The sequence below is a fragment of the Hevea brasiliensis genome, chromosome 2, assembly GCF_030052815.1.
Source record: "Hevea brasiliensis isolate MT/VB/25A 57/8 chromosome 2, ASM3005281v1, whole genome shotgun sequence".
NCBI lineage: Eukaryota > Viridiplantae > Streptophyta > Magnoliopsida > Malpighiales > Euphorbiaceae > Hevea > Hevea brasiliensis.
In genome coordinates this window covers 116453403-116514350 of record NC_079494.1, presented here as the reverse complement: position 1 = coordinate 116514350, position 60948 = coordinate 116453403, and the positions used below count along the sequence as shown (strand labels likewise).

The 60948-nt window shown below is 35.4% G+C and overlaps 6 protein-coding genes and 1 pseudogene across 6 annotated transcripts in view; 2 read left to right on the top strand and 5 right to left on the bottom strand.

Annotated features, from left to right (window-relative positions):
• The first annotated feature begins 13779 nt into the window (after positions 1 to 13779).
• LOC131177989 (uncharacterized) lies at positions 13780 to 14586 on the top strand. Its single transcript, XM_058143181.1, has 2 exons — positions 13780 to 14103; positions 14176 to 14586. The coding sequence occupies exons 1-2, from the start codon at positions 13780 to 13782 to the stop codon at positions 14584 to 14586; spliced, it is 735 nt and encodes a 244-aa protein (XP_057999164.1).
• Positions 14587 to 18480: 3894 nt separating this feature from the next.
• Positions 18481 to 28184, bottom strand: LOC110664948 (protein transport protein SEC13 homolog B). Its single transcript, XM_021824864.2, has 3 exons — positions 27960 to 28184; positions 20838 to 22257; positions 18481 to 19508 (listed from the first exon to the last, which is right to left on the bottom strand). The coding sequence occupies exon 2, from the start codon at positions 22194 to 22196 to the stop codon at positions 21291 to 21293; it is 906 nt and encodes a 301-aa protein (XP_021680556.2). The 5' UTR covers positions 22197 to 22257; positions 27960 to 28184; the 3' UTR covers positions 18481 to 19508; positions 20838 to 21290.
• LOC110664968 (uncharacterized) lies at positions 18606 to 19139 on the bottom strand. The gene has a single exon (XM_021824884.2). It carries the CDS (start codon positions 19137 to 19139, stop codon positions 18606 to 18608), a length of 534 nt encoding a protein of 177 aa, XP_021680576.2.
• An 11207-nt stretch (positions 28185 to 39391) lies between the features above and the next one.
• Positions 39392 to 42099, top strand: LOC110664947 (uncharacterized). The gene is made up of 3 exons (XM_021824862.2): positions 39392 to 39659; positions 39771 to 41746; positions 41862 to 42099. Exon 2 carries the CDS (start codon positions 40038 to 40040, stop codon positions 40683 to 40685), a length of 648 nt encoding a protein of 215 aa, XP_021680554.2. The 5' UTR covers positions 39392 to 39659; positions 39771 to 40037; the 3' UTR covers positions 40686 to 41746; positions 41862 to 42099.
• Positions 42100 to 45506: 3407 nt separating this feature from the next.
• Positions 45507 to 47854, bottom strand: LOC110664946 (FCS-Like Zinc finger 8-like; annotated as a pseudogene).
• A 6004-nt stretch (positions 47855 to 53858) lies between these two features.
• LOC110664943 (uncharacterized) lies at positions 53859 to 58150 on the bottom strand. The gene is made up of 10 exons (XM_021824860.2): positions 57649 to 58150; positions 57363 to 57527; positions 56852 to 57032; positions 56682 to 56738; positions 56527 to 56597; positions 56189 to 56267; positions 56025 to 56084; positions 55459 to 55559; positions 55298 to 55358; positions 53859 to 54470 (listed from the first exon to the last, which is right to left on the bottom strand). Exons 1-10 carry the CDS (start codon positions 57780 to 57782, stop codon positions 54081 to 54083), a joined length of 1299 nt encoding a protein of 432 aa, XP_021680552.2. The 5' UTR covers positions 57783 to 58150; the 3' UTR covers positions 53859 to 54080.
• A 120-nt stretch (positions 58151 to 58270) lies between these two features.
• The window catches only part of LOC110664945 (F-box/kelch-repeat protein SKIP30), a 5011-nt gene continuing 2333 nt past the window's right edge, over positions 58271 to 60948 (bottom strand). The window contains exon 2 of the mRNA XM_021824861.2: positions 58271 to 59658. Coding sequence (XP_021680553.2) covers positions 58537 to 59574 — 1038 coding nt within the window. The 5' untranslated portion in view covers positions 59575 to 59658 and the 3' untranslated portion in view covers positions 58271 to 58536. The remainder of the gene's footprint in view (positions 59659 to 60948) is intronic.

The window sequence follows — 60948 nt, the reverse complement described above, 5'->3', positions numbered from 1 at the left end:
ATCTCTGAACAGCTGTGGGTGTTGTCTTCTCATGTCCTCCTCTCATTCCCAAGTAGCCTCCTGGCCCGAATGATGGTTCCACAGCACTTTTACCAATGGTATCTGCTTGTTCCGTAGCTGCTTCACCTCATAAGCTAGAATCTCTATGGGTTCTTTTTCATATGTGAGGTCTGGATTCACTTCAATTTCTTCTACTGATAGTACATGAGATGGGTCTGATCGATACCTCCTCAATATAGACACATGGAAAACATTATGTATCTTCTCCAACTCTAGAGATAGTGCCAACCAATATGCCAAAGGACCCACTCTTTCTAGAACCTCATATGGCCCAATGAAACGAGGACTTAGTTTCCCCTTTTTGTCGAATCTCATAATTCTCTTCCAAGGAGAAACTTTGAGGAAAACTTTCTCACCCACTGCATACTCAATATCTCTTCTTTTCAAATCAATGTAGGACTTTTGATGGTCTGATACAGTCTTCAGTCGATCTCTGATTACTCTGATCTTCTCTTCAGTTTGCTGAACAATTTCGGGTCCAATCATCTTTCTTTCACCCACGTCATCCCAACACAATGGGGTTCTACATTTTCTGCCATACAAAGCTTCATATGGAGGCATCCCAATGCTTGATTGGTAGCTGTTGTTATAAGCAAACTCAATCAAAGGCAAATGTATGTCCCAACTACCCTCAAACTCAATCACACAAGCGCATAGTATGTCCTCCAAGATCTGAATTACCCTCTCAGACTGGCCATCTGTCTGTGGGTGGAATGCAGTACTGAAGTTCAATCTAGTTCCTAGGGCTCTCTGAAGACTACCCCAGAATCTAGAAGTGAACCTAGGATCTCTGTCTGATACAATGGATACTGGCACTCCATGAAGTCTCACAATCTCATCGATGTACAACTTGGCCAATCTATCTAAACTGTAGTCTATTCGGACTGGCAGAAAATGAGCAGACTTGGTTAGTCTGTCAACAATGACCCATACTGCATCATGACTCTTCCGTGTCCTTGGAAGTCCCATCACAAAATCCATAGTTATTCTCTCCCATTTCCATTCTGGCACTAGTAGTGGATGTAACAACCCAGTGGGTACTTGATGCTCTGCCTTTACTTGCTGACAAGTTAGGCATTTAGAAACAAACTCTGCCACATCTCTTTTCATACCCATCCACCAGTAATGCTCCTTTAGTCCTCTATACATTTTTGTACCACCAGGGTACATGGCAAAAGGAGACTCATGTGCTTCTTTCAAAATGATCTGCCTCAAATCAACATTATTAGAAACACACATTCTGCCCTGGTGTAGCAATAGACCATCATCTCTCATTAAGAATTCTGGTTTCTTGCCCTGCCGGACTTCTTCCAACAGCTTCTGATATTTCTGATCATTCTGAGCAGCCATTCTAATCTGATTAATCAACACTGGCTGTACATGCCATGCAACTATTGTCTGTCCATCGTCATTAATCTCTAAGATGGCATGCAATAATCTTAACTCATGCATCAAAGACAAAGGAGTAATCCGTAAACTTACCATAGTCTTGCGACTTAAGGCGTCAGCCACAACATTCGCTTTTCCTGGCTGATAGTCTATCAGACAATCATAGTCTTTTATCAACTCTAACCATCTCCTCTGTCTCAAATTCAACTCTTTCTGGGTGCCCAAATACTTCAAACTCTTATGATCTGTGTAGATATAACATTTCTCCCCATACAAATAATGTCTCCAGATCTTAAGAGCAAACATAATAGCTGCAAGCTCCAAGTCATGTGTCGGATAATTCCTCTCATGCGGTTTTAGCTAGCGTGATGCATAGGCAATGACATTCCGATCTTGCATTAACACACAACCTAACCCATTGTGAGAAGCATCGCTGTAAACTGTATATTCTTTACCCCGTGTAGGTAAAGTCAGGACTTGAGCCTCCGTCAAACATCTCTTCAATTCATCAAAACTCTACTGGCATTTATCCGTCCACTGAAATTTCACATCTTTTCTAAGCAGCTTGGTCAATGGAGATGCCAACATGGAGAATCCCTTCACAAACCTACGGTAGTATCCAGCTAAACCCAGAAAACTGTGAATCTCTTTGATATTTCTGGGTGGCTTCCAATTAAGGACAGCTTCTATCTTGCTAGGATCTACCTTAATACCCTCTGCTGATACTATGTGCCTCAAAAAGGATATCTCCTTCAGCCAAAATTCACATTTCGATAATTTAGCGTATAGCTGTTTCTCCCTCAAAGTCTGCAGTACAATCCGCAGAAATCTATCATGCTCTTCTGCATTCCTCGAATAGACCAATATATCATCAATAAATATCACAACAAACTGGTCGAGGTATGGTCTGAAGATAGTGTTCATCAGATCCATAAAAGCAGTCAGAGCATTAGTTAACCCGAATGGCATAACCAAGAACTCATAATGGCCATAGCGGGTTCTAAAGGCAGTTTTAGAAATACTCTGCTCTTGTACTTTCAGCTGATAATAACCTGATCTCAGGTCAATTTTGGAGAACACAGCTGCACCCTTCAACTGATCAAACAAGTCATCAATGTGGGGCAAGGGGTATCTGTTCTTTATTGTCACCTTATTCAACTGCCGATAGTCAATGCATAACCGAAGAGTGCCATCCTTCTTCTTTACAAACAACACTGGCGCTCCCCAAGGTGATACACTAGGGTGGATAAAGCCCTTATCAAGCAGCTCTTGCAATTGCACTTTCAATTCTTTTAGTTCTACTGGTGCCATTCTGTATGGCGTTATGGAGATTGGGTCCACACTAGGCATAACATCAATCTCAAACTGTACCTCTCTTTCTGGAGGTAATCCTGGTAATTCATTAGGAAACACATCCGAAAAGTCACATACCATAAGGATGTCCCTCAATGCTGGACTATCCACTTGGGTGTCTATCACATGTGCCAAGTACGCCTCACACCCTTTCCTAATCATTTTTCTGGCCAGTGCAGCTGAAATGATGTTTGAAGGCAATAACTGCCTCTCCCCATGTATTACTACATCACCATACCGAGGAAGACCAAAAGTGACTATCTTCAGTCTACAGTCAATCATGGCATAATGCATGGCTAACAAATCTATGCCCAAGATAATGTCATAATCTCTGAAGGGCATTTTAATCAAATCAGACAGAAAAGTGTGTCTTTGGATCACCAAAGGACAGTCCCTATATAGTCTATTTACCCTGACCTTCTGGCCTAATGGACTAGTTACTAGCACATCATAATCCATTGGTACACACTGAATAGCAGTAGAACACATCACACTAGCACTAACATACGAATGTGTGGAGCCAGGATCAAATAACGCATGTACATCTTGGTCAAGGATGGAGAAAATACCAGCTACTACGTCTAATGTTTCAGCTTCCTCCCTCTGATGCATGGTATACACTCTGATCGTGCGCCACCGATCTTTGGCTAGTTAACGATTTTGACTCCCAGGAGTGTTACCAGGACCCCTACCTCTGCCTCTACCTCTGCCAGCTGGCTGTGATCCTCTAGATGCAGAGACTTGGGCTAATCCCTTAGATGTAGCAGAAGGTCCAGATCGGCGCGGACTAGTACAATCCTTAGCGAAATGTCCGCTCCCTCCATAGTTAAAACATGCACCGGTAGCCTTGAAACAAACCCCACCATGAGTTCTACCACAAGTTTCACACTACCGCACTGATAGAGCTCCTCGGGGTGCTTGCTGGGTCTGCTGACCAGACCGAGGTGGTCTTTGGCCAGAGAATCTGCCTCTGCCAGATCTACAGGAGCTGGATCCCCCAAACTGTTTCCTCTTTCCAGAACCACTTTCAGATGCTTGTCTCGTAGTCTTTTCAGTCTTCTCTTTCTCTTGTGTACCCTTATTCACAGCCTCTTCTGATTCTATCCTTTCTAGTTCCAGGGCCTGTGAGATCAACTCAGTGAAATTCTGATGTCGGTAACCCACAACTTGCATTCTCAGATTCGGCCTTAACCCAGACTCAAACCTCTTACATCTATCTCTGGGGGTGGAGACTAAACTTCCAGCATAGTGGTTCAGTTGAGAGAAGTCTCTCTCATATTCTGCTATAGTTCTGTCCCCTTGTTTCAAACTCAAGAATTCTTGTAACTTCATATCCACATATGCATCGAGGACCCACTTCTGTCGAAACTCCCTCAAAAAGTTTGACCAGGTTAACCCAGGTGGCTCAACCAGGCTGTTGGGGATGGTCTTCCACCATTATATGCATCCCCTTGGAGAAGAGATACTAAATATTCAAATTTTAATTCTTCAGTACACTGCAGCTTCCTGAAAACCCGTTCCATTCTTTCCAACCACTGTTCTGCCTCCAGCGGATCCACAGTGCCTTTAAACTCGGTGGCCCCAAATTTCATCAATTTTTCATATTGTCGAGCTGAAGGCTGTGATTGTGCTATAGGTGCTTGCATCTGAGCTTGGGGTGGCACATTTCCCACCATTTGCTGGAAAAACGCAGCCATCTGCTGTGCAAACTGAGCAGAGAACTGCGGTGCTGGAGTAGGAGCTGGAGTAGCTGACCCACTCATGTTCTGGAGTGCTGGGGCTTCCACTTGAACCTCAGCCTCAACAGATTGTTCCACAGAATGATCTCCTTCTTCCATTCTATTTTCCCAAATTTTCTACTTCCTGAGATCAAACACAAGAAGGTTGACCTCCGTTGGTGGATATTCATGATGTAAATATGTCATATGTATCAATTAAAGACACTTGAGCAGTTGTACTTATCAAAGAAATGTTCACATAAATAGTCAAAATTCATTGCAAAACCATGCTCTGATACCACTAAAACATGTCACACCTTACCCCTCTGTAAGGCATAACATGATCCCGTAGAATACCTAATGAACTACCGAACTTCGCCTACCGATAATTTATTAAGTACACTACAAGGGATTTTAAAACTATTTTCTTGCATTTTGGAAGTGGTGAGCATTTTGTTAGAAATTAAAATTATTTATTCAAAGCTTATAAACTAGTAAGAATTTTTGTCCATTTTAATTTTACCGTAAATTTTATAAAAATTTTGACAGAATTCTGTCTGTATTTTGAGAAAACAGTTCTTCAAATACCTGTGAAAACACTTCCAATAATTTTACACAACTCCCAACCACCAAATAATTTCAATTCAACTCAATTCAATCCACTTTAAAAGTAATTCCACAATCCAATCAAAGTTTATCATCTCAAATATTTAATAACTTCATTCACAGTGCATAAAATATGAAATTCACAAACTACAAATCTTCATTTACAAAAGAAGTTCCAAAAATAATATTATTACAATTTATTATACAACTGCTCACTTTACATTTATACTTATGACATTACAGTATCTACATCAAAATAATTACAAGGGTATAAAACAATACCCGTACAAAAGTGATCAAGAGTTCTTGTCAATCCCGCAGCCCACTCTGCTGCTTTCTCTTTGCTCTTATCTGCGACAGCAAAATAAGCTATCGCTGAGTATAAAAATACTCAGTGGTGCACAATAAAAATTTAAAATATAATACATAAATCATTCATTGCCAAAACACAGTTTAAATATTTCTCAATCACATTTCACAAATTATCAAAGCTCATAATAACACAATTTAGTCAAATAATTTAAGAAACACAGTGTTGCCAATTCATACACAACTTAAGCCATGACACAAAATTTTCGATCAATGCTGCGTTGTGCACCACGACAAAGCAATCTACAACCTCACTAATCGAAATCAATGACGGAGGTGGCTAGCTAGCTAGCTAATGAGTACTCATCCGATCTACAACCTCAACTGTTAAACCAGAGAGGAAGGAAAGATAACCGATCTCACCCCATAAATGGAGGAGGAATAATAAGATACTGTCATGCTAAGTGTGAATCAAAAATCAATTTCAAACATTTTATTCAAATGATTCGTGAGAAATCCAATAAATTTCTCAAGTCATAATTTCATTCACAAGATGGTAACACAATTCATAATTAACTTCAAATTTTCATAAATCACACTAAATCAATTTTTCAATGACAAAAGGCTCAAATAAGGTTTATTGTACACAAACCTGACGTGAGTCGCCTCTAGGCCTTGACTCAGTCTCTCCGAGCTTCCAAGTCCTTTTCAGCTGAAACACACAGTTTCACAGTGTTTCAGTACCATAACTTAGCATAAATCCAAAAATAAATATAACATCACTTTTACCTAGCTCTAATGTGCTAAACTCAACGTTCTTGAAATTTTTGTGTTTTAGGTTACTATTCACTATACTATTCAAGTCAAATTGTTGATTTTCTAAGGCTTAATAGGTATGGAAATTCCAACTTCACTCATATACCACATTTTGGTCACTAAATTTGTTGGTTTTGGTCATTTTCTCAACACTTAAGTCTTTTAGGCAAAATTGTCAATTTTCAGTTTTTGGTGTCTAGGTTGCACTGTTCCATTGGTCACTTTTCTGTTGGAATTTGGCAAAACCTCCTTCATAGAAAATGTTCTCTATTGTCTTACGTTTATTCTCCTCTTTAAATTACTCCAATTGGAGTTTTGTAGCTCAAGTTATATCCAAATTACGGTTACTGTTCATGCTGCAGAATTTAGTTCTGCAGATTTATTGATCCAACTGTGTTCAGTAATTTGATCAAGTTAAGTCCATAATTTGGTCTAATTTTCTTCATATGAAATGTTCTACTATGTCTTAGGTTTCCATCGGTTCAAGAATCACCTAAATCAGAGTTTTCTAGAGAGAGTTATAGCCATTGAAACTTTACTGTTCATATGGTAAATCTGCAGTTCTGCAGGTTCAGTGATTCAAATTTGTTCAGTAATTTGATTGGGTTAATGGCATAATTTGGGTTTGTGTTCTCCATAAAAATTTTAGGTCTATATCTCATCTAACCACTGGTAAAATTTCAGGTCATTTTGACCTGCCTAGCTCGAGTTATGACCAAATGAACAAACACTGTTCATTTGGTTAGTTTGTGCAGGGTAGCCTGCAATTTTTCAACTTTGGTTAATTTGTTCACTAGGTTTTAGTCAGTTTTTGGGCATGCTTCCTAAATAAAAATTGTGTCATTTAGTGCCTATTTTCATCCCCAATTAGTCCCATATCAATTGGACTTGTAAAATTTCATTTTTGGTCCTTCAAAGCTGACTTGGTCATGCTGCAGCAGCATGACCACACTCCCTCCGAATTTGACTTTAATTCCAACACTTCTAACACACTTAATTAGGTCACAAATGATCATTTCTCACTTCACATTAGGTCAAAGACACCATTTACAAGTTTTTCACATTTTTGGTCTCTAAACCCTAATGTCCAAAACCCTAATTCATGTCATTTGTTGCATTTAGCTAATTAAACACCTATAAGCATGCTTCCTTAACTCAATTATGCTTCCTAATATGTTTAGCTCAAACAAATTCATACTTTATCCAACCAAACCCTAGCTGGCCAAAATTCTATATAATCCCTCAACAAGTATTTTCTTTTCATTTTAAATGAATTTCTAAGTAATTCAAGCTAAAAACACAATAATTAAATCTCAAACTTTCAAATTGATGTGCTTACCTCACTTTGTAGATTCCCTAGTTCTTCAATTCTCCAAGTTTTCTCTCCCTTCTTGCTCCCAAAGTGTTTATCTAGGTCTAAGGGTAAGATTTAATGTTGGGATTTAGGGGATTTATGGAAAGGAACCAAAGAGTTCAAGCTTTTGTTCTTTAAAAATGGTGGAAGAAAAAATGAGAAAGAGATGAGAGAAAATTGGGGCGGCACTTAGGAAGAAGAAGACCAAAAAAATGATTTTTTTTCATTTCTTTTTTGTTATTTTATGTCTCATTAACAAGAATTGACTTGGTCAATTTGGGTAGACAAATTAAAATTGTATTTTGACGTCATGATAATGTCATCCAATGAGGTAAGCATGAGTTAATAAACTTTTTTTCAATTTTCTTTTTTCTTTTATATTTATTTTTTTCATTAGTTCTTTAATTTAATTCCCGACTCTGAAATTTTTCTTTCTCCGATTTTATTTGACAGCTAGGTCAGGAGTCAGGTCTCGGGGTTAATTGACCAAATTGCCCATCCCGGTTTGCAAATAATTCAATATTTCTTTCGACTCCCTGACCTAATTATTTGACTGGCTTAACAATTTTTTTTCGTGATTTTCTTTTTTCCACTGTGTTCGTAATGTTCCTAAGGACCGCAACGTCACATTTTACGGTTCAAAATTTGAGTTTAAAATGGCTTCGCAGTCGTTCCCGAGACGGTCACCCATCGCTGTGACTCTCGGCTCGTTTAACTTCTTATGTTCTGTTTGTCTTATTTATACTTAACTAATTGGCAATTACTAATTATTAGTATTTATGGCTTCTCTAGTTGTCTTAAGTGTGGTTCTAATCCCCTAAATTGTCCGGATCGACACCGGTCACCGGAACAGTGAAATATACCAGGCTATACAAATAGGGGTGTTACACCAGAAGTACCACTAAGACTTAGTTCTACTGATTTTTCCCCCTTATCTTTCTCTGATTTCTCAACTTTCTCTGATTTCTCTTTTGCTAGGGTCGCTTCTGATTCAATTCTTTCCAACTCAAGTGCTTGAGAAATGAGCTCTGAAAAATTACTGGTCTGAAAAATTACTTGCATCCGTAGGCTGGGCTTCAAACCCGTTTCAAATCTCTTGCACCTTTCCTTACTGGTAGAAAGGAGACTCCCAGCGTAGTGGCTTAAGCAGGAGAACTACCTCTCATATTCTGCCACTGTTTTGTTGCCTTGTTTCAAACTCAGAAATTCTTGCAGTTTTTGATCCACATATGTATCTAGGACGTATTTACATGCGAACTCTCGATGAAGTCATCCTGTGTCAAGATCGTGGTTCAGCCAAGCTGTGGGGGATGGTCTTCCACTAATCATACGCATCCCCTTGCAGTAGTGACACAGAGTATTCAAACTTCAGTTCATTTTGGCAGTGTAGCTTCTTGAACACTCTGTCCATTCTTTCCAGCCATTGCTCTGCCTCTAAAAGGTCTACTGTACCGTTGAATTCAGTAGCCCCATACTTCAACAACTTGTCATACTGTCTGGCTGGAGGCTGTGGTTATATCACAGTAGTCTGGGGTGGAGCTTAAGCAGGCATACCCCCAGCCATTTGTTGAAACATTGCCTCCATCTGCTGTGCGAACTGTGCAGGAAATTATGGCATTTGTGGAGCTGGTGCCACTGACCCACTCACATTCTGTAGAGCTGGGGCTTCCTCTTGTGCCTCAGCTTCAACAGATTGCTCAGCTGAGCGATCCCCTTCTTCCATTTCAATCTGAAGTTAGGATATCTCCTAAACAAATAACACAAGGAGATTTCCCTCCGTTAGTTCATATTTATGATGTAATGCAATGTATGTAACAAATAAAGACATTGAGCAGTTGTACTTATCAAAGAAAAGACACAAATTCATAAGTTAAAATATACTTCAAAAGTTTGCTCTGATACCACTAAAACATGTCACACCTTACCCCTCTGTAAGGCATAACATGATCCCGTAGAATACCTAATGAATTATCGAACTTCACTTATAGATAACTTATTAAGTACCCTGCAAGAGATTTTAAAATAATTTTTGTACTTTTATAAGTGGTGAGCGTTTTCAAATAGATATTAAAATCATTTATTCGAAGATTTAAAACTAGTAAAAATTTTTGTTATATTTTATTTTTCCGCAAATTTTATAAAAATTTCGGTAGAGTGTTGTCTGTATTTTGAGAAAACAATTCTTCAAATACCTGAAAAAAATCACTTCTAATGATTTATCTCAACAACTTCATCAATTTCACAACCATCTCAATCAATTTCAACATCATTTATCAATTTCCAAAATTCAACAATCATCAAAATATTATTAATCAATTTCATTCATATTAATACAATATACTTCCATTCATATTTCATTAAAGATAAAACAATTTATATACATCATTACAAAGATTTACATTAAGAAAAATCCAAACCAAAATTTATTACAAGCTTTATACAACTGCTCATGACCAATTTTATATGTCCATACATTTACATATATTACATACATCAAAACAAATTTTTTATAATCAGGGTATAAAATATACTTGATAGAACTTTAGAGTAGTTTGCTCCTTAGTCCTCAGCAGCTCACTCTGCTGCTCCTCTAGTCTCTATATCTGCGACAACAATAACAGCCATCACTGAGTACTAGGACTCAGTAGTGCACAACATACTAAAATAAACTTTATGCAGAATTTAAATCATACTTATTCAAAAATTAAACTAAATATGAGAAATAAATACAAAACATGATTTATATGCATTTAATCCAAACAATTTCATTTTGAAAGTCTCAAAATCCATTTCATAAAAACACACAGTTATATTATGCCATTCGAAACATATTAATCTTAATAGCCAGAGGCTAAGGAGAAGTCACAACACAGGGCTAGCTAGCTCAAATATATGGGAACTCATTTTTTTTCTTCTTCTATTGGCACACACCTCAACACTTCAGCTAGAGAAGGAATCAAAATTCGAAACTGATTTCCTCCTAGTCATGCTAGTGAGGTGTTCAAATATATGATCATGACACTGTGGTTTCAAAACTTATCCTAACAATTTACTAAATATTTATTGCCATTTCAAACATACACAAATAAACTTTCAACAATTCAAAGCAAAAGCATAATACACATTTCATACACTTTGTAAATGAATTTTTAAGCATATTGATGTTGTGCACAAACCTTATATGAGTCGCCTCTTGGCCTTGACTCGATCCCTCGGGTTCTTTTTCGGTATTCTTTTCCACTGAAACACACAGTTTCACAGTGTTTCAGTATTATAACTTATCATAAATCCAAAAATAAATTCAAATTCACTTTTACCTATCTTTAATATGCTAAACTTGATGTTCTTTAAAATTTGTGTTTCTGAGTTACTATTCACTACACTATTCAAGTCAATTTGTTGACTTTTTAGGGCTTAATAGGTATGGGAATTTCAACTTTACCCACATACCACATTTTGGTTACCTAATTTGTTGGTTTTGGTTGTTTTCTCAAAATTTAAGTCTTTTAGGCAAAATTTCAAATTTTTAGTTTTAGTGTCCTATGTTGCACTGTTCCATTGGTCATGTTGCTATTAGAATTTGGCTAAGTTCTCTTCATAGAAATTATTCCTTAATGTCTTAAATTTATTCTCCTTTTTGAATCACTCCATTTGGAGTTTTGTAGCTCAAGTTATAGCCATTTGAATCATGGCTGCCGGATTAGACTTACCCAGATTTTTTGGCCACCAAATTGGTTCTGGCAGTATTTGGTCATCAAATTTGGGTGGCTAAATGACTTGGTTAAGGGCATAATTTGGGTTTATGTTCTTCATAAAAGTTTTAGGTCTATATCTCAGCTTTCCACTGGTAAAATTTCAGGTCATTTAGACCTGCCTAACCCAAGTTATGGCTAAATGAACAAATACTGTTCATTTGGTCATTTTTGTACAGGGCAGAATACCTAAGTCCGGATTTGGTCAATTTGTTCGCTAGATTTTAGTCACTTTTTGGACATGATTCCTGAATGAAAAATGTGTCATTTTGTGTCTAGTTTCATTTTCAATTGGCCTCACACCAATTGGGCTTGTAAATTTTTAGTTTTGGTCCCTGAAAGGGACCTTGGTCATGCTACCTGCAGAATGCCCATAACCAATCCGAATTTCCATTTGGTTCCAACACACCACAATTGGTCATACATGACCATTTCTCATCTCAAACAAGGTCAAACACATCATTTTGCTAATTCTGATATTTTTCCTCCCAAAACCCTAAGGGTTAAAAACCCTAATTCTTCAATAGCTTCAAATCATGAACTCAAAGTGTATAAACATTATCTACACTCTCAATCAAACTTGCCTGCATATTTTATTGCATCCAAACCCATCAAATCCTATTCATCTCTAACATGGACGAATTTCATGTTTGGTCCCTCATATTTAATTTATTTCTTTTCTTTAATTTCTAAGTTAATTTAAGTAGCTAAGCATGCATTTAAATAGAAAATTGAAAGTTAAAACACTAACCTCCTTCTTTGAATTTCCAATCCTCAAATCTCTATTTTTCTTCCTTCCTTTTCTTGATCAATAGTTGAACTAAGGTGCTAAATCAAGGTTTAATCATAATTTAGTAAAATTTTTGAGGGATTTCTAGGGTTTGTGAAGCTTTGAATTTTAGCTTCAATGGAGGAAATATATGTGAGAGAGATGAGAGAGGGATGAGGGACGGCTAAATGTGTTGAGGAAGATGAAAATGAATTTTCTTTTTGTTTTTTTATGTCATTTATCTCTTAAATTAGCCATTTGACTTGGTCAATTATTGGGCAAAATTAATTTTTATTTTGACATCATTTGTGATGTCATCAAGATGATGAAATAAAGCTTTTTTTTCTTTTCTTTTTTCATTTTCATTAATTTTTCAATAGTTCTTTAATTTAATTCTCAATTCCAAAATTTTCTTTTCTCCAATTTTATTGGACAATTAGGTCAGGAGTCAGCTCTAGGGGTAAATTGACTAAATTGCCCCTCACTGATTTAATCCGGTTTGTAAGTAATTCAATATTTCTTCCGGATCCCTGACCTAATTATTTGACCTACTTAACAATTTTTTTTATGATTTTCTCTTTTCCACTATGTTTGCAATAGTCCTAAGGATCGCAGCGTCACATTTTACGGTTCAAATTTTGAGTTTAAATCGACCTCGCAATCCTTCCCGAGAAGGTAACCCATCGTTGTGACTCTCGGCTCATTTAACCTCTTATGTTCTATTTTTCTTATTTATACTTAACTAATTGACAATTACTAATTATTTGTGTTTAAGGCTTATCTAATTGTCTTAAGTGTGGTTCTAATCCGCTTACTTGTCTGGACCGACACTGGTCACCGGAATAGTGAAATATACCAGGCTATACAAATAGGGGTGTTACAGTTATATTTATGTAGCATGAGAGCTGATGACAAGTTATTATTCATTACCCTTTGAATCGATCCAAAAGGTTCAATCTAATTCCAGTATGTTTAGTGATCGAGGTATGAGATAATAATTTAGTTGAGGACATTATTAATTTTGCCAGATATGGGAATCACACCTTGGAAATAATTAGGGACCTGGAAGTAATATGGCTCAAATTTATTGATTAGTCCTTTGAATTCTCATTACTGCTAATTTGGTTTTGGTTGAACATTGTTCTTAATCCAAGATAGAACAAACTTTAAAATTAAACAATTAATATGAAAAAAAGAATTGTTAATTATGTTAGATATATAAAGTCTAGAATATGGTGATCTCATGTTTCTTGGTATTTTTTCAAGAGGTCAATTTGCAATAGAAGTTGGTTGTACAGTTCTTTCATTAACTAAACAAGTCAATTTCCAATTCTCATGATCAATTTTAATGCTGAAATTAGCTATAGTACTAGGAATTATTTGATGTTTATCATTGGAATTTGGAGATTATGGAAAGAGTTATTATTAGTTATCTCATGATAAATTCATGTAATACTGAAGGTCTAGATTATTATTTTTAGTTTTATTTGCCTTTCAAAAGCTTGAATTCTTACAAAATAGGAAACTTACTTTCATGTTTTTTTTCTTGAATTAATCTCAAATGGGGATTTATGTTTAATACTTTTGCATTATTTTATTTACTTGAATGTTATTTTTATTTGGAGTTAATAGCATTCATCTTTATACGTTGATATGACTACAAAAAATAAGGGTGCTGGAAGGGTTGCATGGAGTAGTGAACAATTTAACTTGTTTGTTAAAATTTGTGTTCGATGCACTAATTTGGCCAAGAGAAATGGTGGTGGATGGGGTGACAAAGGATATACATGGTTACAAAATGAATTGAGGCAAGTTGGTGTAGAGTATACTAAAGAACAATTAAGGCACAAGTGGGATTGGATGAAAGATCAATGGAAGATGTGGAAAGCATTAAAAGGGAATGAAACAGGATTAGGATGGGATCCCATAAAAGGCACAGTTATTGCTCCTGATGAGTGGTGGAATGAAAAAATTAAGGTAAGTTAAATAAAGAACTAGCTTTTAAGGCTTTATTAAACAAATAGGCATTTAATTATTTATTAACACTAGTGTTTTGATTTTTATATGTATTATGAAAATTCAAATTTTGCAAGATTTCGAGAGAAAGGAATTGGACAAGAGCTTTATGAAAACTATCAAGAATTATTTCTAGAAACTGTGGCTACTAGAGAATTTGCATATGCACCATCATCTGGAGTTTTACCTAATGAAACTCAGGAGACGCAACAATTTAATACCGCAGATCATGTTGAGGAGAATATTAATGCAGAATCTAATTTTGATGATGATTTAAATGAAATGATGAATGCTGGTTTTGGATCTGGAGGTTCATTCAGTCAAGCAGTAGGTGAAAATGTGGGTTTAGAGAATACAAAAAATGATAATAGTCAACATAACGTGCAAAAACAAAAGAGGAAAGAGTTGTCTAATGACCCTGCAACAAAGAAAAAAAAAGGATAATAAGGGCAAAAAGGTTTCAGGTGCTACACAGATGACTGATACAGTTAAAGAGCTAAAAGAAACTATAAAAGAGACCATGGAGTCTAAGACTGCAACTATGTGTAGTCTTTTGGGAGATCGCCTAGGTTGTTCTATTGAAGAAGTTATGAAAGATGTATTAACTTTGCCACTTATAGAGAAAGGAAGCGATATTCATTTTTTCTGCAGACTGTTACTTGATCAAAAGTCATAAAGAGAGATGTATAATACTCTTGAAGATGTAGAAACAAAGTGGAAATGACTTCAATTTCATTTCTCATTATGGACTAATGGTGTGTGGAAGACTTCTACTTAGTAGATACTATTACTTGTATTTGTTATTTTTCTTATTTTCATTACTTGTTTGAACTCTTAATTATCAAGTTTGGCATTGCAATAAAGTTTTAGTGTAATCATGAACATTTAAAGTTAAAATATTTAGTACTTAATATTAATTTATATATGAGGTTTATTTGTTTTTATTTTTTCTTGATAGATATGAATGTTGTTCAGCGAATGATTTGGGATGATGATGACGATAAAGTTTGGCAGACAACCACGTATTCAGTTGATATTATATGTAGCTATTACTTGTCTTATATTCATAAAGAACCTTGTATGGATTCATTCCATACAGGACTTGTATGGTTATAAGAAATAATGAGAGAAGATGTGTTAATTTATTCAAAATGGATAAAGACACATTAATAAAACTTTGTCTAGACTTAGAGCGTCATTACAAATTAAAATGTTCTAAAAAAATGACTATTTTAGAGAAAGTTGGCATGTTTTTATATGTTCTCGCTTTGAGAGCTTCAAATAGGCAAGTTCAAGAAAGGTTTCAGCATTCAGGAGAAACTGTCAGTAGGAACTTTCATGAAGCATTAAAAGCAATGCTGTGCTTGTCAATTGATATGATAAAACCGACAGACTCCACGTTCAGTAATATTCCTCCTGAGATACTGAATAATGACAGATATATACCTCATTTCAAGGTATATTTTTCAAATTTTTTTCTTATCTTTATATGTAGTACTATATTACAAATATCATTAAAAATTATTAAGTATTTTAATTTTAAAATCCAAACATTTAAAAAATAGGACTGCATTGGAGCAATTGATGGAACTCATGTGTCTGCTTGTGTTCAAGAAGAAAATTTGATTTGATTTATTGGTAGAAAATGGATGCCTACCCAAAATATTATGGCTGTTTGTAGCTTTGATATGCAATTTACATTCGTAATGGCAGGATGGGAAGGTACAGCTCATGATGGACACCTTTTCCAGTATGCTATCAATAAACAAAATTTAAACTTCCCCAAACCACCACCAGGTAAATGCGTATTTTATTTTCATTTTTCTCATTTCTTTTTTCAATTGGTCATAAAGGCAAGTACACAGATGTACACAAATATATACACACAAACCTTATACTATTATACATTAGTGATTTGTTTTTTTAATAAATTATATTTCATATGTAGGAAAATATTATGTAGTGGATGCTGGATATCAACAGATGGAAGGATATCATGCACCTTAGATATCATTTACCTGATTTTCAACGTGATGGAAGACCAAGGGGACTCAAAGAAATTTTTAATCATTGGCATTCATCTCTAAGATGTTGCATTGAAGGAACTTTTGGAGTTTGGAAGGCAATATGGAAGATATTGCTAACAATGCCTCCTTATTCATTTTATGTACAAAGAGATATAGTAGTTGTGTCCATGGCATTACATAATTACATTCGAAGAAAAGCGTTGGCTGATCCAGCATTTGAGTGATTAGATAAAAGTTCAAATTTTATACCACCACACATATTTCGTGATGCTGATGACATTCAAGTGGAAGAAAGTAGTCAAGAAAGTTGAGCACTTCAAATGAATGCATTACGTGACCAAATCGCTTGTAGTTTAATGTTGGTAAACAATGATTATTAATTTTTTTAAATAAATATTATTTACTATAGTTTCAAATATATTTTACTTTAAAATATTTAATTTTTATTTATATATGTCAATAATAATTAAATTTGTTGAAATAATAAATTAATAATATTTATTTATTTTAATAATAAAATAATTAGCAATATATAAGAAATTAAAATAATTATATAATTATTTTAATAATAAAATAAATTACATGATACATACCCTTATTGGTCATTTTACGTATGAACAGCAACAGCTAATATAATTTTACCAAATACTTAACATCAATCAGTTACTATCAGCTAACAGTAACTGCTATCAGCTGCACCAACAGTTAAACCAAACAGGCCCTAAGTCTTTTACGAAGGGGTGGCATCTAGCATGCATATGAGGAGAACAGAAATAATGCTAAGACCCCAGTTCATTTTCAATCACGTTTGATTCTACACCATCAAAAGCAAACAAAGAAACTTACAAGTTGGAGAAGAAAGATTACATGCCCAATCCATATACGTTCCATCCATCGACATCCTTCAAAAAGAACTCGCAAAATGAAAAGATGCATTTATTAGGAGCTAGTGCCAATTCTATTAATCGATCGATGCCACCAGGCGCGTCATCTGGTTCTGAAAGCTTCCATATTTTCATATTAGTGTCTCTTCTTTTTTTATCTTCAATTGCAAGCAACAATGACAGCAAAATATTAATGGATGTTACAGAGGGAATAAAATGCTTTTAAATGGTAATAATGTCAAGTCCTTGTGTTGATTGTGAAATTTTTGTTGGCATTATCCCTCCAAGCTTCAACTTTTGGCTCTTGGGTACTAGCGAATCTTTATATTGCATCTGCCACTTATTAAAGGAAGGAAAAATTAAGCTTTTCTTTATTCTACTTTCATGGCCCAGCAAGGAAATCCACAAGCATCAATATCCAAGCGATAATGGACCAGGAATAATGCTCCGGTCCAAAACAAGGTTCATCATCCGATAAAAAGGATGACTTTGATAAAGCATATAGGGCTGAGCAGAATTCGGTTCAAATCGAAAAATTAAATTGAATCGAGTCAATTTGATTTAATCGATTCGATTTTAAAATTTAATCGGTTCGATTTTATTTTAATTTATAAAAATTTCCGTTATTTGGGTTCGGTTCGATTTTAAAGAGAAAAAAATCGGTTAAACTGAATCGAACCGAATAGTGATTTATATAGTCAAATCGAATCGATTTTTGAATTAATTTATTTTTATAGTAAATTTATGAATTATATTTAATTTTATATATATTAATTGTTTAATTTCATTGATTAATGGTTATTAGATTCAAACCAAAGTTAAAATTAGATCAAATAACTTGAAAATCAAGTCTAAATTAAAAAATCAATCAAAAATTAAACCGATCAATTTAAATCGAACCGAACCAAAATAAAGCGATTTGATTCGATTCGATTTTTCACCGATTTCGGTTCGATTTGATTTCTAAAATTGACGGTTCAATTTTTATAATTTAATTCGGTTTGATTCGATTCGATTCGAACCGATTGCTCACCCCTAAAAGCATATCTGTTAATATGCCATAAAATTCAGCCATGCTTACATTTATATGGAAAACTTGGGAGAGCTTTTCCCTTTAGATAAAGAGCATGATAATTAAAAAGAGACTTGAGGAAAATTAACGCCACATAAAAATTATTTAGTGCCATGAGAAACACGTAGGATTGGATGATAGATATGTTCTGATTAATTTGGGTGAAGATTTGTGCCTAATTAATGAACTTCCTCTGTATTTCTTGTTTAAATGAATTTAACATATAAAATACATAGTGAAATTCACAGGCAACATGAAATCGAGGTAAGTTTTTCCAATCTACACGAAGACCAGTTCCACTGAAGGAGAAAAGGGAAAAGGAAAGGCCCTCTTGTGTTGATGAAGAATGCAATAATTTCTCGTTAAAGATTATTATATATCAAAATTATTCTCAACATTGAAGCTTTACATGTTACTTTTCTTCATTGTTCGTGAAGCCTCAATTATTTAACATGCCAAATTAAAACCGGCTACGTACTATCACTCCTCACCCAACAAGAAATACCCTCTCAGGCTCTCCTTGCTTGTGTCTTCTTCGTATTCTTCTTCTTCTTCTTTACCATAGTTGTCGTCATCTTCGAAATTCAGGGTTTTCGGAACGGTGACAACCAACTGCCCGCCTATACATCTCGCGCTAGTCATCTTCGGAAAAGTCGTCGTCGGAAGCCTGAAACGCCACATGTCAATGTCGAGATCCTCCACCGAAGCGCGATCGACACTCTGCGCTCCTCTTATTGCGATCTTTGTCACTCCAGGTAATATCTCGATCACATGAGCCTGAAAATCGTCAGTTATGGTTATGTCCCCACCGTTGGCAACGAAACGGAAACATTCTTTAGTTTCTTGGACAAAAACTTCGGCGTCAGAGTTGAAGGGAAGCTCCAGGACTCTGGCAAATACGTGAGGGAGTCTCTTAAGTTTCTTAGGGATTGGGTTGCCGGCGGTGGTGGAAAAAGCCACAACATTTTGGGAGGCGGTGAGATCCCTTTTCTTTGGAGATGGGTGAACCTTCATTGTCGAAAAGGCTAGGAAAGCCTTGATAACAGAGAAAGAAGATAAAGATCGAAATGGGACCAAAAGTTTATGAGAAGTGGAAAGGGAGAGAATGATTTTTGGCTTGGAATAAAGGAAAAATCTACGCTCATCGAGTAGCGAAAGAAATACGCAGGTATTATTACGGTGTAAAAATTGTCATTGAATCAATTAGTTTCAAGGGTGATCAGTAGCATCAACGATTTGATGATTGGCTCTTTCCATGTAGATGCTGGCAGGGTAAATGACAACGGAGGAAGCTTCACGTTACGCGTAATGTAGCCAAGGAAATCTCAGCCATAAGATGTTGCTTTTTGAGATTGGAGTGCACCGCCAATGATTGACGCGAATCTGAATTAATCCAATGCGTCATATATTTTTAGTCATTAAATTAAAAATATATATATATATTTTTTTTTTATAGAAAACTGAAAGAGCAGTGACTCCCATCTAAATTGAATCCAGGCGCCGTTTTCTGTGTTTGGACGAAGAAAAATGGTTTATCATGTTTCTTTCCTTGCCATGCGTTCAGCGCCTTCGAAGCAATGGCTTGAGAAAGAGACATTGTGGATAAGAAAGGAATTATGAAATATGGATAATAACTTTCATTATTGCCATTCCACATCATTTCTTTCCTTACTTTCAACATCTCGTCACATTGTGAGCCTCGATAATTAAGAACATACTAGCAGCACTTTTGTTTTCAAGGAAAAACAAATTTAAATGATTCAAAAGTTTTTCCTTTATAATTGACTAGGGTGATTTATAATTTAATATCTGAGTTATAACAAAATTTATAATTCGTAAAAAACTATAAAAATTTAGTACATTACATTACATTTCACTTTTTGTAACAATTTAATTCATAGTTCACTAGATTGAAATTGACTACTTCAATATGACTAACTAATAGTTGAAAACTATAAAAGTTTAGTACATTATATTTCACTTTTTGTAATAATTTAGTCCTTTATCCACAAGATTTAATTTGACTCTTTTGATATAATTGACTAATAGTGAACTTTAATAGCAATATAAATTAGATATTAACTTTTTTAATAAAAAAATAAAGGACTAAACAGTGATTTTTGTTATATCTCAAAGACTAAATTATAAAATACCCATTGATTAAAAATATTGTGAATAATATTACATTTAAGTTTTTTTTTCATAATTAAAGACAAATCACTCGAAATTTTCATTTAATTAGACTTATTTCAGTTGCTATTATAGGCAGTTTGCTGACAGAAAAATATTTTACATATTTACTTTGTTTTATTTACCATTGGTCTCACCACTTTATAGCACCGATGTTCTCTTTTTCTTGTGAAAATGGCTTTGATGTACTAAAATTAGATTGAGAAGCACGGCACCCTTTGCAATTCTAAAGAAAAATTCAAATGGCATGATAAAACTTGGTGTATCATCCCATTGTCATGATAATTCAAATTAGCATGATAAGACTCCGGGTATCATCTCATTGATCATTCTTTCCCACTAGTTATCCTCACACAAGTTGGGATAGTTCTTTATTTAATAATTGCAATTACATGATATTATGTCCATGTCATTTAGTCTTTAAAATAAATCACTTTTCGCTTTTTTTTTTCCTCATGGTTGTCTGATTTTGAAAATAAATTGTAGGGGCGCCCTCCATGCTTATGATGAAATGATGTTTACCTGTAAGGTGCCACCCATAAGAGCGTTGAGAACTTGTGATTCCATAATGCGACCTGATGTGCGTGGCTTGGCTTAGGAGTTAGCATGTAAAAACAAGCATAGCCCCAGCAATATAGAGTCGATGATCCAACAGAATTCATCCCAGACCCAGAAAAGAAAAAAGGAAAAAAAAAAAACTTTGATCAGAAGAAATCTAGCAAGAGAAAATGATAAACAATGATACAGATGATCTATGCGTTCACAGAACAACATGGATTTAAGTTGCAAAATAAATGAACCATCCTATCTGGCAAACTAAGGTTCTAAGAAGCGCAAGTCCAAAAACTCAAATATCCAACATAACCGCTCCAACCATGGAAGAAAATCAAGGAAAAAATATTCTCATCAATCATCATTTAATGTAATAGAACTAAAACGCAATATAGTATTGAAGGGGAAAAATTGACTGAAGTTTTAGGAATCAACTGTAGTAACCTGTTGCCACTCCCCATCTACAGCTTCTTTCCATAAAGTCACATTGTTATTCCCATCAGCAACAGCCAATATGTTTCCAGTGGGCGACCAGGAGACTCTCCAAACAGAAGTCTTGAAATCATGCAAGACCTTTCCTTCCCATTGATCCCCTTCCTTTCCCACAGTCCATATAATAACCTTCCCATCCTGTGAAGCACTAGCAATGGTTGATTTTGGAAGGCCCAAGTTAGGTGCCCATGCCACATCCCTTACCCAATCGGTATGCATCTGAAGAGCTGGAAAGCAGTCCATCTTCCAAATTCCATCATAAAGCTTCCACACTTTTACAGTATTGTCACAACCACCTGAGCAGAGCTTCTGCACAGGGTCAAGCAAAGCAGAACCAACAAGAGCACCAGGTGCAGTTGATGGGGCCCAAGAAACTGAAGTTACTCCAACTGGGTGAGCTTGATCAATTTTGGATGTGTCCCAACCACCATCTGCTCGTGCAGTAAAGACTGATATATTTCCATCTGAAGAGCCACATGCCAAACAAAGACCAATCTCATGAGGTGCCCAAGCAATAGAGTTAACAGATGACTTGTGGTCATCAAATACATGAGCTTGAGTCCACTCATTTTGATTGCCCTCCTTCCATATTATGACACGCCCATCATAAGAACATGAAGCAATTAAGGACCCAAATTTTGGGTGAGCCCAGGCTACTTGCCAAACAGGTCCTTGATGGCCAGTCAGCTGAGCAAGATGCTGAGAAGAATTGTTGCTAACACCAATTATCTTAATCGAATGGTCTGATGAGGCAGTTGCAATGCGCTTGCCATAGTAATCCATAACCACATCATGGACTGTGTCCTGATGACCTGTCTCAATTTTTTGAGAAGGCATTTTGTCTAGTGAATATGTACACTGCTTCAAATAGCCCGTATATTAAAATCGTTCCTTTCTCCTGAATAAGAACCAAAATAAAATTAAAGAAAAAAAAAGTTTTCAATTTCTCTTCTTATCAGGTATCACTCAACTTCCAAATTTCACAAATCATATGTTACGAAAACTAACAAAACCCTGATTTCAGAAACATATTCTAGATCCTATAAATTGATGATAAAGTTAGGCAAAACCAAACATTTTGAACTCAAATATCAATAATCAACTAGCGAAAAATACAACACAAATGCACATACATAGATTTTAAACGACTGACCAACACGCACCAAGTGAAACAAACCAAAAAGGTCTTAATATGGAACAAACACAATTTCAAGTGAATTCCCTATATTTGCAAATATGAATATACATAGATTTATAAGAAGTGAAAAGAAGACTTATAAAGGAGCTCACATGATGTTGTTACAGAACCAAAGAAAAGAGATCTGTTTTCTAATTCAAGGTAAGATTTTTTTTTCTACATTAAAAGAAACCTATTACAATTTGAATACAGTAAGGAGTGTAAATGTGACAATAAAAAATTGGGTCACAAAGCTATCTTATGTCAAGTAAAATAAAGTGCAAATTAGTTTATGGTGCCATGTCCACAAAAATTCCAAAAAAATCCCACCCTGAGGCCATTTTTCATTTTCTGCCACATCTACACTCCCAATCATATCCAAACAATAATAGAATTTTTGCTCATATAGAAAACAGAAACTGAAGGGAGAAGAAGAAAAAGATAAGAGAGAAAAAGAGGGAGAGAGAGAGAGAGAGAGGAAGAGGGGAGGGCCAGGCTGGGGGGTGGGGGGTGGGGAAGTGCGTTACTGTCTTCTTCCCTTGCATGCATAAGCAAAACTCTTGTCCACAATCAGTGAGGCTACATTTTAGCCCCTTTCCAGGTCTGATTTTCACTTCTAACACATCTATGTGTATTCATACTTGCTCATATTTCTAATTGACTTGATATTGCATTTGCTTTATATTGGGACTTCTATGGTTTGATTCAATCTAATGCATGTAGATTAGCCATTTAAAATCTATATATGTGCATTTAAGTTATATTTTCACTAGTTGACTAGTGATATTTGAGGTTGAAAACAGTTGATTTCACTTAATTTTATCATCAATTGATGGGATCTGGAATCTATTTCAGAAATTAGGATTTTATGCTTAAATCTGGTGCTTGCAAATCATGATATCAGCCATTCAAAAACAATAGGTATACGTGGTATGCTTTCACTAGTTGATTGCTGATATTTGAGATCAAAAAACGTTGGTTTAATTTAATTTTTCTGCCAATCGATAGCATCTGGAATAATAGATAATGGAGACAATTAGAAAGAGAGAAATGGAAATTTCATTTGTTTTAATAATTTAATTTGACTTTTTTTTTTAAAGAGTTTTACTTAAAAATATAAATAAAAGAAGAGTAGTTGCTGATCATTAACTCAACTCAACTCAACTCAACTCAACTAAGCCTTTATCCCAAAAAAATTTGGGATCGCCTATATGGATTCGCTTTTTCCACTCTGAACGATTTTGAGTTAAATCCTCAGAAATGTGTAATGCTTCTAAGTCATGTTGTACTACTCTCCTCCAAGTCAATTTAGGTCTAACCCTTTTTTTCTTTCTATCCTCTAACCTAATGTGCTCTACTTGTCTAACTGGAGCCTCCGTATGTCTACGCTTCACATGACCAAACCACCTTAATCTCCCTTCTCTCAACTTATCTTCAATTGGCACCACTCCTACCTTTTCTCTAATACTTTCATTACGGACTTTATCTAGTCTAGTATGGCCACTCATCCACCTTAACATTCTCATTTCTGTAACTCTTATCTTAGATGTATACGACTCTTTCAGTGCCCAACACTCACTACCATATAACATAGCCGGTCGTATGGCTGTACGGTAAAATTTTCCTTTTAATTTATTGGGAATCTTACGATCACATAAAACTCCCGTGGCACGTCTCCACTTCAACCATCCGGCTTTAATGCTATGACTAACATCCTCCTCACATCCCCCATCTACTTGAAGGACTGAGCCTAGATATTTAAAGTGATTACTTTGGGACAGTACCACTCCATTCAAACTAACTCCTTCCCTATCACCAGTTTGGCCTTCATTGAACTTGCAATGCATGTATTCTGTCTTCGTTCTACTTAACTTAAAACCCTTTGACTCTAGAGTACTTCTCCAAAGTTCTAGCTTCCTATTGACTCCTTCTCGTGTCTCATCTATCAGAACAATATCATCCGCAAACATCATGCACCAAGGAATACTCTCTTGTATATGTTTCGTCAGTTCATCTAAAACTAATGTAAAAAGGTAAGGGCTTATGGCTGATCCTTGGTGTAATCCAATTGAGATCGGAAAATCTCTTGTGTCCCCTCCCACTGTGCGCACAATAGTAGTTGCTCCTTCATACATATCTTTCAATACTTGTATGTACCTAATAGATACCCTCTTTTGTTCTAACACATTCCATAAGACTTCTCTTGGAACACTATCATAAGACTTCTCCAAATCAATAAAAACCATGTGTAGATCTTTCTTCACATCTCTATATTTCTCCATCAAGCTTCTAATGGGAAAGATCGCTTCCATAGTTGAGCATTGGGCATGAAACCAAATTGATTGAGAGAGATAGAAGTATCATGACGTAGTCGATGCTCCACAACTCTCCCACAACTTCATAGTATGGCTCATGAGTTTAATTCCCTATAGTTTGAGCAACTCTGTATGTCTCCCTTATTTTTAAAAATAGGTACTAAAATACTCTTCCTCCATTCATCAGGCATTTTCTTTGAGTTTAGAATCTTATTAAATAATTTAGTTAACCATGCCACTCCCATATCTCCCAAATACTTCCACACTTCAATTGGTATTTTATCGGGTCCACAGGCTTTACCCACTTTCATTCTCTTAAGTGCTTCCTTTACTTCTAAAGATCTAATCCTTCTAGTATAATTTACATTCTTTTCTATTGTTCTATAATCTATATTCACGCTATTTCCATTTTGACTATTATTAAAGAGATCATTAAAATAATTTTTCCATCTTTCTTTAATGTCCTCATCTTTCACCAACACTTTTCCTTCTTTATCCTTAATGCACCTAACTTGATTGAGATCTTGACATTTCCTTTCTCTACTCCTTGCTAATCTATAAATATCTTTCTCCCCTTCTTTAGTTCCAAGTTTCTCATATAACTTTTCAAAGGCCTGTGCTCTTGCTTGACTAACTGCCTTTTTTGCCTCTTTCTTTGCTATCTTGTATTGTTCATATGCCTCATTATTATCACATTTAGGTAATTTCTTATACCATTCCCTTTTTGTCTTCACTGCCTTTTGTACTTCCTCATTCCACCACCATCTCTCTTTTGAGGGTGGTCCATGTCCTTTAGACTCTCCAAGTACTTTTCTAGCTACTTCTCTAATCTTTGATGCCATCTGTATCCACATATCATTGGCCTCCATATCTAGCTTCCATACTTCGGACTCGAGAAGCTCATTTTTGAGCTTCACTTGCTTTACTCCTTTGAACTCCCACCACTTTGTTCGAGCTACACTATTTCTTCTGACCTTACTTGAATTGTTCCTAAACTTGACATCCAAGACCACCAACCTATGTTGACTTGTTAAAGCCTCTCCTGGAATGACCTTGCAATCCTTGCATAGAGCTCTATTTGTCTTCCTGGTTAAGAGGAAGTCAATTTGGCTTCTATGTTGCCCACTTTTGAAAGTCACTAAATGTGACTCTCTTTTTATAAAGTAGGTATTTGCTAGTATTAGGTCGTATGCCATAGCAAAATCCAGGATGCTTTTTCCCTCCTCATTTCGACTGTCAAAACCAAAACCTCCATGAACATTCTCATAACCTTGTCTATCACTTCCTACATGTCCATTCAAATCTCCACCAATGAAAATATTCTCTTCATTCGGTATGCTTTGCATTAAATCATCCATATCTTCCCAAAACCTTTGTTTACTCTCACTGTCTAGTCCTATTTGTGGGGCATAAGCACTAACTATATTTATTGTTTCTCCTTCTAGTACTAGTTTTATTAGTATAATTCTATCTCCTACTCTTTTCACAGCTACTACTGCGTCTTTCAATGTCCTGTCTATGATTATGCCCACTCCGTTCTTGTTTCTCTCCTTTCCAGTAAACCACAATTTGTACCCTGAATTACTCACTTCCTTACTATTCTCTCCTACCCATTTAGTCTCCTGAATGCAAGCAATATTCACCCTTCTCCTTTCCAAGGTATCCACAAGCTCCATTAATTTTCCTGTAAGTGATCCAACATTCCAAGTACCAACCCTGATCCTCCTCCTATCCTGCTCCTTCCTAATTGGTCTCCTTCTATGATATCTTCTATTGTTTTCTATGTCTATCTTGTGTTCTGTTCCACTATCTGTTCTACTATCTGTCCTATGGACTAACTTCTTTACCCATACCCGTCTATGATGTGGAAACCCTTGCTCACTTAATACCACACCCGGGCATGGCGCATTGCTTTCGGTGATCGTCCTACATCCTTGCATATTTCTCACTACATACAGGCTCCGATGTAATGAGTCGTAAGTAGAGGACGCCCCAACGTTTATATCATTTGAATCCATATCATAGGGTGTGACGAAATTTTTACGCTGGTTGTCACCTACCGCAACCCTCCTCCTTTATCCGGACTTGGGAACGGCTAAGCGCAAACTACTTAGGCGGAGTTTAGTTGCTGATCATTCATTATCTATTATTCTTAGAAAACAATTTCACTTTTATGAGAGTTTTACTCTTTTCAACAATGTCTAGCCGTTAGTGAAATATACTCTAGGAGATTTACCCACTCCTCCAAAATATTAAATTAAGAATCAAACACTCATGATCTGCCAGATATCAACTATTTCTCTATGGATTAAAGAGAAACAGGGTAAAATTTTTAGAATAATAGCTCCTCCTTTTGGATTTACATCAGAAAACTGTGGCATTCTGATACAAATTATCAGAGAAGTAAACAATCAAAGGTGTGGCATCCATTGTTGACATTGTGTCTTAAAGACATGCAAAAATATGCCTTTGTGTATGCATGCTACAATAGCAGTTGAGCAATAAACTTATTGAACATTCTATGGCAAAATGCCAGCTAATTTAGACAACCTAAAAAACGAAACAAAATATGGCATGGCCAACATAGCAAATAGATCAATCCTATACTATACAAGAATGGGAATTAGAAGTCTCTAACATGCCTATTCAACTTCAGGAGAACTTTAAGAAATCGGCTAATCTATCTTGCCAATAGAGAAATTCTTCCTCTAAAAGCTTATAAAACTCTACTACACCAACAATCTAGGTCTCCTCTGTTTTTCTCATATTCTCCGACTAGGCCCAGTTAATCAAGCCAGAAAATCTAAAAACCTCAACACACTGACCTAGACCTCAGAATAATACACCAATATGTAACAAGCAAATAGATCCACCCTAGATCCCAATCAAAGCCACCATTTCAAATCAACAGCTAAATCGGCCAAAAACAACAAAGCATCGATAATTTCACCAGTAACAACTACCATACATATAAACGTATAGGCATAAATAATTAAATCAAGTAATGTACAGATCTGCATAACGATGATACCGACAATTATAAATCAACCAATTACACACACATAAATAGATAGATAGATAAATAGAGAGAAGGAAGAAGAGAGAGACCTGCTAGTGAGCGAGCGATTGACTCATTGAAAGGTAGAGAGAGCTGAAGGATTCTGAAAGTAGGTAGAGAAACCAGGGTTTCCAGTCCCAAACACCTCGGATCTGCGCCTGCAGTTTGAACTTTGAAGGACAATAGACCGAGCGCTAGTAATTTGCGCTTGCATATATGATCTCTCTTCAAGTTTTGTTTGCATTTCCGGAATGCCCTTTATTGGCCTTGGGTTGGGTCTGCTTAAATTATAAAATTTAAAAATTTTATTTTAATTATAAAAAATTTAAATAATAAAATATTTTTAATTATTTTTTAACGACACCTAAAAATAAATATTTCCAAAAAGTATTTTCAACATAAAATTCCAATGTCAAATAAATTAATAGCAGTGGAGGAGCAAAACGAGTTTGGGGCAAATTGGTAAATGTTTTATATAGTATATCTTTTCTCCATATAAAATATTTTATTTTGATTTATAGAATCACGCATTGTTGCTAATTCTTTCCAGTCAAGTTGGAAAGAATCAAAATAAAAAAAAAAAAAAATTGTTATTATATGAGTCAAATCATATTTAATTAAATTTGTTTTATTAATTTAATTTAATTATAATTTTCCATTAATAACCTAATTATAATTATATTAAATTTATATCAAATTGAAAAATAAATTTTATACTTATTTTTTTCATATATTTTTAAATATGTTATATAATTATAGTTAATGTATTATAAATTATTATTTAATTTCTAAATTATAACATTATTAATGACTTCTTGTATTTTTAAAATTACTTTTTTAAATCACACAAGTTGTTTTTTTTAATTAATGGGGAAGCAATTATTTTTATACCATCCATAGCATGATTTTTACGTTGAGCTCCTTCCCTTTTCTATGGTTCCTTTTTTGACTTTTTACTTTCCATTGGCAACGATAATTAAGCTATACCCTCCTCTCATTCTTCTCTTCCTCCAAATTTTTTAGCCTTTGATTGAATTTTTCAAGGAACCAAGATTTTTTAAGAAAAGAAAAACAAAAAGCCAACATTTTGAAATTGAAGTGTTTGAAACTGATGATCAAATTGATTGAGAAAGAAATATTTCAAGTTTTGGCTAATGGACTTATGGCATTGAAAGCTGTGTTTCTTCCAATTACAACACCATCACTGATGAAGTCATAAATTTTATTTAGTGGTGTCACGACCCAATCTATGGGCCGGACTGGCACTAGGACCTGGGCCAGCCTAAAGCCTCTGAGGCCCGTAGTAAGCCTAACTATTTATTAACCCAACTCTAAGGCCCATTTGGGCCCAATTTCAAGAATTCAATCGGACAGAGTCCGACCATAAAATGGACCTTTCAAGGGGGAGTTTTTGACTCACCCGACCTGTAAACACAATATATATATCAAGTGGGGAGCTCAGCTCACCCTCCACATACTCATAACAATATAAAAATAAATGGGAGCTCAGCTCCCTCATCCAGTCCATCAACATGCATAAAATAATAAGTTTACAAGTCTAAAATAACAATTTATATTACAGACCCAATTCAATAAATACTTCTAACACATGCGGAAATTCTAGAAGTTTATAGAATTACACAAACATGAATAGACGATCTGCGAGAGAGAAAAGCAAGTTAACCTCAAAAATATCCTCCTGTGGCCTGGAAAAATATTGAACAGGAGTGAGCGTTCGACTCAGAGAGTAAAATATCAATTTTAACCATAATCTCTATAACTATCTAATACTAATGCACCCTGTAAAGTGAAATGCAATATCAGCAATAATTTCACATCACAACATCAAAAAGGTAATTTGGAGCACTCACACACCCATTAATATCAATAATAATATATGGAAGCTGATCCCCTATACAGCTCTCTTAAATCCAACCTGTGCCAGCGAAGAACTCAAGCCAGACTTTCGCTTAATAAACCAAATCGGGGTCCCAGCGAAGAACTCAAGCCGTGTCTACCCCGAAGGACCGGGTCCCAGCGAAGATCTCAAGCCGTGTCTACCCGTCCTATCCGTAGTCAACACCACATCACACACACTCCAACGCACGCACACTGCTCCAAATTACCACAACAACATATATGGCACTTTAACAGTTATGAATGCAACATAAAACGTGCCTAGAGTTTAACTACATAGATACATACATATAATAATAATAATAAATTACAATTAAAATTAATATTTTACTCACAGACTTGATAGCGGTCACTGTGGCGGCTGGGCAGAGAAAGAAGGCTGTCCCGGCTCACCTGATAATTTTATTACAATCATTTAATAAATTTGACTCAATACAAACTTAAGAAAAGACCAAATATTTTCTAAGTTGTGCCGAAAATCCGGCAGAGTCTCCTCTATACCTAGGACCTACCCAACCTGCAAAAGGGCTCAAAACGCACTTCTATATTCACAATCCATATATCCACAACTCAATCACATCACACAGCCCCTCTTGGGCCCATCCAAACATTCATCCATCACAATATGTAAAATTTCAATTTAGTCCTTATAATTGACTCTTTCTGTAAAAACTACCCAAATGAACTCTAAAAATTTTAAAACGTTGCCCCGCGGTCCTTAGCAATATTACTATGCTAATGCAAAAAGAATCATAATTTTCTGAGCTACCACGAATATTTTACGGATTTTTTTAATCTCATTTAAGCCCTAGAAAATTACAAAAAAGTAAGGTTTGGGTTTACCTATGCCGATTCTGACTTTGGGGACGGGCTCGGGACGTCTGACAATGGTGGGGTAGCCAAAACCTCGATCCAATTCGGAGACTTTTTCAGTAATCGGTCTGTCTGGTCGAAAATTCACAGACCCGGATAACTGTCGAATTTCCATGAATTGAAGATACCTACACGAAGCCCACAACACGGGGGTTAGTACGTAAATTTTACGAAATTTTCTAAGCTCATTTAATGCTCGAAAAAACACTACGAAATTTCGTGGGACCCACCGAAAAACGATGTCAAAAAAATTTGAAATATATATCGCCGCGAAGCTCTCAACGAGTGGAACAACGAGTGGAGCGCTCTGGTACTCTCGGTTTTCTCGTGGGGTTCACGGTTTGCGAGAAATCTAGCCCAAAAGTCAAAATGGGCTAAAATTTCCCGAGCAAAAATTGGACAAACCGCTCAATGTATTTCGATGTTCTTGGTGTCTATGGAAAGCTCTCGATGAGTTGATGGATTTAGACACAAGGCCCGGTCCGATTGGTGGCCGGATCAGTCGGATTTCGGCCGAGAAGACGAAACGGTATGCTTGCGCGTCGCATCGCTTCGTGCACCTTTTGTCGGCGTTCCAGGAGGTGGGCGGCCCGGGAGGTGGTCGAGAGCGCCACGGCGGGTGGCTGGGGGAGGTAGCGCAAAGAAGGGAGGAGGGAGGAGAGAGAAAATGGGAGAGAAAGAGAGAGGGGTCGGGACGCGCGCGGGGACGAAGAAAAAGGAAGAAGCCGGTCCAATCCGGTCCGGTTCGATTCGGCCAGTTCGATTCAGAATACCAAATTTTAAATTTTTACTCTACCTTGGGACCGAAAACGAGGTCCAAAAATTTCGAAAAAATTACAGAAAACTCAGAAAAATACGTAGACTTCAAATATATTTTTAGTTTTGCCACGTGGTCTTTAAATTAATTTTTAAAAATCATCAAAGTTTATATTTTTGGAAAATCGAACCCGATTTCTAAAATCCAAATAATTTCAAATAATTTCCTAAAATTCAAATAAAATAAAATATCAATATTTACCCAAAAATAATAAATTTAAAAATTAGGGGTGTTACAAAGGGGTTATTTTAAATAATTATATAAAAATAAATACATATATTTTTGTCACAATCCAACCTATGGATCTGACCGGCACTAGGACCTGGGTCAGCCTAAAGCCTTCGAGACCCGTAGTAAGCCTAACTATTCCTCAACCCAATTCTAAGGCCCATTTGGGCCCAATTTCAAGAATTCAACCGGACAGAGTCTGGCCATAAAATGAACCATTCAACGGAGAGTTTTGACTCGTCCGACCTGTAAACACAATATATAATAAATTGGGGAGCTCAGCTAACTCTCCACATAATCAAAATGCCATAACTCAAATGGGAGCTCAGCTCCCTCATTCAATACCATTATACATACAGTTAATAATTTTACAGGTTCAACATAACTTTTATAATTCAGGCCCAAAATAAAAATAAGTACTTCTAATACTTGCAGAGTCTAAAATTTAACTCAATTGTACAAAATACATTAAATATTATTAATGGACCTACGAAGAAGAAGAGCAGGTTAGTCACAACAAATAATCCTCCTGTAGCCTGGAAAAATAGATGAACAGGAGTGAGTGTTCGACTCAGAGAGTAAAATACTAATTTTAATCACAATTTTTATAGCTAACTAAAGCTAATGCATCCTAAGGAATGAAATGCAACATCATCAATATTTTCATACAAACCACATAATAGCAGTAAAAATGTAATTTGGAGCACTCACCCACCCAACACTGTTCAAACAATACATATATGGGAGCTGATCCCCTATACAGCTCTTTTAATCCAACCTCTGCCAGCGAGTGTCTCTCAAGCCGGACTTTCGCTTAATAAACCAAGTGCGGGGTCCCAGCGAGTGTCTCTTAAGCCATGTTTATCCCGACTTATTCATAAACGACCGGGTCCTAGCGAGTGTCTCTCAAGCCGTGTCTACCCGTCCTATCCTTATCCAATACCATACCACACGCACGCCAACGCACGCACACTGCTTCAAATTATCACAAACAATATCCATGGCACTTCATCAATTATGAATACAATATAAAACATGCCTAGTGTTTAACTACATATATACATATTTATAAGTGATGCATGGACATTCTGGAACATATAATAATATTGAAATTATAATTAAAATTAATATTTTACTCACAGACTTAAACTGAGGTCATTGTGGCGGCTGAGAGGAGGAGGAAGGCTATCCCGGCTCACCTGATAAAATTTCATTGCAATTTTTAATATATTTGACTCAATATAAGTTTGAAAAAAACCAAAGACATCCTAATTCGTGCAGAAAATTTGGCAGAGTCTTCCCTACCCAACCTGAAAAAAGGGTTCAAATTGCACTTCTATATTCACAAGCTACAGATCCACAACTCAATCACATCACATGGCCCCTCCTGAGCCCACCCAAACAGTCAATAATCATAATTTGAAAAATTATAATTTAGTCCCTACAATTTCCCCTTTTGCAAAAACTACTCAAATGAGCTCTAAAAATTCTAAAACTTTGCCCCGTGGTCCTTAGCAATATTATAGAGCTAACGCAAAAGGAATTATATTTTTCTAACCTACTAGGAATATTTTATAGATTTTTAATCAAAATCAAGCACTAGATAATTAAGAAAAATGAGGGTTCGAGTCTACCTATGCCAATTCTGACCCTGAAGATGCGTCGGGGACGTCTGAAAATTGTGGGGTAGCCTATAACCTCGACCCAATTCGGAGACTTTTTCGCTAGCCTGTCTACCCAGCCCAAAATTGCAAACCCGAGTAACAGTTGAATTTTCACAATTTGAAGGTACTTATGCGAAGTCCACAATACGGGAGTTAGTATATAATTTTTACGGAATTTTCTAAACTCATTTAATGCTCAAAAAAATACTGTGAAGTCTCATGGGACCCACCGAAAAATAGTGTAAGAAAAAATTTGAAATGGGTATTACCGCGAAGCTTTCGACGAGTGAAGCACTCCAGTACTCTCAGATTTTTGGTGGGGTTTACGGTTTTCAATAAATCTAGCCCAAAAATCAAAATGGGCTAAAACTTTTCGGACAAAAATTGGACAAACAACTCAATGGATTTTGGTGTTCTTAGTGTCTATGGAAAGCTCTCGAGGTGTAGATGGGTTTTGGCACAAGACCCGGTCCAATCGGTGGCCGAATCGGTGAGATTTTGGACAGGAAGACAAAGCAGCACGTGCACAGAAGTGGGTTTTGAGCGATGTTTCTGGCGGCTTGGAGGCTTGTCAGCGGCGGGGGAGGAGCGAGGGAGGTGCGCCGGCGAGATGGGGAGACTGGGGCAGCGGCTGGCCGATGAGGGGCGGAGGGAGGAGAGAGAACAAGGAGAGAAGAGGAGAGGTCGGGACACGTGAGGGAAGGGGAAAGGAAAAAGGAAAGGGCCGGTCTGATTCGATTGGTCAGATCCGATCTGATTCGATTCAATCGGTTAGATTTAAAAATACAAAGTTTTGAATTTTTACTCTGCCTTGGAACAAAAAATGATACCCAAAAATTCAGAAAAAATTCTATAAAACTCAAAAAAATTTGTAGAGTCCAAATATATTTTTAGTTTTGCCACGTGGTCTTTAAATTAATTTTTAAAAATCATCAAAGTTTTATATTTTCAGAAATTCGAACCCGATTTCTAAAATCCGAAAAATTTCAAATAATTTTTCAAAATTTAAATAAAATAAAATATTAATATTTACCTATAAAATAATTAATTTAAAAATTAGGTGTGTTACATTCTTTCCCCCTTACAGAAAATTTATCCTCGAGTTTTATAAAAGGCAGAATAAAAGAATAGAATTACACATTGAATAAATAAGGGTACTTGCTACGCATATTTCGCTCTGACTCTCAGGTGCATTCTTCCATTGACTGGCTCCTCCACAAAACCTTAACCATAGGGATCTGTTTTGATCTTAGCTGCCTTACTTGGTAGTCCACTATGGCTATAGGTTGCTCTTCAAATGTCAAGTTTTCTCTCAGCTCTACTATATCCAGCTGTAACACATGCGAAGGATTAGATATGTATTTTCTGAGCATGGAGATGTGAAATACAAGATGAACATGAGAAAGGTTGGGTGATAACTCCAACTGATAGGCAATTACTCCAACTCTATCAGTAACCTCAAAAGGTCCAATATACTGAGGTGCCAAATTGCCCTTCTTTCCAAATCTCATGACTCCCTTTATCGGAGAAACCTTCAGGAATACGTAATCGTCTACTACAAACTCTACATCCCTCCATCTGGGATTTGCATAACTCTTCTGCCTACTAAAAGCTATTTTCAATCGTTCACTGATTAAAGGAATCATCTCTGAAGTGTACTGCACTAGGTCTACATCATGCACCTTCGCTTTTCCCAATTCCGTCCAACACAAAGGAGACCTACACTTTCTGTCATATAGCACCTCATTGGGTGCCATCCTGATGCTGGAATGATAACTGTTGTTGTAGGCAAACTCCACCAAGGGTAGCTGATCATCCCATTGACCTCTAAAATCCAAAACACATATGCGAAGCATGTCTTCCAGTATTTGGATTGTCCTTTCAGATTGCCCATCTATCTGAGGGTGAAAGGCAGTACTAAAGTTTAATTGTGTGCCAAGTGCCTCTTGCAGCTTTCTCCAAAATCTAGAAGTGAACTAGGGCCCTTTGTTAGATATTATGGAAGCAGGTACTCCATGCAATCTGATTATTTCTCGAACATAGAGCAGGGCATACTGTGCAACAGAATAGGTGGTTTTCATAGGCAAGAAATAAGCTAATTTAGTCAGACGATCTACAATTACCCATATCGAATCATATCCCCCGTGGTACGAGGCAATCTAGTCACAAAATCCATAATGATCATTTCCCACTTCCATTCTGGGATAGGGAGCTCTTGCAGCTTCCCTGACGACCTCTGATGTTCAAACTTCACCTTTTGATAAGTCAAGCACTTGAACACAAAGTCTGCTATATCTCTTTTCATGCCATTCCACTAGTAGCTATCTTTCACATCATGGTACATCTTGGTGGAGCCTGAGTGGACATTGTACAGTGTATAGTGTGCCTCTTGCATGATTTCATTTCTGAGATTGTCCACGTCGGGCACACATATCTTAGAACCTTGCATAAGGGCACCATCATTGGCAAATCCAAACTCACCACCTTTACCTTGCTGTACTCTTTCTATAATCTTCATCAATTGCGGGTCTCTGTGCTGGGAAACTCTGATTCTGTCTCTTAGGTTTGGTCTCATTGAAAAATGAGCCAATAATACCCCCTCATCTGAAAAGATCTAAAATCAAATCTTGATCCATCAACTCATGTACTTCCTAAAATTCGTATTTTTGGTAGGGTTTACGGTTTTCGAGAAATTTAGCCCGAAAGTCAAAATTAGCTAAAACTTTCCGGCCAAAAATTGGACAAACCACTTGATGGATTTTGGTGTTCTTGGTGTCTATAGAAAGCTCTCGAGGTGTAGATGGGTTTTGGTAAAGACCTGGTCCAATCAGTGGCCAAATCGACCGAATTTTGGTCAGGAAGATGAAGTGGCGCGCGCGCGTAGAGGTGGGTTTTGCGCGACGTTTTCGGTGACCTGGAGGCTTGCCAGCAGCGGGGGAGGGGCGGGGAAGGTGCGTCGGCGAGCTGGGGAGGCTGGGGCAGTGGCTGGCCGGCGAGGGTTGGAGGGAGGAGAGAGAAAACGAGGAGAGAAGAGGAGAGGTCGAGACGCGCGGGGGAAGGGGAAAGGAAAAAGGAAAGGGCCGGTTCGATTCGATCGGTTCAATCTAGTCCGGTTCGATTCAGCCAGTCCGATTAAGGATACAAAAATTTAAATTTTTACTCTGCCCTGGGACAAAAAACGAGGCTCAAAAATTTCGAAAAAATTCTAGAAAACTCAAAAAAATTCGTAGAGTCCAAATATATTTTTAATTTTATTACGTGGTCTTTAAATTAATTTTTAAAAATCATCAAAGTTTTATATTTTTATAAAATCGAACCCGATTTCTAAAATCCGAAAAATTTCAAATAATTTTTCAAAATTTAAATAAAATAAAATATTAATATCTACCCATAAAATAATTAATTTAAAAATTAGAGGTGTTACAATTTTATTATAAAAATAAAAATAATAAAAAATTAATTAATAATTTTTTCAAAAAATAATAAAAATACATATATTTCTTCTTATGAAAATTAAAATCACAATCTTTTTAAAAAATTGATAAAAAATTTCTATTTTTTATATTGATAAATTTATTATCAGCTCATAATTTTTTTGCATTAACCATTTCTCTCAATTACCACAACCTTGGCATTAGGAAAAAAAAAATTATAGAGAATTTTGCATAAAACTAAATATCCATATTTCTAAATTTTTTACTAACTCATTAAATTTTATTATTAAAGAAAATTTACCAAACTCAATAGAATGTTTCAATGATTAAATAAAAGAAAGAGAAATGATTTATTAAAATTGATACTTCGTTATTAATTTAATAAGAAATCTAAGCATTAAATTGAAATTTTTAACTTTGTTATTCTATAACATATTTGATAGAATAACAGTTTTAAAAAACGGTGATATTAGAAATCCTCATTGACTTTTAGTGTAGATTTTTTTTTTTAATTTTTTAACTAAAACTCTAAACATATCATTTATCTAAAGAGAAATGGGTTAAAATTTCTTCTATTGGGGAAATTATTAAACTTATTAATAATTAGTAAAATTTACACTTACATATCTAGTTTTTAAGAATTAAAATAAATTGTTCTCATTCTTAAAAAAATATAAAATTTAATATTTTTATTACATTTTAATCTCTCACTTATGTTAAATAACCTTTATTGTCTATTTTTTTAGATAAAATAACATTTTAGTCTCTTATCTTTGATTTTTTTAGAAATTAAAAATTAATTTTATATGAAAATTCAAGGATTAAAATGTTATTTAAAGCAAAATTATAAAAATTAATTATATAATATTTTAATTATACAAATAGATTGTTATAAAATTAAAAATTGAATACTACACTTCTTAAAAAAAATATTAATATTAATTTTATTAAAAATAAGAAAATTTAAGATAATTTAGCTTTTAATTTCATTTAAAGGATTTATTATATCCCAAATCTGAGATGGGCTCAATGCCCCCCCATAGCCTCAGGCCCGTAGTGGCTCCGTCCCTGCCACCGCCTCCTCTAACAAGTCGATCACTCTTCTCCTTAGTCCACTCCAATTCCTTGCTTCCATGGTCCATCCAACAACAACCTTCTTCTCCGGTGGTTTATGATACACCTATAGCATTCGGTGGAAAGTAATTAATGGAGTTGCGTCTTTTTGACTGCCCGTACAACAGCGGAATAAATCCTAACGTGCTTATCTCGCACCAGCACAATCAGATTTCGATTTGACGCAGATAAACTCTTAAGTTGGATTGCATCGATTTGGGTTGCAACAAGTTAGTCAGGTTTTTTTTACTTCAATTGGATTTTTGTTATTTGTGATTATGAGTTTTATTTTAATTGATTTTTATTGTTTGTGACTCGTGATGGATAGATATTTCTTTTCGAGAAATGTATTAGATGAACAAAGCTAATGAATTTGTAAGTAAGTTAATAAAGAAGCAAGCATATAAACTCGTTCGTCGAGATTATTTGTGAGTTTATTAAGTGAGTTTATTCATAATTTTTAATGAGTTAAATTATTAATAAATTTAATTTTAATTTTAATAAATTTAAAAATTAAATTTAAACTCAACTCATTAAAAAAAATAAATTAATTTAAATTTTTAATGAGTTGAGACTGATACAATTTCTGAGTCTCAGTTTATTTTGATCCTTAGACCTTTATTTACTAAACTATTCACACACGAATTCTATTTAGTGTTTACAAGATTAAAAATTTAAAGATTAAATGTTACTATTCTCAATTTTAAAAGAGTAATTGTTTACAGGTAAAAAAAAATAGTAATTAAGTGTGAAATATTTAATGATTTTTGGTAAGAGGTTAAAAATTAACTTATTATTTGATATTATATTGTTAATTTTTATATGTAATATTTACATTTTTTTATCTATTTAGAAAATTAAGAATATGAATATTTTTTTTTATAATTTATCTTTTATTTTTTTAAAATATCAAATATTTATATAATTTTTTAAATGAGATAAAGAATAATTTAATAATTATTAATATATTTTTATAAAAATAAAATTATTTAACTATTTTTTTTAATCATTATATAAAACTCAAATAAAAAAAAAACGAAAGGAGCAAAATCTAAACAATATTAATTTTTAAATTCATATAAACACTCATGTTAGTGGGTTGGAGCATTTTTCTTAAATTATTAATTAAAAATCCTTGATATGTGTTAAAAACTATTAATTAAAATCTTTAACAGTATATAAATTATTTTTTCATTACATTTTCTTAAATTGCATGCTAATATTTAATAAATTTTTGCTTTTTTTTTTTGCGCATTAGTATCCCGTGAGGCAAGTCAATTATCAGGAAAAAGGAAACACAAGAGGAAGAAAAGGTCATCAAGAGGATGCTGTCGTCCGTTGAAGAAGACGGTAATTCAAAATGTCATTCTCGTAAATCCAGTCAAAACGATGGCCACTTATTTAATCTTAGTCGTCGTGTAATTTTCCCTCACATTAAATGTCACAGGAGAGTCATTTCAGATCCGTGGATTCGGCTTCTAACTCTTCCTTCGGTCTCATTCTCATGGCCATTTGACCCAAAAGAAAAAAAAAAAAAAAAAATCACAGAGTCTGTATCACAGGCCAAAATATCATAGCTAACCTCATCAATCAAGTTAACTTTTCAATCTCCTTATCCCTCAGATCTCAAAGCTTAATATATCCATAGATCTCTCTCACTCGGATCTTTACGTTCACTTCATTGACAAACTGTATCACTCTAAGGTAAGCAACTCTGACTTTCTAGAGGAAAAGGATTCAGGAAATTTCTCTTCTTTTTTGGGTTTTTCTTTTTGGTTATGGTTTCTGATGGGATATGTGTTTCTGGTTTTTCAGTTTAATGGAGAGGTTCTTTTGATCTGTGCTTCTAAGGAGGAGATCTGGTTAGATTTTGAATCTATAGAGTTTTGGTGGTTTAATCTTCATAAGCTGGCTGTGAATCTATATAGGTTTTTGATTGTTTGGTTTATGCTTGATTTGGATTTGTCATGGAGAAGATTTAGAAGCTAGAGTGAGATTTTGCTGCACAATCTAACCTGAAGGTGTGAGTTTTAGCTGCTATAGTGAAATTTCATTCTAGGATTTACCTAACTCGAACTTGCAATGGAGACGCTTGTTGCTGTAGCCCAGCACAGGAATCAGTACTATAGCAGAGTCAAGGCTTATAAGCAAGCTCGACTAGGGTCTTCCCCTTCTAGGCACTTCAGAGGGATCAATTGCCGGACTTTCCAATCTGGGTCACGAGTACTGCCAACCTCCTTCAATACTTGCGGCACTACTGTCACCAAAGGCACTCTTTCTACCCCTACTTCGTCCTCTCAGAAAACACCATCACCAACTATCAAGGCCGCCTCGAATTCTCACACCGTTGATAATACACACTTTAAGGCTGCTCCAAAAAGCTCTCCAATTCCGATAAATATCCCTTCAAGGGAGACGCCATTTAATGATGAGCTGGGTGTCTCGAGTGAGAATTTGCCATTCGGAGAGCTCTGGGCTGGACCTGCTTACTCAAATTCGCCACCGCCCAGTTCCCTTCCAATTCCAAAGTTTTCAATGAGGCCAAAACGAACCGTATCGCTTGAGTTGCCGGTCTCTAATTCTGGTATCAAAGGGCATCCGATTGCCAAGTCCGCCCCTGCTTCCCCCAAAAGGGAATATAGCCCATTCGCTAAAGACCTGTTTCTAAGCGTTGATTCTGCGACTAAGACTCTGCGTCGCATTCTTAATCTTGATGTGGCGGATGATTGAAGATTGGGGGCTTATGCTTCTGTAAATATTTTTAGTGTTAGACTGTATATAAAGGGAATAAATTGTTAGTAGTATGTATCCGTTGAAGTTAAACTGTTACCTTTTGCTTATGATGGTGGTGATCGTCGTACAAGTGAAAGATGTGGCTTTGATTGGTCGATGATCTCCATGTCCAGAATTAAGAAGTTGATGTGTGATGTGGATTAGCGTTTCAGTGATTGGGTTTCTTAGCAAGTTAGGCAAGTTAAGTGCAGTTAAGATGGGGCAAGTTACTTGTAGCTTGGGAAGTGTAACATGGATCATGGATGGAATTTCACTATAATACCTTCAGGAAGCAGGAGGGAACCGTGAATTAGGTGACTTCATTGGCAATTGAATGGAACAACTTACTGCTACAAGGAAACTACATCTTTGTTATGATGTATGGTCTTCAATATAATCTCCTCGTATAAATTTTCGTTGCCGAGTGAAATTTAGGCCTATAGTATCAGGTACACTGTATATACGGTTAAATCTTAATTAGATTAGTCTTACTCCAATCTCGTAGGCTTATGTCTTTTTTTGTAGAATGATCTTTATTTCATCCAAGTCTTCGTCTTTCTTGATTTTCTAGTTTCTGACGTAGCTTAGTGTGCTGGCTTCCTAATTTAGTATTACTTCCATTAGCATCTTGAACAGTTACTTGTAACTGCTTTACTTGGTTCTTTGTTGCCTGCGTTGATTTCTCAACAATCAAAACCTCCTCATATACATACCATTTCTTTCTTCGTTTCTTTTAGATAGGTCTAACTCCCTGCATACACTCTGCATGGGTGTTGTTTCCTCCTCGCCATCTTTTCTGTTTTTTTTTTAGAGGGAAAGTGGCAAGTGAAAGTGAAATTAGTTGTTATCGCATCTGCTTTTTGGGTTTGTAAAGTCAATCCAATCCGTGTTGCTTCTTCGAGTTGTAACTTGTAAGCCTATTAGTTTCTTGTTCTTTTGAGTGGATAACAGAGTGTACTCTTGGTCTTCATAGAGCTTGTCTTTTTAGGAGACTGTTGTCGTACCAAGCTAATTGCGAGGTAATTTTTTCCACTTTTTATTTTTTTTAAACTGCAATTAAGTTTTTTATTTTTTTCTCCTTTTTCTGGGGGTGTCAAGCTCTCATTACTGACGCTTGCTAAACATGTGTTACAGGCCACAGGTGTGGAAGATTCCAGGAGGCTGCTTTTGTAGTAGACGTTCTTTCTTCGTAGCGTAATAGTTTCTTAAAGCAAGTTTTATGAGGATCCATTTTCAGTTTGTATTGTCGCTCATGGAAATACATGCTAATTTGTCTGGCTGTTTTGTCTTGTGTACCAGTAGTGGTTTAATTAGTCTGATGTTGGATGATTTGTGTTTGTGTTGAGACTGCAATACTAGTTTAATTACTCCATCCTCTTGTTTAAGTTTATTGCATGTTTCTTCATTATTTGATGAATGAAATACGCAGATTACCATGATCAATATTATAATGCGGACAATGGTAGACTATATTAATTTGGTTTTATTGCCTTAGTTTTTTTAATATATATTTTTCTGGTATCAGTTGCCAGTTTGCAAATATAAAATATGGAAGTTCATGGGGAAGTGCGATCGGTGGTTAAAAATCTTATTGTGTTTTGTTATCTCTTCCTTAAGGTTTAGCCCTTTGATCTTTCTAATGTTAGTATCATATTCAGGCTCAGCTAGGGCTTAGTAGAGGTGCAGCTTCAGCCTTCAGGGATTTGAATAAATTGGTTATTAAGGGTTTATGTGCTCAGGCTAAAATTTATTCGGCTTGAATTTTTTTTTTGTGGGGGGATATTGCATTGATGATGAAAGTGTTACGAGGCCACATGCCAAATACGCATAGATTGCAAAGTGAACTGCAATTAAAAACGAAAAAATTTGCAAACTGAACCCCCACCGAAGCCCTGCAAACAGAGGAAACAGAGCCCAAATTAACATGAAGCTGTTGGACTGGGTGGGTTAATCCGTAATTTTTTCTTTCGGCAGCCAACAAACCGGTATCAACAAGATGACGCTAGAATCCGACCGAAGAGAAACTAACGTCGACTGAAGGAAAGTTGCAAAAGCATATCAAGAAGCATAATGAGAGACATCAAAACTGGATCGAAGCTCTCCAGAAATATCAAGTTCCCTCAACAAACAACCCCGACAGAAAACTGGAAACAAAAACACTGTGACTAATCCCGAATAAATCGGGAAATGTTATGACTGAGACATGGGCATTTCACTCTCCTTTTAACCCCGATGGATGATATCCAGATGCCTATCTGTACCGCCATGAACACTAGTTGAGAGGGATAACTCCCTTTTGTCAGAAGCAGAGACTCTCACAATGAAGTTCAGCCACCACAGACCATCAGAGAAATAACACCTGTAAAACTCTACACGACCCAATCAAAGGGCGGAGAGGTCGAGCCACCCTTCAGCTAGTGAAAGGGGAGGAGCCGTACCCTCCCATAGGGCAGGGGACGACCATAAGACTCAAACCATTGACAGGAACTCAAAAAGAGAGAAAGAAAACTCACTTACAGGGAGATGAGCTCTCACTAGAAAAAATCATTTGGGTTTAGAGCCTTGTTTGGTTGGAGGTAAATATACTAAGGAAGTAAAATTTCCTGGAAATTGCAGAAAAGATTTTATGATTGTTTTGTATGATCAAATCAACTTATTGGAAAGTAGAGCATTATACTCACTCTATGCAAGGAAAGTAACTTACCTAGAAGGAAGGAGGTTGGTAAGTTGCATTACCCTAATTAAGTGTAATCAATTTATTAATTTATCTTTTAATTTATTACATTTGAAATTATTTTATGGGCATTATGATTTTTTACAATTTAAATATAAGCTACTTCCTGAAAAATTAATTTATATGTCAAATACATTTATATCATATTTCTCAATAAATAAATTCTACACTTCCTAGGAAATATACTTCCCATGAATTAGAGTATTTTAAATCAAACAAGGCCTAAATTAACTGATTGATCATCTGTATAGAAAATTTTAAGTAGCACTTGCATTATTCGATTCTGCACTGAGTTTAGTCTAAATGCAGTCCTGCTGTATTTGAGGTTATTATGGAGCCTCAAAAATTATATATATTTGCTTTACACTAATTTACAGTGAAGATGTGATTATTTCTCACAATCTCTAGAAACAAGAGATCCTTAGGGCTGTTCTAAATGCTGCTGCTCAAGAATATGCAGATTCTTTTAGTCGGTGCTAGACGATAAGACAGCCACCATCCATGTGGGTTTCTTAGGATTGTTACTTACTCTAGCCTCATGTGTCGTGGGGACGGACTTTTATTTTGTCTCCGTATTTCTTGTTACCGTTAGCAATCTATGCATGGAACACTAACAATATGCTTATTTTGCTGTAGAAATTTAATTTCACATAAGATGTATCAAAACTTTCTACCACCAATAGGTACTTAGTCTAATGGTAAATTCAAATGGTTGAGACTTTATACGGGAGTACTCACAGGAAATAATAAATAATAAATTCTATGCTTTCTTCCTGAACCTACATTTCTTGATTTTCAGGCAACCTCTTTGTGCATGTACTACTTTTTCCAAGTTCTGGATCTTTTCTAAGCGTGAGGCCTTTGGTAAGACCGTTTATGTTGTTAATCTGTCAAGCATTTAGATTGGATAAAAGTCCATCTTTGATCTCTCAATTGCTGCCTAGAAACATTAACGTCCAAATCTGCCACAGAATCAGCAGCTATTGACAGTAGGTTTCTCACCTGAATATCGAGCATTCAAGATGACTGTGTAGCTTCATTTTGTTTGTAGATTAATTAATTTCTTTGTGCATTTGCTTCCTATTATCCCTAAGCAGAGGGGCAGCTGAACCAGCAGCTAGTCTCTTGGGCTACAATTGTGTATTATCTGAGCAGAATAAAAAAGTTCCCATGAAACACATCGACCCAAAGGAAAGTTAGATCAAATTTTTATGGAAAGTATCATCCAGGTTTCAGATCTCAGACTAGATTTAAGACCACAGATTTAACTTGCACTACTAATATAGTGACTCCCTGTTATTATTCTATCAAACTGAGATTATGGGTTTTGAATATGATGATGACTAGTTCATTAAATTTTTGTAATTACATGCTGTTCCCTTCTTTTTATTTTGGTTATTTTTATTGTAAGTGGGTTAGAATTCATTTTGTCACCTACGTAATGGTTGATATAAACCAATCAATTAACTAACACAAATGTTTTAGCTATCAGCTGGTATGACGATTGATGAAGCTCTTATGTTAGTTTTAAATTTTTTTTTTATACATTTAAATAAATAATATCATAGCATAATAATGAGATTTAAAGATATGAAGCGAACTTAAGTTCTTTAAATGTAGACACACAATTCAGTTTGCTTTATATGATAGATTTTTGTTTCTACTTTTTTATTCAATAATTTGTCTCTTGATTTGATCAGGGGGAGGTGATTAATGAAGTGGAGGAAGAAGAAAGTTTCTAATTCTTAGAAAAATAAACAAATTCTTAGAAATGATTTAAAATTTTTGTACTTATCTGTTGTGCAATAATATATTATCAGAATTCTTAACTGCTACTTATTATTTAATTATTTGCTTGATATCTCGCATTGGCTTGGAAAATGACTTTAGCTTGGATCTGCCTCCTTTAAAAAAAGTCCTGGTTTTAGATTAAACCGCTGATATTTGTACCCAAATGTTTTACTCAACCAAGATAGACAAAAGAAAAAAAAAAAGGGCATGAGCAAGAAGGATGAGAAATACTGACGGTTGAGAATCTTCACCCATGAAATAACTGGTTGCCCAGTTTAATAATATAAAAAAAACAAACAAAAGCTTAGGCAAGTCTTCAATCTTACATCATCATCCACTAGTGCAGAAGCTATCTGAATTAGTCATCTCTTAAACAAATTCCACTCTACAATATCCCAACCTCTCTTATCTCTGGTGAGACGTGAGAGGGTTAAAAAGAAAAAAAGGGGGAAAATCTACAATAAAAGAAAGAGCACCCAGTCTTTGGTCATACAATTGATCATTCTCAACTGTTAATCGAAAACCTGAAAAGTGACAATATGTTAACGCAAGATTTGGCTTTTGATGAGAACTCTGAAAGCAGTGGCAAAGTATCAAGAACAGCTCTTTTAAGCATCTTTAAGTTCTGAATTCGCTACCCCATCTAATACCATTTCTTGGTATCGGCATTCTTGACTGCAGAAGGCCTTTTCACCTCTGCAAAATTACCAAGGAAAAGAAGTTAGTCCAAGAAGAATTACAGTTTTAACATATCAAGTCACCCCATTATTATTGGAAAGATGAAATGAAAATGAGGTCTTTAAAATCTTGAAAAAACTACTTGTGACTGCTTGGTCTATCTAATTGAAACCAGTAATGTCATCAAGGAAGAGGGAAATGGCCCAACCTGTAAATGAAAATGTCATTTGTCTGTTCCAGATTCTTCTTGCATGTGGGACAGAAGCTGAGGAAACTCCTTGGGGCAGCGTTGGACTTACCTGATAAAGAACAATAATTCTCCAAAACACAATTGTCAAATATATGAGTGGTTTTTGGATTAGGACCATATGATATCACACACGTATAGTCCTCCGAGAGCTCTATCTCACTCATAGGTATACATCCTGTGAGCACCCGAGGAGAAGCATTTGTTTGGATTCCAGAATTTGTAGCCTCAGAAGCTGATAATTGACAATTCCTAGTTTTAATTCCAAAATCAGCTGGGGATTTTGGTGATTCAGTTGGAGAAAACATAAAATTTGCAACTGGAGGGACTTGGACTCTAAGACTGGATCCAAAAAAGACTATTCTGTTACTGGGCTTAGAGAAAGGGTTATTATTCATTTCACAGGGTTTTTCATCAATAAGTGCAACACCAATGCCTTTGGCGTCTAATTTGTCCCAAGAGTGTTGATTCTCTGAGAAAACTTTTGGGGATTTAAATTGGTTCATGTCAAACCAAAAGGGGTTTTTGAAGGGAGAGAAAGGTTTAGTAGAGTCAAGATCTGAGGTAGGAGTTATCACAGCCTCAGCTTCAGGAAGACCTTTTATTGTGAAAGCTTTGAACCTTGGAGAAGTAAAGAAAGATGAGTTGGTTTTGTATGGTTCTGGATGGGAGGTGATTGAGAGCTGTGATCAGTCATTAAAGCTTGCTTGCCGGTTACAGCTCTAGATCTATTCCTCAGCATAACTTCCAATGTATTAGATAATTCTCAGCACCTCAAAATCACTGCATGCGCAAGAGAAAAAAAAGAATTAGTTGCAGATTGAGCAAAAACAAAACAAAGAGTAATACATGCATATGCATAAAAGCACACCTGAAACATCATTGTAAATTGTTGCTAGTAATTGTCACAATTCACAAAAGCCACTTTACAGGTTTCGAAGTAGAACCCTATCCATCCCCAGAAACCATAAAAGGAAAAAGCAAAAATTTTCAAATAAAAAAGAAAACCTGACACCCACACTCACTCATGGGGAATTGAAATGCCTCCTAAATTTCTGCAGCCTCCATGACTGGAAGCTAAAAAGAAAAAATATGTTGTTCTCTCAAAGAAAAAATATGTTGTTCTCTCTATCTCCGTGTCTCTCGTTTTACTCTTTTCTTTTAATCCTTCAACAAGAACGAGAATCAGTTTCCATCAAAATAAGCCACATGCTACCCCAATGATCAGCAGGCAATATGAAGAAGGGCACTGCCATTTAGAGAGAAAAGAAGAAAATCTGTATGGACAAGAATGGCGGGGTTTCAGGCAGAAGCAGAGATGGTTAACTAAATTGTTCTGCAAATCCCATGAAGAATGGAAGAACGCGATAAGTTACTATCTCTCTCTCTCTCTCTCTCTCTCTCTCTCTCTCTCGCAATCAACTTTCACTTTCTGTTAGTGGGTTTTCGTTCTTGCCATCAGTTTCACTCTATTCACTTCCTCTTCATTCATTCTCAGCCCTTCACAGTTGCCAAGAATTTGCAACTTTGCAGAGGAACAGAGAAACAGAAAGAGAGAAAAATTATGAAATTAAAACAAGAGCCGTGCTGGGATGTTCGTTTTAAAGAGGGAAGAGGCAAGGAGGCCATTCCTGGAGTAGAACTAGTTGAGCTTTCTTTCGTCCAAAGAGATAATTCATTAAAACCTGTCAGCTGAAAGCAAAGAGGGGGCTTTTTTTTTTTTTGTTAATATTTTTTACTGAAAAAAATTAAGGGCTTTCCTCGTACGTTTGTTGTAACTTTCTTAGATCCGAGACCTGAAATGACGTCCTTAATTTACTCAATTTCATAGGAAAAAACTTACGATTAAACCCGTGTATAACATCTATTGAGATATATCATTAAATAATCTGCCAAATTATTTTATAAAAATCTAAGCATGGTTGATTTTATACTTAAAAATATAAATATATTTTAATGTGAGCCTCAAAATATATATATTATATTTTATTTAAAGGATATGAAAATTCTAGTTATTATATATTTCTCTTATTTAATTGTTTTTATTTTTATTTGATTATTTTGTGTTATAAATGCATTTTACTTTAACTTAAATTTTAATAGTGACGTAATTATGATATATTTTATATTCTTGTGTCTATAAAAAAATTTACCTATTAAAGAAAAAAAAAGAAACTCTTAAAGATATTTCATGAATATCACAATAGCATATAAACTATCATATTTATATGAAATTTATTTATTTATTTTATATATATTGATATATTTTATTTTTTAAAAATATAAGAAAAAGGTGTATTAACAATAATTTAATTATTTTTTATTTTTAAAAGATATAAAAGTAAAAAGATGTTAAATTTTAGTCTTTTTAATTACTAGTTGTGAGATTATCACATTTATATATGATGAATTCGCCACCAACTATTATTCGATTTATTAATTGTGAGGTCAATCTATTGATTCTGGTTTGATTGAATAATCTTCTCCTCTTATGAATATTTCTTATTTGGTTGCTACAATTAATTGAGATATTGTTCTCCCATAATTGGATAAATCTCAATTTTATTAATTATTTTATTTTATAGTAGTCACTAAATTAGAATTCGGTAGATTTTTTTTGTGAAACTCATGTATATTTTGTTTTAGCTTAATTTTAAATCATAAAAATTTTATTTATGTCAAATTAAAAATCTAAAAAAATAAATAAATTATATTTTCATACTACTTATTATATTTATTAATCTCTATTTTTAGATTAAAAAATAAAATAAAAAAATAAATTTCAATTAAACCCAGTAAAGATATAATTTTTTTATATAATTTATATAAAAATTTTATTAAATTTTGATATGGGCAATTATTAATAAAAAATAAAAAATAAATAATTTTATTAAAATAAATTAAATATAATGTTTAAATAAAATAATTAGTAAAGTTAAGTGATTATGGATAATTTATCCATCATAATTAGATTTCTGGCACCATCAATTAAGGCAGGGGCCCAAGCCCCAAACTCAACCTGCTTTCTTTAAATTCCTCATTAAAACATTCATTGATGGGTCCAAGTTGCCTGTTGCTGCTTCTGTGCCCTTTCTATTATTATTTTTATTATTATTTTTATTTTTATTTTTATTTTTTTTTTAAATTTGACCTGATTATTGTTGAATTTTTTTTATTTACAAAAATTTATTTAAAAAATAAAAAATTTAAAACACAATCAACAACAGTCCACTGACATATTTAGGCCACAACCTTAAGGTAATTTTTTATTTTTTATTTTTAAATATGACCGAATTAGTTAAGCTGTTAATTTTGATTGAATTCAAAATTGAAAAAAAAAAAAACTAAAATTGATTCCCTAAGTTATAGTTTCAGTCCTAAAAAAAAAAAAAGGGTTTCAGTCTAGTTTCAGAAATTATTAACCCATTCTAGCCCCATGTTGACCAAATCAATTCTGACTCAATTTTGATTATTGGTTATGGAGCAGATCGTGGCCGGCCTAGGTAGCTTGGCAAGGTCCCCACCACTATGACAAACAAAGGCCCCAGAGACCATAGTCATAATTAGACAATCTTACAACTAAACTCTTGTTTGATTAGGGATAAGGGTAAGTGACAATTATCACCTAAAAATCCTAATATAATATAAATTTATCACTAATATTGATATAATTGAATCCTATTTTAATTAGATTTGCTCTAGAAATCTAATATAATCTAAATACCCAATAGTTATATAAAAGGCTTGTTAAGCCTTCACAATTAGAAACATTGTTCTTTAGTCAATTTTATACTTCACTCAGTTCTATTTAAGTATTGAAGAGATCATTAAAATCAATCCATTCTATAATTTTTCTCTTATCTTTCAAATTTGAATACATACAAAAAATTCACGCACAACATCAAAAAATTTAACTTCGCAAAAAGTATATAAAAATAATTAATTTAATTTATATTATTAAATTAATTTTTCAAGAAGTAAATATTTTATTGTTTTTGCGCAAAAGAAATAATTTATTTAAGAGGGATCTTCTTTAATCGAAGTACTAATACTACTTAGAGGTCTGGAGGAAAATTGAAAAAAAAGACAGAATCACACCATCCCATTTTTATACTCTCCCATTTGTTCACTAACCTTCATCAAATGCACCACCAACCAAAGCTATCAAACTCATCATTTTTGCTCACAAAATCACTCCATTTTCCTTCTATTTTGGCCATCAACATGAACTGAAAGCACACCCAATCTAAACCCAAAAACTTTCCAATCCACGAAATTTATGGTCTAAAACTCTTCAAACCAAGTCTTAATAGCTAAGGACTTGTTTCAATTATTAGTTTCCTACTCTTCTTCGTGCAATGAGGCTAAGAAGATCCCATCCAGTCGTTGGAACAAGCTCCAAGAACCTCCACATGCAGTTATAAATCCTTGCTCCCCGAGACAAGTGCGGCGCATAAGAGGCTCCCAAAACATCTCTGGCCATATCACCAGGCAACCTCATCCAATTAAAGATCTCCTTCTGAGTTAATCTCATTCTCGATCTATCTTACAAACACTAACTAGGCAATACCATTTCTTCTGTTTGGGTGTGTTACAAACCCAATTTTGACAACATCAAATCTAGTGTTACACCCCTCCTCCTTATTATGAGTATTGGTTGGTGCTAATTTAAGGTGAAGCAACCATGCAATTGTGAACTCCGATTTTGAAGGTGCAACGAGGATTTGACGAGGTTAGGTGTCACGACCTAACCTATGGGCCGGACCGGCACTAGGATTTGGGCTAGCCTAAAGCCCCCAAGACTCTCAATAAGCCTAACTATTACTCAACTCAACTCTAAGGTCCATTTGAGCCAAATTTCAAGAATTTAATCGGATAGAGTCCGGTCATAAAATGGACTATTCAACAGGTAGTTTTTGACTCGCTCAACTTGTAAACACAATATATAATAAATTGGGGAGCTCAGCTCACCCTCCACATAATCAAAATATCATAACTCAAATGGGAGCTCAGCTCCCTTATCCAATCCCATCATGCATACAGTTAATAATTTTACAAGTCCAACATAACTTTTATAATCAGGCCCAAAATAAAAATAAGTACTTCTAACACATGCGAAGTCTAAAATTTAACTCAATTGTACAAAATACGTTAAATACTATTAATAGACCTGCGAAGAAGAAGAGCAGGTTAGCTACAATAAATAATCCTCCTGTAGCCTGAAAAAATAGATAAACAGGAGTGAGCGTTCGACTCAGAGAGTAAAATTCCAATTTTAATCATAATCTCTATAACTATCTAGAGTTAATGCACTCTGTGGAGTGAAATGCAACATCGTCATAATTTTTATATCACAATAGTAAAAAGGCAATTTGGAGCACTTACACACCCAATACTGTCAAGCAATATATATATGGGAGCCGATTCCCTATATAGCTCTCTTAATCCAACCTCTGCCAACTAGTGTCTCTCAAGCCGGACTTTCGCTTAATAAACCAAATGCGGGATCCCAACGAGTGTCTCTCAAGTCGTGTCTATCCCGAAGGACTGAGTCCTAGCGAGTGTCTCTCAAGCCGTGTCTACTCATCCTGTCCATATCCAATACCATATCACACGCACGCCAAATTACCACAAATAATATCTATGGCACTTCAACAATTATGAATGCAATATAAAATGTGCCTAGTGTTTAACTACATAGATACATATTTATAAGTGATGCATGGGCATACTTGAACATATAATAATATCGAAATTACAATTAAAATTAATATTTTACTCACAGACTTAACCAAAGTCACTGTGGCGGCTGGGCAGAGGAGGAAGGTAGTCCCGGCTCACCTGACAATTTCATAGCAATTATTTAATATATTTGGCTCGATACAAGCTTGGAAAAAATAAAAAATGTCCTAAGTCGTATCCAAAATTCGACAGAGTCACCCCTATATGTATGACCTACCCAACCTGCAAAAAGGCTTAAAACGCACTTCTATATCCACAAATCACACACCCACAACTCAATCACATCACATAGCCCCTTCTGGGCCCATCCAAACAGTCAACAATCATAATATGAAAAATTACAGTTTAGTCCTTATAATTAACCCTTTCGCAAAAACTATCCAAATGAACTCTAAAAATTCTAAAACTTTGCCCCGTTGTCCTTAGCAATATTGCTAAGCTAATGCAAAAGAAATTTTAATTTCGTAAGCTACCACGAATATTTTATAGATTTTTAATCAAATTCAAGCGCTAGATAATTAAGAAAAAGTAAGGTTCGGGTTTACTTATGCCGATTCCGACCCTGGGAATGCGCTTGGGATGTTTGAAAGGGTGGGGTAGCTAAAATCTTGACCCAATTCCAAGACTTTTAAACTTCGAAAATTTTCAAATAATTTTTTAAAATTTAAATAAAATAAAATATAAATAATTATCCATAAAATCATAAATTTAAAAATTAGGAGTGGTTTGTGATTAAGTTAAATAGAAACAAAGGGATGACAAAGGTTTGGTGAGGTTGGGTTTGTGACTGGGTTTGTGGATCTTTTCGGTGAGGCTCGATGTCGGACTGAGTGAACGGAGCAGAGAAGGAGGAGAGTGAGGGAGGGATGTGTAATGAGTTTTTTGGTGTTAGGGAAGATAATAAGTTGAGGTTGAAGGGTAGCTGGAGAGGGAGGGACAGTAGAGAGAGAAAACAGGGGAGAGAGAGATTAGAGAGAAAAATTTAGTAATAAAATATTATTTTTAATTATTTATTTTCTTTGATAAATGTAAAGAGAAAAAATATAATTTTTTAATATAATAGTTGACACATCAGCATAAAATATTTAAAAACAGATTAAAAAGGTTAGGGGAGATTTTGTATTATATAAGTTAAAGATCAAGGGGTTTTAAGTGACAAATTAAAATTTGATACTTTATTATTATATACCCTTAAGTTTAGGTACCGTATGTGTAACTTACCCTACATATAAACATATATGGAAATGGCTTCCGTAAAGCAATAATTCTGTGATCGAGGCATCTAATCTATCCACACCCAATTTTTCAAAAGTACACTTCTCAGGTCCCTTTAAAGCATCAATTCAATTCCTAGATAAGATGCTTGGTTAGTGGACAGGCACAATCATCTTCCTAAATTGAGAGAAATATCATGACTTTCCTTGAAGAATTCTAAGTGCATTTTTTTCTCTGTTTCTCCTATATGCTTCATGTCTTCATTGTGAAACTCATTTTTCGTCGATCTGGATTAGCTCCTCTGGATATCCATGAAGGCACCTACTTGTTGGATTGTGGGTTTTGAGCGCCATGTGGCGAAATCCAATTGGGGTATGAACAATTGAGAGGCTAATTGATTTGTTCTCTTTATCTAGGTGTTAAATCATAAATGACCCTACCATCTCCATCAAGCACGTGGAGGTGCCTTTCATGGTACTCATGACCTGCCAATCGGAAGGGTTTAGAGTTCAAATCCATATTTGCAGCTGCTCTGCAAATTACACAATCTGCCATCGAAGAGAGCCTAATCTTTTTGACCATTGAAAAAAGACACAGTTAGGCATTTTTGATATTTGAAGGTTTGAGCCCATCAAATAAGATGAGAAGCTTATTGAAGACAATTAGACGTGGGCGATGATTAAAAGTTATATGATATAACTAATAGGGAATAAAGAATTGAAACTCTCAGAAATCATAACAAGTATCATTTCCTCTCAATTTCAACCATGAAAGCTGCAAATGATTTATGTAGCTTCTCATGAGAGTTTTAAGTTTACTAATATTATTGTACAAGAAATAACAGATTAGAAGGGCTATCTAAGACAACTACAAAAATAAATTAAGCTCAGATGCCTCCAACCCATGAATCAGCAGACAGAACTAGTTGTTACAACTGTTGAGTCTATCATTGTTTGATTTTCCTATCATTTCTACTTCTCTTTCTAAATTCTCTCTTCTCCATGGAGTACTGCTTCTTAATTAACAAATTACACATTGCTGTTTTCACAGCTTCAGCGGCTGCTAAAAAAACATTCTCCTCAATTGACACACTTCCCTGCAACTTCTCTAGTAGTTTCTCTGCTCCAGGTAGTTCATCATCTCTCATCACAGTTAACTCATGGCCAACAGAATCAGGATTACTTTTCTTAAAACCAGAAAGAACCCTCACTCGAGCCAAAGAGTTGCAATCAGAACCACTCAATTTAGAGACACCAGTTACCATCCATAGTAATTCTGCATGAGAGCTACTCCCCAGGCTTGTAGGAATGAAGCTCTCTCCCATGATAGAAACCACCTATAAGAGTCACATCAGCAGGAAATAGAAAAACCTTATCTATGTCGTGTACTTCATGCTTATACATATATGCTCAGAATTTAATATTCAGATTCAGCCAAAGATTTTTCAAATTCATTGCAGATGGACATCAATGCAAATATCAAGTAAATGCGTCTCCAAGGAATTCAAAATTTTACAAACTAAAAAATAGCATCTATTCAGCTGTATAGATGGCAAAAAAGATGAGAGCTGAAGAACTGGACAAAGGAATCAGTGATGTCCATTAAGATTACTACACTAACACCAGAATGATAATTGAAATTTTAGGGTTTAGAATATATTTTATTGCTAATGGTACGTTAAAGTCATTACCATTTTTATTAAAAAAAACCCATTGTACTTCTTAGGATAAGCCTAATTAATAAAATGGATGAATGAAATTTTTTTTCCAGATTAATGGTATTATTTTCTAGCTCAAAATAAAAATATTAAAAATTGGCATTTAATCACAATTGGATTTAGGTGCACTAGTTCATGTTACTCCTTTCTGACTTGAGGTTTCAGAGTTCTATCTCCACTGATGCACATTTCATTTCAAAAATTTTTAATTTGGTAAATGTGACTTCTGGTTCTGCCGCAACTACCAGCAATGAACAGGCCTGACCGTCTCAATACTTGACCAGGCTGACCAGTTCATGGTTCAACCAGACAGTTACTGCTTCTTAGAAGGGTTCTCTTCTCTGGTTTAATAATAAACAGAACCAAAAAACCTGTCAGGTTACTAAGCTTTCCAGTGGAACCAGCCCATCTGGTCCAAGTTTTAAAATATCAGTTGTGATCCTTACCTTGATGACATTGAGAGTTCGGGAAGAAAGGTCACAGTGTAACAGCATTATTCCTTGCAAGCTAACATAAGATATGTGTAGATTAATACATTGAATCAACAGGCTTACATTTCAATAAAGAAAAAGGATTAAAAAGAAATGCAGAGTGCTTAGAAACTTGCCTTTGGATGGCCACTGCAATGAGATTACCATCTAGAATTATGCACAGATCAGAGACAGTAGAACAGCCCTCATCACTTCTATTGGACTCTAGAAGTCCTGCCTTCATTAAGTCAAAAGAAAAAAAAAAAAAAAAAAAAAAAAAAAAAGGAGGAGAGTAAAATAGCCAACCACCAGTGAAGGCAAGGAAGCTGGAGCTCCTAGTTTCAATTACTGTTTGATTTTCTTTCATTTAATAGAGAACAGAAACGGAGATAAGTCTCCATGGGAGTTCTGATAGTATCATCAACATTTCTTTAGTTGTGATGCAAACAAACACTCACCCCCTAATGGCTCCAAGCAAACAAACTGACCAATTATTCAACTTAAGAAATGCAAAAACAATTAAAAAAACCCACCCCATATTTATATTGACGTGGTCGACACGGTAACTTTGTAAAGGTAAATTTATATTTCAATTCTTATCTTAAATCCATTGACAATTGCAAGTAATGATACTTAGAAGCTGTAGGAGACGTTAATGAAACTATCAAGAACCTCAGGGAAAATTCTATAAAAAAAGACGTACCTTAGCACCAACTTCACAAGTATCAAGAAGAAACCCAGATGTAATATCCCACAAGCGAACCTGCACAGATGATGCCACTCAACTAATTAATCCACACTTTGCACATTAATAAGTGAAGGAATCTGATTCAAATCACACTAAGTTGCTATCTTGTGAATGCTCACTGTAGAATCACCACTGCCAGAAACAAGAAACCCCTGCGGGTAATCCATCGTGCAAATAAAGGCAAGGCAGGAGACAAACCTGTCAATTGATTAATGAAAAGAGATAAACATCAATCTCGTCACTAGAGAGAAGAAGTGGAATGTATTTAGCGAAAAAAGCAACATGCAAAATTCAAATATAGTTAACCAAAAGAGGCTGGCAAGTGGCAAGCCAAATCTAAGTTCCGTCCTGCAATACTTAACTAAGGCTCATCTTCAAAATGTTCCAATTCATAATAATGTGCACAGGTACAACACTAATGCAAGGAAAATATACAATAATAAAAAAAAATACTCACTCTGTATGACCAAGGCAAAAGCTTTGTATCTCATGAGCTCCATCTAAGGGCTTCTTTGGAAACACAGTAACCTGTCATGAGATTAATATGAAGTAAACTGATATAAAACCAAGCCAGATATTTGTCTTTTAATAGGTAATGAAAAGTTAACTTACACGAATCTTAAAGTCACGATCTGCACTAACGATAAACTGTCCATCTGGTGAAAATTCCTACATAATAATCCTGGATCAACTTGCTGGAGAAATAACTCTAGTTTCAAAGTGTCCAAATGGCCCACATGACTGAGACGAAGATGAAAGATCTATAATTGAGAATAACTCACCAGGCTAGTGATGATGCTGCAATAATGAGCAAGCAAAGGTGCAGCCTTTCTACTGACTAAAGATTCATTTCCTTCAAGCTCATGCAAATCCACAACCCAAACAACTCCAAACTTATCAGAAAAACAAACATACAACCCATCCTCGCTTATAGCAACTGCACTCACTCTTTTCTCTGAGCAACTGTTGCATTTACAACCAGCAGGAATATTTTTAACCAAAAATAATTTTGAAGTTTCAATGCATACAATGAGAATTTAATCTCAAAGAGCACAAATACAGATTGAGAAAGCCGCAATGGACTAAATCCATTTAGGAAACATTCATTAACAATGTTTAGCATGAGTAGCATTTCCTGATCAATTTTGAGATTCCGGTGGATGAATCAAACTTAATAAAGGACAAACCAGATTAAAATTTACGAAAATTAAAGCATTTCCATAGAATGAACCTGAGTGCAAACTATTAGAACATATAAAACAATTAAGTCCAACTTGGATTCGGAGAACTCACACGGAACTAACGCAGCGCCAAGAGTCGGTAGACCATATCTTGACAAGCTTATCATCAGCGGCTGATACAAGAAGCTTCCCATTTGCACTATAGCGAATAGCTCTTATTGAATCCTTATGAAAAGGCTGAGCAGAATCATCCACCAAAGATACCCCGCAACCCCCTCTAACATGAACACATACAATAAGGCAAAACGAGTCGTTTAAATTACAGTTAAAATCCTCGCAGTTCGAACGGGTAGGGACAAATGAATGACGATAGCAAGAGAAAATGAAAGATTGCCTACCGGAGGTCGAAGATGCGGAGGTCCGATCCGACGGCGACTGCGACGGAATTCTGGTTGGGATGAACACTAATCAAGGCCGGAGCCACCTCAATGTCTCTGTTGTTGTCTCCTGCTTCGACTTGAGTGTCGTCCATGCTCAAGTGCCAATGAAGGAAAGGTTGGTTTTAGGTTTTAGGGTTTTTGTCGCTCATCCAGATCAGGAGGTTTTAGCGTGCGGGCTTTTCGTAACACGTTTTGAATATATAACTGGCCTATCCCCTGAACCTGAAGCAGCCCAACGAGCTGATCTCTTGTATCACTAAAGATCGTTTCTTCCTCCAATTTTCCATTAATTGTTTGAAAATTTGACAAAAACACTTCTAAAAATAAATTATTTTTTTATTAGATTATGCCAAAACTAAAATTTAACATTTTTAATCCTACGTTAAACAAAAAAGAAAATAAATTGTTTTTTTTTTTTTTTTGTCCTAAAATCAAATAAGCATGATACTAATCAGAAGAAGCTGGAAGTTTGGGTATATTATATGTTTCATGTTTTTATATTATTGTGCAAGAAGGTATATATTAGGATTATGTTAATTTGTTCATTTCAAATATCCAGAAAGAAGTGAGGGAGGAGAAATGGGTGAAACAAAATGGTTCCACGTCCATCCTGTTACTAAATTTGATGTACTCCTCGTTGGTTAAACCGATTCGAGACCTTCAATGTTACCCTCGAAAAGGAAGTTTTTCAAACACCTAACATTGACCACTTTGACAGAAGTCGAAGGCAAGGATGACGACTCAAAAGCCAAAGAGAAAAAGTTACATTCCTCGTCTCCAAATAGGAGGGAAATTAATGCCTTGACAAGAACATAACTTTCACCACAAAACATAACATCTTCAGACCTATATTCGCAGCTGCGTACATCCAAGAATTGCACCACGGCACCGTGTCATAGGAGCAGCCTGTCGCCAAGTCGGTCTCTCACCCCCAAATGTCAAGATATCAACATCAGACATTGGCTTGATATACCAATTCCATCGATCAGGACCTATCACCCCTCCAATCACATATATGTCATCTCCCAACCCAGTCATTGCAAATCCAATCCTTCTCCGAAACTCAGATGCTGAAACCACTACTTTCCTTCTTTTTCCTTCCTGCTTGCAAATTAGTCCATGGCTCATCACATACAAGGCCCCATGAACAACTGCCATTGGACCTTGGAGCCAACCGTAATCCTCAACCATCCATCCAGACCCTGCATTGTCCAATACTTGCACTGTTGATAAGCCCTTGTGCAAGATGTGCACCTTTCCCCCAATAACTAGTCCAGAGCATGCTGAATTGTGACTGCGATGGAGATCTGGTATTGGGATCCACACATCTTTCTCTGGATCATACATTTCTGCTTGAGATATTGATTTTCGGCAGCTGGTGAAACCACCTGCAACAAGTATTTTTCCTTTCAAAACACAGCATGCAAACATCGCACGGGGTACAACCATGGATGCACGTGGAGCCCACTGTCGCAATACAGGGTCATATGACCACACTTCATCGGTTGCAAAGCTTCCATCCTGGTCACCGGTCAATGGGTCTACAGCATCACTTCCACCACCAAGCACATACAGTTTTCCAGCAGTGGAGACAACACCAAAGTGGGAAAGGTGTCTGATTTTTGAGGGCAGAACAGGAAGAGTAATCCAAAGGTCTCGAAGAGGGTCATAAAGCTGCCACAAATTCTCAGGATCAAAAGCACACACACATAGCAGATCTTCTGCTGAACCAACCTCCTGTCGGGCTTTAAACAACTCAGGACTATGTATAGCAGCCCGCCATGAACGAGAAACAAGCTCTAACTTGGGATGGAGGTAGAAGGGAACTCGTGCAATGCACCTGATAGCAATGGCATCTGGAAGACCTTCAATCAGTTCAGACATACTAATCACTGTTTCACCTTTTCCCAAATGATTCTTCACTGATAAATTTGTTGCTATGCTGATGGAAGTATTTGCAAAAGATATCTAATATAAAAGAATCAATTAGAATGGTTGAGTGAAAACGAAGTCATAGACTAGAAATTTCACAAGCAACTTATAAAGGTGCATCTGAATATTGTTAAGAACACAACTACTACATTTGTGTTTAGATGTCAATGAAAACACTTGGAAAAAAAAAATACTGGAAATACCCAATAGCCATCATTCCAACCAGCGCAAAGATCATAAGTTGATACTGTCACAAAAAGGACTATGAGAATACAATTATCTCATTTTACTCCATCTCAGACTTCTCTATTTATTTTTGACACTCTAGGTAAATCTGATTAACTAAAACTCTAACTGCAAAAACCAGGAGTCTAATGTCTTTTAGACAAGTGAAAACAATAGGAACAGAAAGGGACAAGTGAAAATGGCAACAACTAATCAAAATCCTTACCAATGTTTTTTAACGACCTCATTTCTGAATGCTCAAACTATCAAAATTAACAATGTTCTAGTCTCTTCATCTCACAATTCTCCACCTAAGAAAAGGAATAGAGGTGAGGTTCAATTTGATGGAGTTTTGGTGCCAAAGTACATTTGACTATGGGATCCATCACATAATTAAAGGTAAGTTCTATAAAACAGTGGTCAAGTCAGCTATATTGTATGGGAGTAAATGTTTGGGTATATAAGCTACAATATACCCACAAGATGATTGAGGTAAAAATCTTGATATTAAGATGGATGTCTAGTAACACAATAATGGATAACATTAGGAATGACTACATCCACCAGAGAGTGCACAAAGCACACATTGAGGATAAAAAGAGAGAGTCGATTAAGATAGTTTGGTCAGGTCCGACATATAGTATCGAATATCCAATTACGGAAGTGTGATAAGCTAGTGGTAGAAACTATAAAGAATGAGAAAGGAAAGGGAAAAAAAACTAAAATGACATTGAGGAAAGTAGTAATACAATTTTTGGATATTGACGCGAAATTGATTTCAAACAGAGTTGAATAACAAAAACAGATACATATAACCAACCTCAACTAATTGGATTAAAACTTAGTTGTTGTTGTTGTTGTTTAAGTTTATTCCTAGTCTTGACTCATCTTAGGCAATCAATTTTTTATGAAGGTAGCCTAGGATTAGTTTGTACCTTTACAATATTTAGATTTCTACAAAATAGAATTTCTATAGATACTGAATTTGAATCCTTTTCATTGCATGGAGCATTTATGAAAGGTTTCTCAAAACCTAAAAGATTTAAACAAATGTCTGCATTTCAAGGGAGAATTATGAACTCCAATTTCATCCATTTTGTA

What these genes read in the sequence shown, in the direction of transcription:
- LOC131177989 (XM_058143181.1), top strand. Translation starts at nt 13,780, where the DNA reads ATGACTACAAAAAATAAGGGTGCTGGAAGGGTTGCATGGAGTAGTGAA. An exon ending in GGTGGAATGAAAAAATTAAG is followed by an intron (nt 14,104 to 14,175) that starts GTAAGTTAAATA and finishes TATTAACACTAG; the next exon opens with TGTTTTGATTTTTATATGTA.
- LOC110664968 (XM_021824884.2), bottom strand. Translation starts at nt 19,139, where the DNA reads ATGAAGGTTCACCCATCTCCAAAGAAAAGGGATCTCACCGCCTCCCAA.
- LOC110664948 (XM_021824864.2), bottom strand. Translation starts at nt 22,196, where the DNA reads ATGCCTTCTCAAAAAATTGAGACAGGTCATCAGGACACAGTCCATGAT.
- LOC110664947 (XM_021824862.2), top strand. Translation starts at nt 40,038, where the DNA reads ATGGAGACGCTTGTTGCTGTAGCCCAGCACAGGAATCAGTACTATAGC.
- LOC110664943 (XM_021824860.2), bottom strand. Translation starts at nt 57,782, where the DNA reads ATGGACGACACTCAAGTCGAAGCAGGAGACAACAACAGAGACATTGAG. An exon ending in CTTGTGAAGTTGGTGCTAAG is followed by an intron (nt 55,560 to 56,024) that starts GTACGTCTTTTT and finishes GACTTAATGAAG; the next exon opens with GCAGGACTTCTAGAGTCCAA. An exon ending in GAACTCTCAATGTCATCAAG is followed by an intron (nt 54,471 to 55,297) that starts GTAAGGATCACA and finishes TGACTCTTATAG; the next exon opens with GTGGTTTCTATCATGGGAGA.